This window comes from Phaseolus vulgaris, chromosome 5 (genome assembly GCF_000499845.2).
Source record: "Phaseolus vulgaris cultivar G19833 chromosome 5, P. vulgaris v2.0, whole genome shotgun sequence".
In the NCBI taxonomy this organism is placed as follows: Eukaryota; Viridiplantae; Streptophyta; class Magnoliopsida; order Fabales; family Fabaceae; genus Phaseolus; species Phaseolus vulgaris.
This window is the reverse complement of record NC_023755.2, coordinates 35,964,251-36,016,862: the sequence shown is the minus strand read 5'-3', so window position 1 is coordinate 36,016,862 and position 52,612 is coordinate 35,964,251. Positions and strand designations below refer to the sequence as shown.

General features: G+C 31.7%; 4 protein-coding genes and 1 pseudogene across 5 annotated transcripts; 3 read left to right on the top strand and 2 right to left on the bottom strand.

The window, feature by feature from the left end:
• Window positions 1-3,996: 3,996 nt before the first annotated feature.
• On the top strand, window positions 3,997-4,859 carry LOC137834521 (germin-like protein 9-3). The gene has a single exon (XM_068642549.1). It carries the CDS (start codon window positions 4,036-4,038, stop codon window positions 4,648-4,650), a length of 615 nt encoding a protein of 204 aa, XP_068498650.1. The 5' UTR covers window positions 3,997-4,035; the 3' UTR covers window positions 4,651-4,859.
• Window positions 4,860-7,342: 2,483 nt separating this feature from the next.
• Window positions 7,343-10,260, bottom strand: LOC137835628 (uncharacterized). 2 transcript variants are annotated; one of them, XM_068644217.1, is made up of 4 exons: window positions 10,152-10,260; window positions 9,987-10,069; window positions 8,896-9,045; window positions 7,343-7,707 (listed from the first exon to the last, which is right to left on the bottom strand). In XM_068644217.1, the coding sequence occupies exons 3-4, from the start codon at window positions 9,016-9,018 to the stop codon at window positions 7,654-7,656; spliced, it is 177 nt and encodes a 58-aa protein (XP_068500318.1). In that variant the 5' UTR covers window positions 9,019-9,045; window positions 9,987-10,069; window positions 10,152-10,260; the 3' UTR covers window positions 7,343-7,653. The 2 variants fall into 2 exon arrangements, with proteins under 2 accessions (XP_068500318.1, XP_068500319.1); XM_068644218.1 differs by having other exon boundaries at window positions 9,987-10,251.
• Window positions 10,261-15,929: 5,669 nt separating this feature from the next.
• Window positions 15,930-16,782, top strand: LOC137834395 (protein S40-7-like). The gene has a single exon (XM_068642452.1). It carries the CDS (start codon window positions 15,930-15,932, stop codon window positions 16,626-16,628), a length of 699 nt encoding a protein of 232 aa, XP_068498553.1. The 3' UTR covers window positions 16,629-16,782.
• A 5,306-nt stretch (window positions 16,783-22,088) lies between these two features.
• LOC137836275 (small nucleolar RNA R71) lies at window positions 22,089-22,195 on the bottom strand (annotated as a pseudogene).
• A 5,653-nt stretch (window positions 22,196-27,848) lies between these two features.
• On the top strand, window positions 27,849-28,973 carry LOC137835621 (uncharacterized). Its single transcript, XM_068644208.1, has 2 exons — window positions 27,849-28,032; window positions 28,393-28,973. The coding sequence occupies exons 1-2, from the start codon at window positions 27,903-27,905 to the stop codon at window positions 28,785-28,787; spliced, it is 525 nt and encodes a 174-aa protein (XP_068500309.1). The 5' UTR covers window positions 27,849-27,902; the 3' UTR covers window positions 28,788-28,973.
• Window positions 28,974-52,612: the final 23,639 nt, after the last annotated feature.

Genomic DNA, 52,612 nt, shown 5'->3' with positions numbered 1-52,612 from the left:
TCAATAAGTAAATTGTAGGTGAAGGGGACATTTCTACTGTGTTTACCGATAACATCACCCTCGAGTACCTATTTCGACATGAGCCGGTTACACCTCCACTCAGAAATCCTCTTGCAATCATTTTGAAATCTCCTAGTATAAGAGTCTCGTGCTCGGACACACTTGTCGGGCGATCATGTGCCTTTTTGGCCTTTGTCGACCTCACGTATCACTGTAATCGTCCATCTACCGCCAACTTTGCAAGTTGATTGGTTAGCATGTAACATGTTTTGGTATCACGATTGTGCCTCTGATGGAACTCGCACCAAACTCCTTTATTATGCCTGAGGGAACAATTAGTCTTCTATGAAAACTTTAATTTTCTTGTAATTTTCGCATCTGCTAGAATCTATATTTTGGGAACTATCAATGGGAGATACTTAGGCCATCTCAGATCTTGCCTACTCTTTTGGGCCACATATGGTACATAACGGCGATCACCATGTCTTCCCTGACCGTTCTCGTCCTCTCTAGGTTTCCATCTTGTCTTCCTTTCGCCACTAGTTTCTTTGAATTTTTGCGGTTGCTGCCGCTTTTCTTTTGTCCTCTTAAACTGCATCACTTCCTTTGCTTCAATATGGGATGTTGCCCTGACTCGTACTTCGGTCATGGACTCGACCTTATTTCGTATTAGCGACTCGCTGAAAGGATTTGCTCTAAGCTCATTTAGGAAGGCATCAACAAATAATCCTCACTAGGAGGGTTTATCTTAACGAATATTTCAGAGAAACGATTGAGATAGTTCTTGAGGGGTTCGCCTTCTTGGTATTTGACGTCAAACAAATCAATAATTTTAGGGGGCTTCACTTTGTTGGTCGCAAATTGCTTTAAAAACTTTTGAGAGAAGACCTAGAATGAAAAGATCAACCCATCCAATACATTACTGAACTACTATAAAGCAATTCTAGTGAAGGCCCCGACAAACATTTTACATTGGAATGCGTCTGAGCCACTTAAAATGAGCATTTGTACTTTAAAAGCCTTAAGATGAAGCTTTGGGTCCTCGATTCTCAAGAATGGAGTGACTTTCGGTACCATGAAACTGGACGACACATGTTCATCTATAATGTTATGCGTTAAAGGTTGTGGATCAGCTAGAGGGTGAATTGGAAATGATGTCCATGTTGTGTCATATGCTTTCGGACTGAAGTCTGCAATTCCTCACTAACTTTTTACAACTCCTCATGAGCTTTTAAATTTTCTTCCATGAAATGACGGGACATATTTGCTTCCTCTCACAATCGCTCCTGCTCTCCTCTAGCCTTTTCCGCTCTCTTCTTGCCTCCTCGTTATCCTGTTATAATTGTCGTATGGTTTGTAATATCTTCTGCATTGTGGGAGTGTGGGCAACTTCCTCCTGTTGTAGTGTTTATCTTCTACTCCTCATGTTTCTATAAAGATGGTGTTGGAACCAAGCAAAAGCTCTCCCACGACTCTCTTGTGGAGATAGGAAAGATTTTACGGGCACCACGGTGGATACCAAAATGATCTACTATAAGAATCTTAGGTGCCTAGGCCAGTCACTCATCATTTTTTTTTTTGTCTCGGTTTCATCCTCTTACCCCTTTATACAATCATCTTTCTTGTTCTTAAGGATGTAATTGCCCTTGTTATTGTCTGGATACATTACCTTTATTTCTCCTTATATTCTGGCCATCAATCCTGATTGTCAGCTATATTAATGGGCTATTAATGATATTTTTTAACGCTTGAATTGTATCAGATCATAAATGGTAGTGCCTACATTCCCCATTAATAGGCAGTGATAGTTAAGGCATTCGTAGTTAAGATGATCAATTAAGACTCGCTATATGACTGAGGCTACCGATGATCAATCCGTCCATGAATCTGGACGACTCACAGTCCCCCAGTCTCGAGTTGAGGAATAAGAAAAGGTTTATCAAGAATCATCTTAATACCCTAAATAATAGGTTTGACTATGAACCTGAACGACTCAGAAAGAAATTAAGTCAATGTTCAATGAGAGAATATAAATTGATAAACACCAAATTAATAAGTTATGTATGAAAACAAAATTGAACAAAAATTATCTTTGATCAGTGATGACTTTCTAGGACAAGTGCACAACGTTGTCAGAAGTAATAATTTGTCCTTAAGGACGGATATCAATCCCACAAGGAACAGTGAATTATCAAGTACAATAATCACTAAATATAAAACAAAATAATAAAAAGAGTGTTGAATTGATTGTGTTGGCAATGATCAATAAGAAAACAGACAAAGAATTGATTGCTTCAAGTGGAAAAATAGGGATTAGGTTTTATCTCTCTCACTCTCATGTATTTTGATTAGCATGTCAACTTTAAGTTCTTTGATTAAAATTGATGCTCATAAAAAGTTCATTTATATCGATGTCTCGCATATAAAATTCTTAAGAATGTATCCTAAATATCAATTTCTCGCATATTTATAAAAATAACTTAAAATCACATCCGGACGTTAATGACAATTAACATTTCAAGTCTATTTTTAGCACTCAAATATGTTAAGTATTGTTGTTTAGGTCAGAACCCTAAAAATACCTTTCTGTCATATTTAAGATTCTCAATTTGTCATGAAAATTTAGAAGTAAAACAACAATACCAATAATCAATCAAGAACAAAATATTATATCATATTAAATATCATCTCAATACATACGAGTTCAGGCATATTACTCCCAAACCTAAAGGGTAGAATTAGCCACACATAGTACCTTTCATTCTCCTAATTGGGTTACAATTCACTTTATGGTGTTTTCCTCTTAATCTAGCACCTTAAGGTTGTTCCTTTAGCTCTCATTTAACCTAATTTACAAGGGTTAAGTGACTTCCTACATCGCGCTAATGGGCTAAGTGATAAAACATAAAAAAAGGCTCAATCTGTATAACGCATCCTCGCTTTAGCGAGAATATCTCGCTTGAGTGAGAAGGGTGGTGATTTCCGAAAATGTTACTGGAACATTCTCGCTTGAGCGAGAATTCTTGTTGCAAAGTTGACTTTTTCGACGCTTTTATGCATTATGAGACCGTCCAACTTTCTCTTTTTAGCTTAGATCATCCTTTTTTAATCCAAATCTCCATTTTTTCCTAGAAACTTGCAATTAACACCAATTTTGGAAATAAAATACTCTTATTCAAATAAAGATCATAAAAAATATATTAAAAAAACTGAAATTAGGCACTTATCAATGGGAAAAGGACATGAGAGAAATTTTGCAAGAGATGTTTTGTAATATAACATGCAACCTTCTCATTTCAACGATTTTTACAAGTTACATTCCTGCACTTGGTTTTCTCATCAGGCACATTATAGCATTTCTGTATCGAGTTATTGACAATTTGCACTAAAAAAACTGACGGAATGAATTTAGTGGGGTTAATTTGTAAGTATTAGCTGCTGCAATGAGTGATACCTATTATGCAGCTGGATGATGTTTACTAAGCTCATTCTTGTTTTCATTTTGGCCGTCTGCAAAATTTAACAACAGCTAAAAGCAAGTAGAATATACTCTCTTCTTTTTTTGGATAAAGAGTATAACATTCTTTTAATTATTCTACCCAAATAGTATACTGCGATGAACTTAGAGTCCTCCTTTTGTATTATTCTGTTGTTTTTAATCAAGAAAGTGAAGATTAAAGCTGGATCTGTTATTCTGTGATGTTTCTCAAGGATATCACAACCACTCTACATATAGAGCAATTATCCATTTTCATAGGTTCAAACAAAAGAAAAACTACAAGTAACTTTGTCTCTATTTGATTGGAATTGGGCATTGAAGAGCTACTCATGCAAACATTCTTGTTGCCTACGTCCCCAATAATTGCAGACCTCTATAGAGGTTAACTGCTTTGAAAACTTCATAGTTGCTATGATACAAACGACCAACACACAGGGTAGAAATCCCTATAAATATAAATGTTCATGAAACTTGAAACACACCTTCTTCAAGTTTTCCTCTACTCAAACTTCTAACCTCTGATAGTAATAATAACCATGTCTTCCACCACCTTTAAAGTACTCACACTGATCATATCTGTTTTCACCATCATGCAGATATCATCTGCGGGTGACCCTGACATCCTCACTGACTTCATAGTCCCTCCCAACACCACACTTGATGGCAACTTCTTCACCTTCACAGGCTTCCGTTCCATATTTTCACCCAACACTCTCTCGGCTTTCAAAGTGCAGAAGGCAAGCAAGGCAGAATTTCCTGCTCTTGATGGACAAAGTGTCTCATATGCAGTCCTTGAATTCCCAGGTGGCAGCATCAACCCTCCACACACACACCCTCGTTCTGCAGAGCTACTCTTCACCGTTCAGGGCTCCCTTCAAGTGGGGTTTGTGGACACAACCAATAAGCTCTTCACTCAGACACTACAAACAGGAGACGTGTTTGTGTTCCCAAAGGGTCTCGTGCACTTCCAATACAATTCGGATACCCAGAAGCCTGCAGTGGCTATATCTGCCTTTGGAAGTGCCAGTGCTGGGACTGTGTCAATTCCTAGCACTCTCTTTAACACCACCATTGATGACAATGTCTTGGCTTTGGCCTTCAAGACTAATGTTGCCACCATTCAAACTTTGAAGAAAGGCTTTGCTCCCTAAGCGTGTGCTGATGCATAGAATCAACTAATTACCACCTTTAGCTTCACCATTGTGACATTTTTCCTGCTTTGTTAATTAACAGCACTGCTTGTGTTTTGCAGTTCAATAACAAGTAGTTCTATAAAGGCGTGTGAGATGCAAAATGTTTCATCCAATTATTGCTGTAATTGTAATCACCCCAGATGCAATAAAGAACTTTCTTTTGTTAACAGTTTATCAAATGGATTTTAAGAAGGATTTTGGGGGTGGGGGAATCTAAAAACAGATTTTTTTTTTTATAATTGTTGTTTATTTTGATGAGTTAAACATTTTTAAATCTTCTTAAAGAACTTATACAAGGTAATTGATTGTTTAAAAAGTAATTTAAGATAAAAGGATTTGGGAAGAAAAAAAGTTTTGTTTGAATTATACATTGAATATTTTTTTAAAAATGAGAAACTTGTATAATGAAGATATTTAAAAGGTTTTATATTTATAAAAGTTATGCACTCCAATGATGGTGAAGTCTTTAAATATAGATAATGATCTCTTTTAAACCTTCAGAGATAAATGATTTTTTTCCCCATCAAATAGCATATCTTAGTGTCACGGAAACACTGATTTATCTTGTTGGTTAATCTTAATCTAACAATAATATTTGTTACGAATTTATTAGTGGGATATATTTTTTCATTTACAAAAAAGATATTAAACTAATGTAAAATATATATTTCATTATTTTAAAATGTTATAAATATGTGTTTATTTTATTTAAATGTTTCAGTATTAGATATAATTAGTTACGCAGATGAAATTATTTATCAAATCCTCCTGTTGATAGGATTTTAGCATTACATGAAAAGTCATAAATATATGAAATTAATGAATATTTAATCAATACAGTATGATATTATATCATAATTAAATATCACTTAATATATTAATACATAAGATAATTATCACCTTAATACATGAGAGGTTTTAAGAGATTACTTCAATCCTAAAGGGTAGACTTATCCATGCATATTTCTAACACCTTCCATTCTCTCAATTGGTTACAAATAACTAACTCAATGGGGTTTTCCTCTTAATCCTAAAGGTAGACTTATCCACGTATACTTCTAACATCTTTCATTTTCTCAATTAGTTACAAATCATTTAATAGTGTTTTCATATTAATCTGACACACTAGGGTTGTGCATCTAACCCCTATTTAACTTAATTTGATATGGTTAGGTGACTTCCTGCATCGCGCTGACTTAATGATAAAAACATAAAAAATAGCCCAATTAATCTGATGCATTCTCGTTGCTGTTGAGTTGGACTTTTTTTATCTATTTTTGTGTGTTCCGGACTTTCTCACTTTTTCCTTTTAACTTATATCATTCTTCTTAGTCCAAATCTTCATTCTTCCCTACAAACATGAAATTAACATCAAATTTGGAAATAAAATGTTCTTATTCAAATAAAGATAATAAAAAATATAAAAAGGTATAAATTCATAAATTATGAATCATTTTATATGTAAATTAACAATTAATATTCATAAGTACTTATATTTTAATATGAAATATTATTGAAATTTGACACTTATCAAACATGTACGCAAAATAAGAAAAATCTCGTCATGTTGTAGATAATATTTTTAAAATAAGACAGCAATAAATAATGCAAGTAAATTAAACAGAAAATATGAGAAAAATGTGGTCATTGATTGATTGATGCCCATTAAAAAAACTTTCATGTCGGAAATATTAAACAAAAAAGTCTCCATATGCGAGCTATATCATAGTATCAAATCTGAACTTGCTAACTTCTTAAAGTTTAAGCACCAACTCTTAAAATTGTTGGGATGTGTATTAATAGAAGCTTTTTAATCTTTGTTTCTTTATTGGTGAACTTCATTCACCTTATCGTTTGTTCGTGGAGCAATAAAGAACTTTAAAGTACATCAAAAGATAGTTTATCCATTTCATTGGAATTTTCAATTAAACACATGACATAATTGTATTTTGGTGTTACTGAACACATTTTTTTTTATCAATTGTTATGTCTACCATCTTTTCACCATGGAATCATATTTTATTTGCAATTCCAAGAGCTCTTGCAAAGTAGCCATAAATGGAATAATCTTTTTTAATCTCAAAATTTTAAAATCGCCTCTCAAAAGTTTGAAGTTGAGCTTATATTTAACTCATGAGTATATATATCTTCTTCATTGGATCCAAATATGTTTTGCAAAGAATATAGTTTTCAAGATAAAGCGTACTTAATTGTTGACTTTCATGTCTTTCAATTATTGCATCAAACTTTTTAATATCTCTTAAATCAGCTTTTTTATAAGAAAAACATTACACAAAAGAACTCCTTATTTATTATATCACAACATTAATCTAAACGTGCTCAATTTCTCCAAATATGTTAGTATATTTTTATTTTTATTATTTAAATTTAATTCAATGTTTATATATGCATTATAATAATAATATTAAAAATTAAACAAAATAAGAATTAAGATAATAAATATTATATTTAAAAATACTTATTAATAATTAATAAAATTATTTTTATTATCAAGTATAATTTATTATTATTATTCATCAACTTTTTATTTACTGATATTTTTATTTTAATTTTTCTATTCCTGAGAATTTCACTCTTCTAGTATGATAGAAGAGAATGAAGTTATTAATCATTTTCTTAGGTATATTCCTTGCATAACATGTTGCAATTGCATTTGTACATAAAACCAAACTCAAATTTTACAACTTAAACTTTACAAAAATAGCCAGCACTAACTTTCATGTAAATCAAAGGCCACACGAAAAAAAATTAAAAAAAAAATGATACCATTGAATATTTGGTTTCAGACCTCAACAAAGCAATGTTGCAATAAGGGTGCCCATATAAATGTCTGACAACTGCAGCCAAGTCTGTCCAAGTTTTCAGATTTTCATTTCAAGATGTTCTATGGTTCATCAAGATCTTAGTACAGAAAGGTTCTCCAATTAGATCCGGTCATAGCTAATTCGTACTGTTAGCTATAGTAGCTTCACGTTGCTGGCGACGCCTTTCCCTCTGTAACATTAGCCAAATAGCCTATTTAACAAACACTATTTCAAAACTAGTCAACCCCAAGCAAAACATTACCAATATGACATAGCAATGACTGTCACTATTCACTACATACCATTTAGATGACATTATTCAATATTTCTTCTTGATAGGAGTCTATGTTTGAGTCTAAGTGCTATGTTGAATAGAAATGAAAAAAGTTGAACGCCAGGGATAAACATCCTTAAACTCATTGTCTTAAGGTTTTGGATTGGGGTGTATTAGTCCCTTGTATGGGTTTGACTCGTGTTTCATTTTGTTGAATCTCTCCAGTAAATTCCCCCTCGAAAGACCCAAGAGTGGTATGAGAGCCCATAATTTGTGTTGGTGACCGGTTCAAACACACTTGAAGAAGAAATTGTTAGGAATTAAAATGCGAGGCTAAGTCTCACACATTGAGTCAAAATGAGAAAGTTGAACACCATATAAGGAAGAAAACTCATAAACCCCATTGCATTAAGGTTTTGAGTTGGAAGTGGTGTTAATCCCCTCATATTTAACGTGAATCCCCTCAAAAGACCCAACACCTATGAACTAGATATGGTTCCAAAAGAGATATTTTGCTGGTTCTAATGTATATTTTCAAAACAGCGGGCAATTAAAAGTAGAAATCTGAGTTGATTTACTTATGTTCAGCTCCAGTTAAACAGGTCATGAACAAACATCCAACTATCATTAAGGTCAATCCAGGATCAAAAGCCATTGAAAAGAGGAACATGGGGAGGGTTTGAATCTGTGATGTTATATAGGTCACAAGGCAACAACCTTACTGTTCACATTAAGACCACCTTCAAGATCAGAAGCCATTATTAAGAAAAAAAAATTCTACATGATTACAAACCCCAAACATACTCAATCTGAAAGTACACGCTGATAATTTCCTCACATTGCACCATAAGAGGGTATTATAAGATCATTGTTAGAGTTTTCTTTTGCTTGAAGTTTAACATAAAAAAAAGTCATCATAGTCGATGACCAAGTTCAAGAATTAATGAAATTGAGATCTTATCTGCAGAGTATTAGGGCAATAACAACAGGGCTCCAACCGAACTAGGGTAATCTCACTCACATCATTTTTCATCAACATAAGGAACCAGATGATGGAATGGAACAAAGGAACAAAAAAGAAAAAGAGATGAGCAAAAATCTCACCCTTCTTTCCCAGTAGGGAAGAAAGCAAACAAAATCATAGACTGGAGTGATGGTTGCACATAAAACTGTATTTAGTGCAGTGAACAACAAGAGTGCTGTCATGGGTCGGGTTCTATGCGGCATACTGCTTTCTTATAGAGCGAAAAAGCCCTGCAATCATATTAATGCAGTTCAAAGTAAAGAGCATTTAACTAGAGATAAATACATATATTGGTATTAATATTATTGTTGGATCAAACAAATCAAACAGATCATGCTCATAAAAGCCATAAATAAAAAAGCCCAAATTGTGGCTTTAGGGTCAGAAAACTGAAATAAAAAACATTTTGACATTTTTTTTAAAACAAAGATATTTAAAATTTTAAGATTTCAGCCTTCGAGATAGCGTATATATTGACATGAAATAAAGTATAAATTACCTTGCGCACTAAACTACAATTCTACCTAGGACAGTTGGGAGAACATAATGATCACCAATTTACCATACCAACAGAATCAAATATTGATTTAACCATAAGTCCATAAACACATTTTATGTTTACAAAATAATCATGAAAGAATCTGAAAAACTTATCTATATAATTAATGAATACCATACTAGGCATGAGAAGCATATGAACTTAAAAATTCCTAAAGCACATGTTAGAACAAGTTTTCAGAGTTCAGAATGAAAAGTATTAGACAAATCCTGTGGTCAGAAAAAGGATGTGAACAAATCATCGCCTAGAACTCTCTATCAGCATCAACCAAAAAAATCAACTCACTAGCAACCAAAATCACCTAATTGAATGTGGCAAAAATACAGAGAAAATAGGAACAGTACATGGAATAACTTTTAGCAGTGTGTGTGTATATATTATTTAACTAAATTTGAAACAGGAAGCAACAAATCAGAAAGAATGGGTATTTAACAAAATGTTATACTCAGTTACAAACTACTCATCAGAACATAGATTAGAACCAGAAAACAAATATAGACAGAGATGAACAATGAAGGCCCAACCAAAATCAACACAATCAAAACAAATAATAAACCATTGCATTCACAAGAGCTATCAGTTTCAACATAATGAACCACCACACCAACTGACCCGAGGACGAAGCTTCTGCCTCCTCACGCAAACCTGGAACTTCGTACCCGATTGCAGCTCACACGCGATTACAAATGTCTCACCTGCATATTAGGGTTTGTCAACTTCACCAATTGAAACATGGAAAAATAGGAAACTTAATACTGATAGCGTTTCGATCCCCACGAGCCACGTCGAAATTGCTTCAGTCTCAGGAATGCTTCGAAGTGTTGGAGGAGCAGATTTCAGTGTTCACCTGGAGCTATTAGGAGAATTAGGGATTTGTAAGTTATAAAATTATCATCTTTTTTATTTATGTTATTGTGTTCTTTAATTAATTAATAAACTAATTTTAGAAAAATATAATAATTTATATTTAATTATAAATAATTATTTGTAAAAATTGGGTTTTTAAGAATGACTAAAGTTTATTTTTGGATTATTATTTTTGAAAACTTTATAAAAATATTTGTTCAATATTAATAAATACGTAAAGTTCTATTACTATATTTTATTATATATATATATATATTATATTTTTGGCTAATATATATCTTGATTCACTTATACTCTTTTATCACTTCTCAAATCATAGTCACTATATATTACGGGAACATAGGACAATATTTTGCTTTTTCATTTGCATTTTTTCTTTTTATTTTTAATGTATATTTGTATTTTATTATTATTATTAATCAGTATTTTATTGTTATTATGTATGTAATATTTTAAAATATATAACTTTTGTCCTCTATTATGTACTAAAAAAAATATTATAATCATATTTAAGTTTTTTAAAGTTATTTAAAATAACAGTGTAATTAATTAATTGATAGTGTAAAAATTGCAATATACATAATATTTTAAAATATATAACTTTTGCCTTCTATTTTGTTGAATCTATAACTTTGGTATTCTCATTTTAAAATAAACACATTTAGTGTTTTTATTATAAAATTTGAAATGTAGTTGAATTTTGATGAAAAAACTAAAAAGACACTGAAAATTGATTTACAAAACTAAAACAGTTGGACATATATTGGTTTGAGTGTGAGTTTCTAGTTATAGATCAATGTTCAATGATTATTCACACCTGATTTTTTAGGTCCACTGCTATCATCCTCACCAATTATTATTTCATTCCAACTTCACATATATGATGGTTTAGGGAGGATCCAAGACTTATAAATTTTTTTTTTTTCAAAATGTTATAATAATGAGAATAAAAAAAGAAGTAGTTGCTAAAGTCACAATTTTCAAGTAATATCTAGAACACAACATGACCATTGACTCTAATTTATGGTGCATATATTGTATACAAATATTTTAATTTGTAAATAACTCAAATATGTATACCCAAGGAAGGTAACTACACAAATCAACACTTGACGACGTGGAGATACCACTGGAATTAGTCTGATAACTCCTCCCCATTAAAACCAGATGCAATACCAAAACTTGCTATTAGTTGTAAAAATGAATGAGCTTCCAAGGAATTCTCATTGCTAGCATTCATGTCAAAAGCATCCAATATGGGTCTCCATTCCTCAATAATGGTCTTTGATAACTTCTGAAATTACATTAGAAATACAATTTTAATTGCTGAGGAAATCACACATACACCAGCATGATACATGTTCATCTTTTTTCTCGAACATTAATAATTTCAAATACAACCGGATCTCGTTTCTCCTTAAGTGTCTGCAGTTTCTCATGAAGTCTCTGCAGTGGGAAATCATCACCAATTGTTTTTTTTATTGTAGAAGATATTTTTTTTTTCATTTTTAAAGAAAAAAAATGCTAAACTAATTACCTCTTATGATGCTCAAGATGGTCTTCAACAAATTCTTTTTCCCAATACTTACATCGAAAAAAAACTGAAACAAAATCAGAGCCAATAAATTGTAAACTTCTTTTGTTACTTGAAAAAAAAAGACAACCTTGGAGAGATGTTCCCGTAACAAATGTAGAAAACCCCGAACATCCACAACCAATCAACAACAAAAAAGTACAACACTAATTTTCACTCAACAAAAGATAAAAATAAAAAAGAGAGAGAAAAGGAACATGTGTTAATAAGATAGTAATTTCTTTGATTAAACTAACTAAAATGGAAAGAAATAGCGAAATCAAATGGAAAACTGATTAGTAAATCAAATAAAAAATTTATCATTATATCAAATGAAATTTTTTTCATTATATCTAGTGGAAAAAAACTAATCTGTAAATTAAATAGAAAATTGCTCCTTATATCAAATGGAATACTACACCCTCGCTTTTCAAACTGCAGAAAATTGTTGTATATATCAAATGAAAATATGAAAATAGAAAAGGAAAAAAAGATTTGATGGGTTTATAAATCCTTTAATTTAGTTTGAAATTTAAAAATTTGAAACACTTCAAATTTCAAAATTTATTTTCAAATTTACAAATTTTGAATTTTTAAATTTAAAATTTTTGAAAATTTCAAAATTTTGAAAATTCGAAATTTGAAGTGTTTCGAAAAGACTTTAGGTTAAAAATTTTGAAAATTTAAAATTTTGAAAAAATAAAATTTAAAAGTTTGAAAATTTAAAAATTTAAAAATTTAAAATTTTGATATTTTTTGAAAATTTACAAATTTACAAATTTTGAAAATATAGAAAATGGCGGAATGCCCTAATAATGAATTAAAATCAAATATTGATATAATGATAAAAAAAAAAAAATGAAGGAAGTTAAAGAGTAAAATATTTTAAAAAATTTAAATATTCGAAACTTTGATATTTGAAATTTTAAAAAGTAGAAAATTTAAAATTTTGAAATTTGAAGTGTTTTGAAAATAGTTTGGAAATTTGAAAAATTTAAGATTAAAAATTTTGAAAATTTAAAATTTTAAAAGTTAAAAGTATGAAAATTTAAAATTTTGAAATTTAAATGTTTTAAAGCCTTTAGGATTTGAAAAATTTAAGATTAAAAATTTTGAAAATTTAAAAAATTTAAAAATATAAAGTTTAAAATTTTGAAATGTTTAAAAAAAAGGGGCTTTAGGGTTTGAAATTTTGAAAAATTTAAGATTAAAACTTTGAAAATTTTAAAATTTTAAAAATATGAAAATTTTAAAATTTAAAATTAATTTTATTTTTATATCAACATTTTATTTTAAAAAAAGTTTTAGTTTTTGGAATAATCTTTATTTCCTCGCATAGTTTCTTTTCAATTTGAATTTTATTATCCTTTTCTCTTTTCCCTCTTCACTTTATTTTTTTTCTTTCTCAAATTTTTTGAAATTCAATGACATGACTCTCATGTTCTCTCTCACATATATATATTCTTTCATTCCACACATTTCTTTTTCGTCCCAACATACATTTCCTAGCACAACACACATTCCTAACTCACTTTCTTACTTCTCTCTATGTTGAATCTTTCCATTCCTCTTGTTCATCTTACTTACATTTGATAAAAAGATTCATTCTTCAAGATAAGAACTAGAAGAAGAGCACGCACCTCATTAGTCTTCGTAAGTGTTTTTATTTTCTTGATTGTTTAATTGTGTTAATACTCCTATTTTTAATTCTTTTACTCTGTTTTTTTAATTTCGTACATGGAAGGTGGAATACATAGCATTCAATACATAGTTATTTTGACATCAACGGGAAATGCGATCCGACATTATTGTAGAGAAAAGAAAATAATTTAGAAAATATATATTTTCTTAAGGTTAGGTTTGTTATTGGAGTTTCTCATCTTCTAATTCTTTTTTTTATTGTGTTAATTTGAATTTGTATGTTGAAACTCATAGATGATGAAAAAAAAATATTTTTATATTATTTTTAGTGATATTTGATATTTAAAAGATAGAAATAAATTTAGGAAAATACCTTGGGAAATTCTTTTTTTTTTTGTTAGTTTCAATTACTAGACATTACCAAACACTACGTACATTCAACAAGACTCTGGAAAAGATGTGGTTTGAACCAATTACTATTGACCAATTCTTCAATTTTACAATCAATTGAGGTTTTAGGGTTTTAGTATTTCCTAAAAGATAAGAAAAGATATCTAAAGAATGAAAACGAAAACCCGAAAAACTTTGGTTTGTTCATTGTTCACAATCATCGAGAAAATCTGTTTTCCGAAAAACTGCATTCCGAACCTGACGCAATTCTCTCCCCTTCAGCGTTCTTCAAGAACCGAATATGCCATTACCGGCCTCTACGCCGAATTCCGCGCCACAATCTCGTGCGGCGGCAGCCTTTCTTCAACCACCATCGCATCGCCCTCCATGAACTCGCGGCGCCTCCTTATCGGCAAAATCCGAGAGTTCACCGGCGCGGACTGGTAAAACTTGACAGAGGAGGAGGAAAACGGTGTTGCGGTGGCTTCGGGATCACCGGAATGAACCCCGCGGAGTAGGAGGAAAAGGAGGAGAGATAGACGGATATTTTGTGTTGGAAGATGTGAGAACCATTGGGGAGGGGTGGCCGTTCTCCGGCAACGCAGCGCGGATACCTAAGGACACGTCCGGGAGACCGAAGGCGAATGCCTTGTGGTTATGAGAGAGTGGTAGTTGTTCGGAATTGGAGAAGTGGGAGAAGAGGGTTCGGCAGAGTCTTCTTCGTCGTTGTTATGGTCATTATTGGAGAAAAGGACATCATCTTCGAGTAGGTCTTCGTCTTCGGTGCCCGTGGCCGCCGTACCGGAGGAAGGATTTTGGAACCCTGTCCATGAGATGAAACTCCGAAGAAACGCTCCCTAAGGTAGAGATTACGGTTGAGGAACCGGTTCGGGTCATTAAGATCCATTTTGCAGGTTCGGTTCGGAGATAAAGAACGGCTAGGCGATTCTTGAAGGAGAAAGAAAAAGGAAATTAAATAATAACGGTTATGCTTTTTCTGGTAATTCTGTTGCCTTACTATACACGTGCCTTCAACTTTTTTCATATCAAAATAAAAAAAAAAAATATTATCATAATAATTATTAAATTAGAAAATCTTATAAAATTATAAAACAATTTCATAATTTTAATGAAAGATGTATTAGAAAATACCAAATGATTTTATTTAAGATAAAGATTTCAAAGAAGCTATAAATTTCGAGATCTACTCAAAATATCAAAGTGTTTAAATTATTTTTCAGAGTAAATTTACTTATTTGAATTTAAAAAGTAAATTATCTTGTTCTTTCAGTTGGTAGTGGGGAAGTAGAGGTTAATTTGTAAAGACATGATATATGTTTTGCTTATATTATAATTATAATTTGAAAAGTTGTTGTATATATAATATATGTTTTGCTTACAAATATATGTTAAATTTCCAATTAAATAAAGTTCAATATATATCAAGAATATGTTTCCATCCTTTTTTTATATATGATTATTTTAATTGAACAACAAAACAACATTTCTTATATATGTTGAATGCAAGGTCTCAATGAAATATATTTCATATATTTATGACTTTTCATATAATACCAAAATCCTATCAAGAGGAGGATTCAACAAGACATCTCTTGCAATTTCTCTCATGTACTTTTCCCACTAGGTGATCAAAAATAATTTTTTATTTATTTAGGTTAAACCTATAATTTAATCCCTACAAATATAACTATTTACTCAATTTGGTTTTCACACATATATAACTTATTAATTTGGCATTTATCAATTCAGATTCTATCATCGACCATTAACTTAATTCTTTTTTATTTATGACCGAACCTATTAATTAGGTATTAAGATGATCAAAGATAATTTTTTTAGCACGACTCAGGCTGAATTTTTCTAATTTAATAATTATTTTGATAATATTTTATTTTCATTTTAATTTAATTTTTTATTTTCATATGAAAAAAGTGAAAGGCACGTGTATTATAGTAATGCCAACAGAATTAATAGAAAAAACATAACCGTTATTATTTAATTTCCTCTGCCTTTCTCCTTCAAGACTCGCCTAGCCGTTCTTTAGCTCCGAACTGAACCTCCAAATGGATCTAAACGACCCGAACCGGTTCCTCAACCGTAATCTCTCCCCTAAGGAGCGTTTCCTCGGAGTTCCATCTCATGGGCAGGGGTTCCAAAATCCTTCCTCCAGTACGGCGGCCACCGGCACCGAAGACGAAGACCTACTTGAAGATGACGTTCTTTTCTCCAATAATGACCATAACAACGACGAAGAAGACTCTGCCGAACCCTCTTCTCCTACTTCTCCAATTCCGAACAACTCTCACTCTCATAACCACAAGGCATTCGCCTTCGGTCCCCCGGACGAGTCGTTAGGCATCCGCGCTGCGCTGCCGGAGAACGACCACACCTCCTCCAATGCCTCACACTTCTTCCACCACAAAATATCCGTCTCGCTCTCCTCCTTTTCCTCCTCCTCCGCGCGCCTCATTCCGAAGCCACCGCAGCACGAGTTTTCCTCCTCCTCCTCTGTCAAGTTTTACCAGTCCGCACCGGTGAACTCTCGGGATTTGCCGATAAGGAGGCGCCGCGAGTTCATGGAGGATGACGCGGTGGTGGTGGAAGAAAGGCTGCCGCCGCACGAGATTGTGGCGCGGAATTCGGCGCAGAGGCCGGTAATGGCATATTCGGTTCTTGAAGGACGGGGGAGGACGCTGAAGGGGAGAGACTTGCGTCAGGTTCGGAATGCAGTTTTGCGGCAAACAGGTTTTCTCGATGATTGAACAATGAACAAACCAAAGCTTTTCGGGTTTTCGTTTTCATTCTTTAGATATCTTTTCTCATCTTTTAGGAAATACTAAAACCCTAAAACCTCATTTGATTGTAAAGTTGAAGAATTAGTCAATAGTAATTGGTTCAAACCACATCTTTTCCAGAGTCTTGTTGAATGTACTTAGTGTTTGGTAAATGTCTAGTCATTGAAACTAGCAAAAAAATAGATTTCCCATTGGAACTGGAAGGTATTTCAGTTTTTCGTGTCCTAGTAGTACAGTTTAATTTATTATTATTATAATTTTCTTCATATCAAATTATATATATTAAAAGTGACTATGATTTAAGATAAAGATTACACATTAACAAAGATTAGTTTAAGAAGAAAGAGAACATAAGTGAATGAATGGAAATAGATATATTAACTTGTTATATTTCTTATAAAGTATATTAATTGAAATTTGTGTACAGTTAGTAGTTACATATAATTATTTGAAACGGTTTTTTACTTTTTTGTTACATATAATTATTTGTGTTAAGGTTATAACGAATTATTAGTAGTTATACCAATTTGATTACTTCTGATACCGAAATAATCAAATATGTGAAAAGATACTTTATCATGTGATTGTGAAATTCTAAATTTAATCGATTATGTGAGCTGCAATCGGGTACGAAGTTCCAGGTTTGCATGAGGAGGCAGAAGTTCCAGTTAAATTAGTTTACTAATTGGAGAACCTTTCTGTACTAAGATCTTGATGAACCATAGAACATCTTCAAATGAATATCTGAAAACTTGGACACACTTGGCTGCAGTTGTCAGACATTTATATGGGCACCCTTATTTCAACATTGCTTTGTTGAGGTCTGAAACCAAATATTCAATGGTATCATTTTTTTTTTCATTTTTTTTCGTGTTGCCTTTGATTTACATGAAGTTAGTGTTGGCTTTTTTTGTAAAGTTCAAGTTGTAAAATTTGAGTTTGGTTTTATGTATAAATGCAATTGCAACATGTTATGCAAGGAATATACCTAAAGAAAATGATTAATAACTTCATTCTGTTCTATCATACTAGAAGAGTGAAATTCTCAGGAATAGAAAAATTAAAATTAAAATATCAGTAAATAAAAAGTTGATGAATAATAATAATAATAAATTATACTTGATAATAAAAATAATAATAATAAAAATATACTAACATATTTATAAATAAATTTCTGTTATAACTTTTTTTTAAGTCATTATAATTTCTGTTAGAGGTAGCCTTTCAAGTCATTCTTTTTGAAATGAATCTCACAAACTTTCTTTATGCATCTATTTTATCAAGCAAAATCAAACAACAACAACAATCTTATATAAAGCATCCAACAATTTTATGATCACTGCATAATGACAAGGGAGTTGCCTATTCGAAATGATTATTCCCATAAACTAGAAATGAAGTTAACATGTTTCTTAAAATTTTAATTATTATATAAGATGTGAGATTAAAATTTTAAAAACCAAGATTAATATTTTTTTTTATCACAAACAAATATTAATATATCTATAATTTTAATTAAAGATGTCTGGGAACATATTATCTTGGAATTCATGATTACCTGTTAGTATCAATCATACTATACCATGTTGATTTGTGCCATGGTGGATCTTTTCAATGGTCCCTCTTTTTTTCAGTTCACATTCAACCAAACAATTTGCCTTCATTATTAAATACTGTTGCAGATGGAGATGCTAGCAGCTTGCCCTCATAAATTTGTAAATAAACACTTTGTTCTGTATCATGTGCTACAGTTTTTTCTTTCTAAAAATGGCCTATTATTAATTAACAATGTTCAAAGAAAGCCTCCTTCTTAGCTTTTCATGTGCACTAGGATAAAACGGGTCCTCAAAAATTTCTAATTTGTCAAAGTAATCATACATGTACTCTGATTTTTTATTAGTTAAATGAATAAGCTTGTACAAATTAAGTTTCACATGTAAAGTAAGTTTAATTTATTTTCTTGTCTTCTAAATGTTTGTTAAAGAGTTTATATAACTAGGTTACATTCATGAAATGGAATCCAAAACCTGCTTCGTCCATTCAAACAATCTTCTTAACCATTACAATTTGTATCTTTAAAATACTTCTTAAAAATATCACTATACACTGTAAACATCCAAGATCAAATTTTCTTGTGAAATTGGTGATAAACCACATAAATTGGTAACAAAATTCTTAATTGTTAATTAAATAACAATTTAAAAACTGTTTAAAAATAATAGAAACTAATTTAGAAACCAAAATATTTATTAGTTAGTCTCTAAAATAGTTTTTAATTTAGTTACATAGCAATACAACATAAAAATATCTCAAATGACTTCTACTATACTTGAAGGTGTTTTGTAGTAGAGAATCTGTCTGTAAAACTTATAAGAACTCCAACTATGACAGAAGGTTAATCTAATCACATTTTAATGAGGTTTTAACACATGTCTAAGCGTAAGTTGAGGGTTTATTGTATTTTATTTAGTGATTCAAGTTTTTTATTATGTTAGTGAGGAGTTTGGTTAGTGCATCTTCAGAAATGTTATCATTTTATTTTAAATAAAAATAAATTTAAAATTTTATTTTATGAAAAAGTTAAATTAGAATTCTGGTAATAGGTTTTCCTTATTAATAAACTAGATCCAAAATATGATCATTTTCACAACATGTGAGTGTAGAGTGTTTAATTATTATTATTATTATTATTATTATTATTATTATTATTATGTTTTTAGCTATTATAATATTTTTTTACTCGATCAATAAAGACTTTAGGAGTTAGTGTCTGAATATTTGGAGAAATACGTTTAGATTAATGTTGTGATATAATAAATAAGGAGTTCTTTTGTGTAATGTTTTTCTTATAAAAAAAAGCTTATTTAGAGATATTAAAAAGTTTGATGCAATAATTGAAAGACATGAAAGTCAACAATTATTTTAGCTTTATCTTGAAAACTATATTCTTTGCAAAGACACTTCCAAACATATTTGGATTCAATGAAGAAGATATGCTCAACTTAATTTTTACGCTTTGATGTACTTTAAAGTTCTTTATTGCTCCACGAACAAACGATAAGGTGAATGAAGTTCACCAATAAAGAAACAAAGATAAAAAAGCTTCTATTAATACACATCTCAACAATTTTAAGAGTTGGTGCTTAAACTTTAGGAAGTTAGCAAGTTCAGATTTGATACTATGATATAGCATATGGAGACTTTTTTGTTTAATATTTCCGATATGAAAAGTTTTTTTAATGGGCATTAACCAATCAATTAATCAATCAATGAACACATTTTTCTCATATTTTCCATTTAATTTAATGGACATTTTTTAATGGGCATTATACTTAGTGCTGTCTTATTTTAAAAATATTATCTATAATAATATATGACGAGATTTTCAATTTTGCGTACATATTTAATAAGTGTCTAATTTCACTAATATTTCATATTAAAATATAGACACTTAAGAGTATTTAATTGCTAATTTATCTATAAAATAATTTTTAATTTATGAATTTATGTATTTTTACATTTTTTATGATCTTTATTAGAATAAGAGCATTTTATTTTCAAATTAGGTGTTAATTTCAGTTTTTAGGAAAGAATGGAAATTTGGACTAAAGAAGAATGATATAAGCTAAAAGGAGAAATCTCAAAGGCTCACAACGCACAAAAGAGAGAAAAAAGTCCAACTCAACAGTGAGAACGCATCATATTAATTGAGCTATTTTTATGTTTTTATCATTAAGCCCATGAGCGCGACGTAGGAAGTCACCTAACACTAGAAATGTAGGTTAAATAGGAGGCTAGAGGCACAATCCTAGTGTGCTAGATTGAGAGGAAAACACCATTGAGTAAATTTTAACCATTTGGGAGAATGGAAAATGTTAGAAGTATGCGTGGCTAAGTCTACCCTAAATTTTGGATTGAGTAATTTGTTCAAACTCTTATGTATTGAGGTGATATTTAATTATGATATAATATTTGTTATTAATTGATTATTGGTATCGTTGTTTTGCTTCTAAATATTTGTGATATGCTTGAGAATCTTAAATTCGACTAGAAAGTATTTTTAGGGTTCTGACCTAAACAACCATACTTAGCATATTTGAGTGCTAGGAATAGACTTGAAATGTTAATTGTTATTAACGTTTTAAGTTTGATTTTAAGTTATTATTATAAATATGTGAATGATTGATACTTAGGGAGACATTCTTAAGAATTTTATATGCGAGAAATCGATATAAATGACTTTTATACGGACATCAATTTCAATCCAAGAACATAACGACATGCTAATCAAAATACAAAAAAGTGGGACAGATGAAACCCAATCCCTATTTTTTCAACTTGAAGCAACTAATTCTTTGTTTGTTTTCTTATTGATCATCGCCAACACAACCACTGTGATGCACTCGTCGTAAAAAATTATCAAGTTTTTGGCAGATAAGATTGAGTTGTTGTGTATAGTTTCCTAAATATTGTTAATATTTTAATTGTTTTGATTTGTTTTTATTGTGTTTATTTTTAGTGATTTGTTATTCTGTTTTTATTGTTTTAATTCTTATTTTTTTTAATTTATTTCATTTGTTTCTATTATTTTTATGTTTTTTTAGATTTTTTTTTGTTTTGTTATATTTTATTTTAGTTTTTTTTACGTAAGTTTACGTAGTCATCTTTAAATTATTATAGTTAGTTGTTTACAATTATAATTTTCTGTTTTATTTTTTTTTATTTTTATTTTTCTCCTAGTATTTATTTGTTATTTTAAGTACGTTGTTATACTGTATTTTTAAGTTTTTATTTATTTTTGTTTTATATTTTTAATTTATTCATTTTTTTTGTTTTTTTTATCTTGTCTTTAGTTTTTATTTTGTTTATATTTTTTTTTCTGAATATTTTTGTTATTTTTTTTCTTAGTGTCATTTTAATGTTTTATTTTATTTTTAAGTTTTATTTTTTAGTGTAGGAAGTTATTGATTTTATTTTAGTTAGCTATTTAAGTTTCTGTTTTATTTTATATCTTTTTTTTATTTTGTATTTATTTTTTCTTGTCCACTAATATTTTTTTCAGGAGGAAAACAACATAGCAAAAGAACAAGCGTCACCTACTAGGGGCCAAAACATTTTTCTAGTATTGTAATACCTACTACCACCAGGGCCTTGGAGATAAAACCCACTTTCCTTACTCTCATCAGTACCCAGAAATTCACATCAATAGATTGCGAGGATCCATATACATATTTGGATACATTTTATGAATTGGTGGGAACCATGGACTTTCAATAAGATGATATTGAAAATGTTTATATGTGCTTGCTTCCTTTCTCATTAGCAGGAAAAGAATGACTCAAATCACTTCCAAATCAGAGTCTCACTAGTTGGGAGGATGTAGAGGAAAAATTTCTGCAAAGATTTTTTCCAATCTCTTGCTACATCAAAGTAAAGTCTGAAATCTCTATGTTCTGACAAGGAGCAGGAAAATCTTTCTGTGAAACATGAGAAAGATTCAAGATAATATTAAGAAAGTGCCCAAATCATGGGTTTGAGGATATTGCTCAATTGAGCATATTCCTGAATGGTCTCAGATCTGTCACAAAGATGCTGCAACTGGTGGCACAATGATGACTCTTGATGGAGAACAAGCAACGAGGATTATTGATGCATTGGCATCAACTGATTCTCAAGCCCAATATGATGAACAAAGTATTCAGAAGAAAGGGTGGTTAGAAGATGCACTATTGGGTCAAAATAAAATGTTGACACAATAGATTAAGCAACTAACTACACAAATGTTTAAATTATCTCAACAATTACATGTTGTTCATTCATCTCAAAGTCAGAGTCAAGAACTAAGGTGTGAATTGTGTGAAAGTGATCATTCCAATGGGCACTGTGCTTATCATAGTACTTCTTATGAAGAAAAAGTTTTTTACACGGAAGATCAAGGAGAACAAGGTACTTTTCAACAACACCAACTACTAGATAGAAGAATGTTGAGAATTTGGAGACACAAGTTGGGCAACTTTGTACAAGAGTTGATGAAACTCAGGAAGAAATGTGAGTTAGTCACTACTAGAAGTGGAATAGTTCTAGGAAGGAGAATTGATGATAATCTAGAAAGTGAGGAAAGAAAAATTGAGAGGGAAGAGAAAAAAGAAGAGAAGGAAGAAAAAAACAAAAGTGAAGAGGGAGAAGAGAAAGAAAATAAAAATGAGAGGATACAATATAGAAGGACAGTTTATTAGATTTTGTGAAATTCTAAAACAATTGGAGATAAGTATTCCTTTCACCGAAGCTTTAGAATAAATGCCTACTTATGTCAGATTTATGAAGGATCTGTTGATCAAAGAAAAGATTAAAGGACCAAGGAAGTGTGGAACTAGAAGCGGGATGTAGTGCCATTATTAAAAAATTATTACCACAAAAGTCTAAAGATCCTGGGAGTTTTACTTTGCCAGTCACAATAGGAAATTTTACATTGGGTAAAACATTGTTAGATCTTGGGGCAAGCATTAATCTCATGCCGCTATCTATGTTGAAAAAAGTTGGAGATGATGAAATTTTGCCTACAATGATGACATTGCAATTAGCTTACAGATCAATAAACTACCCACATGGAATAGTTACAAATCAATTTAATCCAATTTGAAATAAGGATTATTGTTCTACTTACACGGGACCAAATTTCTTACCTAACCCCATGATGTGTCGACATCAATCAGGAAGACCTAACACTTAACGTATTTGTAACGAAATGGATGATTCAATTCCAAATAAACCAAAAAAATATTCATATTGTAGAACCGAATGTCACAATAGAAGCAATTGTCCGCACAGACAAGCTTGATAATAAAATTTAATATCAAGTTTGATTATTAATTTCCTCATTTTCTTTACCTATGCATTTATTCCTTCATAAAAAAATTATTTATCAAATTAATTTCAAATATTACATAACTTATAATTTTAATTATAGTTAAATAATTCTAATATATGGCGTGGATAAAATCGTGCCAACTTGGCACAACTTTAGGTTGACGTGGCAGAATTCATGTCAACTTGGCACGACTTTAGGTTGATGTGACAAAAGTCGTGCCAAATTGACATGACTTCTACATATGAAGTCATGCCAAGTTGGTACGACTTGTCCAAATTTGTAAATTTTTTAAAAGCGATCCCATTTTGGTAAAAAGAAAAAAAAAGGCCCTTTGTGGTAAAAAATACCCCAATATATCATGTGCTTCCAACACTACCAATACAAATGGTGCTTAGGTTGTTATACTACTCAATAACAAAATCTCAACATTAAAAAAACAAAGAACAATTTTCAGACTAATTAACATCCTGGGGCTTAATCCACACAACATGTACAGGAGTACATCTCATTGCTAGAATCTGCGTATTGGTTATTGGAATTACTACAACACGCATTTAAGTTTCTAATTGTTATGCTTCAACTACGTTTTTGGATACTAGCTGAAGTACCATGAATCTCTTTTTTTTTATACTTAATGCGAACAAGACACAAATAATGAGTAAAAAAAATATTTCCATATCTTTTTTATTAAATCTTTTCTCTATTTATAGGTCTAGATCTTCAAGGTAAAATACAACATCATAACAGAATCTAGGGTTTTAAGATGGGGAAGATACATAGTGAGTAAAGTTATGCAGAGTTTCAATGAGTAAACATAAAATTAAAGGGCAAATGGTGAGAATGGAGCATGAATCGAAACTTACGATGATAAATTGAAGACGTTGATCTCCTTTGGAGCAAAGAAGCACCATTGTGCAAAGTGCGTTATTGTCGTCGTTGTCGTTGTTGCATGGTGCATTGTCTTTGCCGTTGCAGAGTGTTGCATACTACATTTGCGGGGTGAGTTTGTTGAGTAAGAGATGAGTAGAAAGGGTTAAAGAGATAGATAAAGTTACAAATTCAAACCTTGAACTATTTGTTCAAATTTAAAAAAATTAAATAAGTTTTAAAAAAGTATGTATATTTATTTAAATTAGTTCATAAAATTTTTAATTTAAATAATTTTGAATTTATTATTAATTTAATTTTATGTTTAAATAAAATTAAAAGGTTAAAATATTATTTTAAATGTAATTTTTAAAATGATATTAATTATTTTAATATTATACTAAAATTAATAAATTAGTAAATTTATTCATATTAATTTAAAATATTTTATAAATTAAAAATTAATAATTAATTTTATAAAATTTAATTACTTTAAAATTAGTATCTAAATTTAAATAATAGTGACTAAAAATTTAAGTATCTAATTATATGATTAATTTTATTATTTTTATAGACTAAAAATTAGTCTCTAAAATAGATTAAAAGTGACTTGAGAAATGGTTTTCAATTACATATTAACAAGAGACTAAAAAAATTATCTCTAATTTATTTATTTATTTTTATTATTAGCTACTAAAAATATTGTATCTAATTATATTATAACTTTTTATTAATAATAGTGTTCCTGCTGGTTGACCAAATACGTCTTCATGCGTCTACGTCACTCTCACGTCCAGAATCCCTGCGCTTGCACGTGCTGTCCCTTTGATTGAATGCCTGAAAACACAAAGACAAGGAATGCCCTAGAGGCCGTTTGCACTCCCGACGCTCAAGTCAATCTTAGGGCTAGGAAACACCAAAACTGTTTAACGTAAGACTGTAACTATGTGTGTTAAGTGGCGCAAATGAATAGCGTACCTTGCTAAGTTTGTTACTTCCCTTTATATAGACTGAAACTAGGGTTTCCACTGTTTTCATTACCCAAAATGGGCTTCCTGAGGGGGTGGGCCCCAACGCCACAATTACCCACTCTTAGGATAATCTAGCGCGTGGGGTTCCCTAACTGGAGTGCAACCTCTGACAGGATGACCACCTGGATGCCTCCTTATGCACCTGATCTCTGTGGTCGCCCGTCTTGGGAGCGCCCTAGCTATTCACGTGTCATGCATGCAACTCACCACTGGAACGTGACCCTCATAGGTCGTATCCTTTCCAGTGGCCCTATGCTTGTATTACGCCTAAGCGCGTCATCCTCTCCACACGCATGGACTCCCGTGACCTAGGCTTCTCCCTTACTGATAACTGGTGTGTGGTCTAGGATCCACCTCTCGTGGCCTAGCTCTGCTATTCGAGCCCCGATGTCTAACCACTCTTTGGTTCCTTGGCGCTCGTGCCTCGTGAGACACTGACCCACGCCGCTCGTGGGACCCCGCTTACGTGACTCCAACATCACTAGTGGTCAACGACACCCAAGGACCGGTCGGTACAAATAGATACCATTTTAGTATCCAATACTTTTTATTTATAAAATGGTATTTTAATTAGTTACTATAATTTTTTTTTTCTAATTCAGTTTCCATTCAATATTTTCTTGTAGTGACATTTTCACTTTTTCATATTACATTTACACTTTTTTTTTTCTCTTTCACAAAATTCTATAGTTTATAAGGGTCTTTCCACATTATTTTCATTTAAACTATAACTTACAACGAAAATAATAATACATAAATTTATTTAAAGACACATAAAATTAAAACCAGTATAAATATTAAAATTTATAACTCATGAAAATAAAATAGATAATAAAAGAATGACATATGGTAACTTATGTTTGCCATCGATGCTAATTTTAAGAAACTGAGGCATAAACTTGTATTCTGAACAATTATCATGAATTCAAAAATTGGCAAATAAAAGAACAATTCTGTCAATATCTTTACCACTATATAAGTTCGTACTAAATAGTAACTTTTTTCTTGTTTTAATAATTCGATACACAAGAATTTGTGAGTATAATTGTTGGAGATTTCTTTTTTTCTGATAAAAGAATTTGTTGGAGGTGCAGTTGAAAGGAACAGCAGAAAAGCAAGCTACTTTTGTAAGTGGTTGTGCATTTCTTCTTCCATTGATAACAATTTTTCTTTTTCCATGTGAAAGCATTCAATTAAAATCTTGCAAGTGTTAAAATATTGAATGGGCAAGCTGAGTTGTTCTTCAAAAAAGAATCTTCAATGTAGTTACTCTTACTCTGGTTTTACCATATCTCATAGAAAACAATTAATTGCGAATTAATGAGAAGAAAGTTAGATTATTATTTATTAAAAAATATACATATGATGAGATACATAGTTGGAACAACCTTTGTGATTTTAATTTGGGATGTTTATCAGCTACATGAAAGAGACGATGATGACTGTTCATCACCAACCAGATACGGTTCATTAATATGATAGCAAATTAGTGTCATCTGTCATTGTATAGTTCTAGGGTTTACCTTAAATATCATGGCAACATTGAAATGCATGGTCTTCTTCCACGTTCAAGTTCTTAGTTAATCGGTGGTTGTTATGGATTCCTTGTAGCAAGAGCTTTCTTACCTACAACAAAGCTACTTTATCCTGCTTAATAATGGAGAACAATCGGTGCTCTTGTACCACCCATTAATGCATTAATTGCAGACATCTTTGAACATGCTCATTAAACATTGCGCAAATTAATTAACTAGTCTTTGCAATATATGTGTTTAGATGAATTTTAATAAAATTAGATGATGGATTATTGTTTGTAAAATTAAATCTACCATCATATCATATTAGGAAGTTAGTGCACTAGCCCTACCCATACACACATTCCAAACTCTATTAGTCATTTTTCATCATATTATATCATTGTTAATATTTTTTCCTTTTTATCACTTTAGTTAGTAAAGGGTGTCCAAAAATCATAGTTTCTAAATAAATTCTAAAGGATTAAAGGATTTATTTTAACCAATATTTATTATAAAAGAAGAATAAGAAGAAACAAAACTTTCCATAATTTAAACTAGCATGTATAAGTTATTAAAATCTAAAAACTTAGAGAAATTAAATGAAAAAAATATTTAAAATTATCTTATATATATTAGAGAAATTATGTAATTTTATGAAATAAGACTATGAAAAAATCTAGTTGAAAGGGACCTTATAAATCTTGCCTGTGTTGTTGATCACTTTGAAATAATGTAGGGGAGAGTAGCTTGGACATCTTGTCCATTGTAACAAACCCTATGTAGGTAAACATAACATAACTACAGTTGTTGACAGTTGACACCAACTACTACATAAGCTCTACCTCCCTACATTTAATAGGTTTGTGTCTCAAACTCCCACTATATATAACCTTCAATTTATCTTCTTCTCTTTCAACTTCTTTGTCTCTCTTATCTCAACAGCTACAGCTTTAACAGTATGGTGTTTGCTCAGGTTATCACAGCACTTCTTTTTGCATTGACTATGGCCAGAATTATACCCTCAGCATGCCAAACACTAGAGGGCAAAGTCTCTTGCACTGACTGCACTCACAACTATGATTTCTCTGGTTTGTATCCACTCTCAATTCTCACACTTATAATCTACTCTCACTTGAAAGAAAATACCAAAAGATTATGATAAAACTGAAAAATTGTAATTCATGTCTTCTTGATTTTATATGAGACTTCAATTTTTATTATCAATATGATTTTTGAACAAATTCTGATAATGCAAACGTGTTATATATCACAACTTGTGATTAGGTAACACTGTATATATAGTAGTATAAATGGATATATAGTGTTCATAAAATGACAAAGAACTTAAAGTTTAAACTATAATAATTATATTGAAACACGTTTAGGTATTAAGAGTACTACATCAAAAGCATATTTTGTGCCGATTCTACAACTTTTTATGTTTTCAGGCATTATGATCTCAGTGAAGTGTGAAGGTGTAAAAAACCTGGCTATGGCGATAACAGAAGAGAAGGGTTTCTTTAAGGTTGACCTTCCCAGAGACCATACAAAACCTCCCTCGGTGAACTGTGTTGTAAAACTTCTTGGGGGGCCAAATCATCTCTATGCTACAAAGAAGAACAAGGTCTCTGAAATTGTGAAGGGAAAAGAGAAAAACACTTATACAATCTCCACTCCTCTTAGTTTCTTGACATCTTGTCCTCAAAACACAGAATGCAAGGCTACTAAAAACCAGTTCGGTTCGTCCAAAACCTTGGATTTTCCTCTTCCTCCAGAGTGGGGTTTGGCACCCTCTAGCTACTATCTTCCTTTTCCTTTCTACCCCATCATTGGAATACCTTAGTGTGTACGTTTAACATATAATAGCTGGGAAGAAAAGAAAATAGTGTTCATATATGCATATCATGTGTGTAACATGAAAGAATGTCATATAATATCAATGCATGTCATGAAGGAAGTTGATTTCTCAGCTGGAAGAAGAATGAACTTCAGGCACAGAAATAAAATATCTTTTTAAATTTGACCCAGAGATATATGAGTAATGTGAATTTCTCAATAACATAAGTTTATTCTTGTGCACTAATACATCTCAAGAGTGAGAAAGAACTGTAGGAAAGTAGCCCTGTACATGTGCATAATAAAGGAACACTACAAGAAAAGTAACAATTAGCTTCCAAAATCTTGCATGCGCAGTAGCGGACGCTACTCTCATCGGCCAAAATGGCTAAAAGCCCACGTAAGAATGACCTCGGACGCAAAAGGGACGCACAAATGGATTTAATTTATTTTTTTAAGAAAAAATCAGTTTGCGTTGGCCGGCCCACGCATATGCGTCGGCTTAGCGTCGGCCACAAAGCCCACGCATATGCGTCCGCAATGGCCCACGCATTTTTAGGATTTTAAAATTTAAATTTATTTAATGTATAATAAATATTTTAATATTTAATTCTTTATTATATTTATTTTAAAATTATTTATTTAATATTATAATAAATTATTTAATTTATCAATTTTGAATATAAATTAGTTAAATTAAATTTATTAAATTAAATAAGTGTTTGATTTAAAATTAATTGAGTAAAAGAAAATATATATTTAAATTATTTAAATGTTATATAAAATATTTTATTATTTCAAAAATTATTTATTTTAAATTTATTTTATTTATATATTGTTATAACTATTTTATTTTTGAAATTATGATATAAATTAGTTAAATTACATTTATTAAATTGATGAAGTATTTAATATTAAAATTATTTAAAAGAAGTTATCTTAAAAAGTTTATAAAGATTTGAAAACATATAGAAAAATAATAATTAATTAAAAAATAGTAAAAAAAAATAAAAATAAAATGTGTATTTAAATTTTGTAAATATTATATAAAATATACATAAATTTAAGAATATAAATTCAAGATGAAGTAATTAATTAATGCAAATGGTAATGGATGTATTTAAAAATAGAGAATAAATTTGATCTAAAAATGTTTTATTTAGTTTAAGAAAAAAAAAAGTTAGATAAAACTTTTGATTAGTAACTTAAATAAATTTAAATGTTATATGTGTGCAATGGATGAATGAATTAGGATTTTTGTTTTGATATCCATTATAGTTTTGAAGATGTTATTTCTCATAAATGAATCATAAGATCATCTTAATGAATTAGCGAAAATGTATATGATACAAACATATTAAGATTAAGTGCCTGAGTAAGTAACTTATTCTTAATTGTTAGATTGATACAATATCCAAAGTGTTCCAAAGTTGACTACATGCTCTATAAATGTCATTGTTATAGTTACTGAGTATGATTTCGAAAAGAAATTAATGTTTTCCAACTGAAGCACATAATAATGTAGTAAGTAACGAGATGATACATATGCAATATTCCTTATAAGTGTGTTAATATAGTTTCCCAATATACTAAATAATAGGTCTTTGACATAGTAAATTTAGTATACTTAGTTTTTAATAAATGTAACATAAATAAGTAATTTTCGACAGGGTATGATATAGAATGAACTTAAAATCATGGAATAGAGTTCATGATTACATTTTGGATTATAAGTTATGTGCCGGTATGGGCAAGACCGACACTTGGTCTCCTTGACCGAGACCCACCTGGCTGTTCGAGACCTGGTGTACCTGACTGAGACCAAGGGGAACCTGGCCGAGACTTGAGAGACTTGACTGAGGCGACCGAGGCAACCGAGACCTGACAGACTTGGTCGAGACCATGGAAGGTTGGCCGAGACGAGTGGAATCATCACGGTCGGCCGACCCATACTACCGTTAACGCTGAAACTAAGGTCAGTGAAGCTAATCCGTCATTAAGGATAAGGTAATACAACCCTAAGAGATCCACTCCACTAATCAGACCCAATAAGGTCAGCCCATTAAAATAATATACATAGCACACATTCCAAGAATAAAGGTACGTCATTTATTATTGTTCACCTACCAGAATACTGATCACCCGCTTCACTGACTTGAGCGTCATAGTGCCTCACAGGTACCCCCCATCGATGTTCGCCATAGACCGAGAGCCGAGGAAAGAAGCACGAAGATGAGAAAGACCCCAGTCAAGCACCCAACAATCTGCCTGACCGAGGGAAGAAGACGAAGACTTCAATAGTTGTCTAGGTCTCATCTCCCTAGCAGGAAGAAGTTAATAACCGTAGTCCATTGTCAAGGTAAGAGTTGAACTAAGAAGTGCATTGTAAAGGCTGAAAGAGAGTATCATAAGCAATTTGAGAAATATGAGTCATTTCGTGATAGTTATAGAATTAACTTAGAATCATGGAATATAGTTGATTATTAGATTTTGGATTATAAGTTAGAAGGGATGATGAGGGTATCATGAGCAATTTTAATAATAGGATTCATTGATATTTGCGGTAGTAGATGTTAAAGTCATTTTTTATTGTATAAATTAAATTAAATATTTTTTATAAATTTAATATAAATTAAATATTATTTTTTTACAATTTAAATTAATTTTATGTTGTAGAAATTAAATTAAATTATTTTATATAAATTAAAGTAAATATTTATTGTATAAATTAAATTAAATATTTTTGTGTAAATTTAATTAATTTTTGTATTGTATAAATTAAATTAAATTGTTTTTTATAAATTAATAAAAGTTTTTATTATATAATGAAATTAATTTTTTTTATATTAAATTTAAATTTTTTATATATAAAAAATGTTTTAATTTATTTATTAAATTTTGAATTCGATTTTAAATTAAAATAAAATTAAATATTTTAAAGTATGCGTCGGCGACACATACTGAGAGTATATAGAATTTTTTTTGTGTTTCCGGTTTTTCAAAACCCCCAAATCTCTGAAAATCTAATTTTCCAATTTCAGTTCCCTCCGCGCGCGAGCTTCCTCTGCGTTCAGCTTCCTCTTCGAGCTTCCCCTCTGCGTCCAGCTTCCTCTGCGCGAGCTTCCACCGTGTCGAGCTTCCTCTGCGTCAAGTTCTCCCTCCGCGTCGAGCTTCCTCCGCATCGAGCTTCCCTTTCGCGTCGAGCTTCCTCCGTGCGTGCAGCTCTCCTTCCGTGTCCTGCTCTACCTCCGGTCCAGCTCTGCCTCCTCCTCAGGTTCACATTTTACCAATTTTTTATTTGGATATTGAGTTGTGGTTGCTGGTTTGGATTATTGTTGGTTTCTGGTCTGATTATTGCTGGTTTGGATTATTGTTGGTTGCTGGTTTGGATTATTGTGATGTCGCGCGTTTATATGAGCCTCGTGGGTCACTCGCAGTTTCTTAAAGATGTTAAATTTCGTCTTTCCGACTTTGAATTTGGATTCATCCACTTTTGTTGTATTGAAGATTTGTTGTAAATAATTCTTTTCTTAAGCCACTAGATAAAATTATTAAACGAATCCCGTCAATGAAACTTAATTATTCTACCAAATAGTTTTTGTCTTCACTTCTCTTTTTCCTTATAATAATTGATAGTGCAATGTTTAATGAAATAGACAAATACCATCTCGTTTTTGTCTTCACAATTGGATATTTGTGTACAGATACATGATTGCTTGTTTAGGGTCTTTTCTTTTCTGTTTCTTTACAACAAAACTTGATCATTCATACACTTTTGCATACGCCTTTTTGAAGTCATTTCTTATCAAAATTAGTGAATGTTTCATCTAAGTTGACAACTTTATTTATAATTTAAATCAAACTGTTTTGTAAAATTGAGTTTCGAAAACTATTTTTCTTCAATCTATTTCCTGGGTTGTTAACCCAAATCATTTTACTTATACATGAATTATTAGAATAGTAGAAATTTGATTTTCAACCGTGTGATTGGGTCCTTCTCAATATTAAATTGGTCTTCCAGTAGAGAAAACTATAGTAAGGCTAACTTCCATGGTTTAAATAATTTAAATTTTTATTTATTTAGAATTCTTAAAAATTATGAAGTTTTTAATTTTTGTAGTGTTAAAAAAAATATTGATGATTGAAACAATAAAGTTCATTTAGTGACGTGGGTTTAAAATGAAATAGGGCTGCAGAGAGTAAAAAAATTGGGCAGCATATTGGACCAGAAAATTAGAAAAAGTGATGTAGGGTGTGTAAATTAAATAAGGGTTGCAGAGAGCAAAAACTTTGGGCAACATATTGGGCCAGAAAATTATTTGATTTATTTATTTATATTGTTTATATTTTTTTACAGGTTTATCACATCACTATGAGATTCATTTTGCTACTTCTAGTTAAATTTGTAATGTACAATTTTAGTTGTAATATTTTTTTTAAGTGTTCATATCTTTTGTTTAACTATTTCTATTACTTTTGTACTTTGGATGTGTTTGTGGATTTTGATTTCATACTTTGGATGTGTTTGTGGATTTGGGTGTTTATGGATGTATTGTGAATGATAGTAATTTGTTTGAATGTGATTTGGTTGGTATTTAATTTTTACAGGTAATCTGGTTAGAAAGCAAAATAAAATGTTTTTTTTTCTTCATCACATGCATCGGCCACATGCCCACGCAAGTTTTTTTTAAAACATGCGTTCGCTTTTTTAAATCTGATATTTTTTCTGATATTTTTTAAATATATATTTTTATCATTTTTGTCGGCCAGACCGACGCATAAGCGAAATTTATGTCGGATCTTCCCACGCAAAAGTCGCCGCATATGCGTCCATTTTGCGTCTACCCAGCTTCTGCATGTTGCGTCCGTTTTCCATGGGCTTGGCCTACGCAAGATGCGTCCAACTTTCTGGCCCACGCTAGTTTTCATTTGCTTCCAGGCTTTTTTCGTGGGATGTGGAACGGACGATAATCCGACGCATAAGCGTCCGTTTTTTAGCTTTTGCGTTCGTTTTTGGCCCACGCAAAATGACTGTTTTCTTGTAGTGGAATTACAATAATAAAAAATAAAAAATAAAAAATAAAGGAATAAAATAACTAAAAGACTATAATATTAATAAATAAAATAGATTATGCAATGCAATCTCAATATCAATAAATAAAGAATCACTACAAAAAAAATCGTGAATGCAGCGTTAGCGGTTATTTTTGTATGAAGTGACGTTTATAAACGTCACAATATACGTGTGTGGCGGTTCCCTAAATCCTTATAAAACTAACCGTCATTTAACGTTTTGTATAAAGTGACGATTTTTGTATGTAATTAATGTCAGTCAAAATTGTCACAATTTATTTTATTGAAAAAGATTTCACTGCAAAACATAGCACATGTAAACGTCATTATATACAGTATAATGTGACAATTTTAATTGTCAGTATTATAATAAAATTGTAAAAAATAATACGTTAGTTTCAACTTTAATTCTAAATAAATCAAATTAAGTCACAACATTTTATAATCTCCTTTGCATAATTAAACAACTAAACATATTTAATTATAATATCATTTAATTAAATATGTTTTCATAATAAAAAAAATTAAATACTAATAAAATTAAATACTATAGAAAGTTATAAGTATTCATTCATTGTATTGAAAATTAGAACAAAGTTGATACATAATTGTTCAAAAATAAAGAAAACACAAAATATTTTTAAATATCATCATAACATTGAGACTATTACAACATGTTCATCCCTAATCAATCTTGCTTTCCATCTTCCTTAACATGAAATTAAGATTTTGATGCCTCAACAATTGTGTATGTGAATATGAATGAAGCATATCTAACTGATGATCTTTGAATCTTTTTTCTTTGTGTACAGTCTTTCAATTATTTTCCTATACCAAAATAGCATCATTTCAAACCCCAATATTCATATTTCATATCCATATCAAATACAAAGTTTGACTATAACATAAATAAAATAAAGACAAGCAAGCTTAGCAACATAATCTTCCACAAATAACATATACTGGTACACAATCACATTTGTTATCAGAAGAGTAACCTTTTTTATATGTAAAAAAATAAAACAACATTAGTTGTTGATACCTCATATGTGTGATGTAACATCGTATTTTAAATATTTTGAGATACTTCCTTGTAAACAACATTAATTGTTGAAGTAGTTTGTTGTCCTCTTCATCCAAAATTAAGATTTTCAAACATTTTTTATATTTTTTCTCGAGAAACAGCAACATATAACTGCCCATGTGTAAATACAGGTCTTGGAAGATAAAGCCCAACTTTGGAAAGTGTTTGACCTTGACTTTTATTTAAAGTCATTGCAAAGCACATGGATACTAGGAATTGTCTTCTTTGAAACTTGAAAGACAGTCCTGAATAAGAAAGAATCAAGTCCATTCTAGAATGAGTATTTTATGTCCAATGTTTTTTCCTCTAATCATTGTAGCACCAATAACATTCTTTGTCAACTCATTAACTTGTAATATGGTGTCATTACATAATCCATTAGCTTGATCAATATTTCTTAAAAGCATTATTAGATAACCGGTTTTGAGTTTTAGGCAATGATTAAGAATTCCTAAGCATCTAATATCGTTTAAAAACCCTTATGTAAACCATTGAGCTTGAATCTCTTCCTGTTCATCGGATTGGCAAGGTGTGTCTAAACTTAAGTAAGTAACTTCTTTTCCAGACATTAAACATAGGATAAACTCATTAACTTCATCTACACATTCAGTCTTCGAAAAAATGTTGCACCGTCATCAAAATAGTTAGCATTGCTCATATTATCCAAGAATTTATGATACACAAATTCAACTAAGTTGAGTAGAGGTGAATCACTTTGTTTGATTAACAGATGTTTGGGTATTTCAATTATGCCTTCCCCAATTTCATTTAAGTTCATATTTCCATCACCAATCTTTAGAATCCATTCAACAAATTCCTTGATCTTTGCAGCAATTTCAACTGATTCCTAATTTTCTAATCTCATATTCTCTGAAAGTGTAAAAACTTTACAGTATTTCCATAATTCATAATAGTTTATAGTGGCCTTTACAATGTCGTATTTTGATCCCTTCTTGAAAACAGGTAGAATTTACCTAAAATCACCTCCCAGTACAACAAATTTACCACCAAAAGACTTGTTATTGTTCCGTTAATCTATAACCTTCATAATATCTCTTAATGTTTCGTCGAAAGCCTCAAAACACAACCTGATCATCATTGGAGCTTCATCCCATATAATCAACTTTGTCTTAATCAATAACTTAGCGCGAAGGCTTCCATGACTTATGTTACAGGTTGACTCCTCATTTATAATAAGTGGGATACAAAAGGTAGAATGAGTTGTTTTTCTGCCAAGAAGCAATCCCACTTGAAGCTACATTTAATACTATATATCTTATTCTACTGGATAATTTTTCCATATAAATGTTTTGCCTATTTCGCCATATCCATATAAGAAAAGAAAACCTCCTACTTGAGTATGTACTGCTATCATTATATTTTCATATACATTCAGTTGTTCAGTAGTAAGACATCTGAACAATGATTTATGCATTTCATACATGCTTGTTCTACCATAACTCAGTTCATCAATAAGAAATCTATTTTCCAAAATATATGAATTTAAACGAATAGGCTAAGGTAGATAGTTGAAGTCCTTCAAAGACTTATCATTTGAAACTAATAATTCATCTATTTGCATAAGACATATATTCTATAATTCATAATCCTCAATATAAAGGCCTAGAAAAAAGAAAGTTATGTTGGGTCTATTAGTGTCTAAGTTCAAGAGGGGAGGGGTGAATTGAGCTTATAAAATTTTCGCAAATACAAACAATTTTCAGTATATCAGAGACAAATGAACAGATTGTTTTTAAAGGAAACAAATTGATTCTTCATAACAGTCTAGCACAATTTGAATTTTTTCAGATTAAAATTGCAATCAACAGAGAGGTATAACAGAATCAGATTGGTTAGATTTTACGAGTTTGAAGAATACAACTATGCCAAGAAATCAACCATGTTCATCCAACACAAGGTTTTAAAGAGAATGAATCTTTCTCAGGTTTTAATGAATAGACAATTTGTTCACAGACCAATTAAAACTTCATATACAACTACCTTGTTCGTGATTAGAGAACTTTAACAGATAAGGAAGAACAATTTTTATTAAACCCAGAATTAACAGATTCAATTCCAAAAGAACAGATTTAGTTCTTGACAGAATTAAGCAAAACCAGAAACGAGTGCAGGGATGAGAGGAAAAGACAAGCAAGTTTTTATACTGGTTCACTCATACAGAGCTACATCCAGTTTCACCTTACTCCAAGGTGGAATCCACTAAAGACAGTATCAATCACTTACAAACACAACAGTTCTTGAACACTACAAGAACTATACAACCAATGCTGAAAAAACCCTATTTCAGCACACCTTGCACTCCAAGAAACCCTATCAAGGAGTGACTAACACTTACACCTTTACAAACCAGAATAAAGGAAAGATAACACCTGATAAGAAGATGCAAGAACTCAAAACCAGTAGTTCAACTTTGCTGCAGAACTGCACCAGCACCTTCACCAAGATCAAAGTTTTCCTAGAACAAGCACACTTCAAAATCCCTTTTGGAAAACCTTTCAAAAATCTTTTCAATCCTTCTCACATATAAAGTGTTTAATCTCTGTCAAAAACATAATTGCTCAGCATCCTTTCATGTGAGAGAGACTTTTCTTTATATAGAAAACAGTTTCTAACTTTTTTTCAAAAAAACAGTTGAAAAGCTGTTATGAAAACAACAGATTCAGTTTTAAACTGAACAGATTTATTTTATGAAAACTGCCAACTCAGCTAACTGAAATAATTGTCTGAGTTGTACCTTTGGTGCCCTAACTAACTTTCGAAAATCCTTTCAACAAACCAAAGAATAAACCTGTTCTTTTACAGAGAAACAAATTTATTTTTGTGCAGAGTCCTGATTTTTGAAGAAACCTCTAGAAAGCTTTTGGAAAAACTTTTAACCACTTCATGTGCTTATTCTAGGTTTGGTTAGGCATCTAGGATAGGTCATGTAGCAAAAGGCAACCTTACACACACACACGCCTAAATACAAGATCATCTAAACCTATTACAAACTTCAAAGCAAACTAGTTATTTTCTACATCAAACACACACTAAAACTAGGTAGAGAAGAAGCTTCATCCATCTTCAACAATCTCCCCCTGTTTGATGGAGACAAATCCCCTTTGCACAGCATAGTTTGATGATCAAAACCTGCACTGTACTAACTACCAAAACCTGCACAACAACGTTTAGAAATAAAACCAGAAAATAGCAGTGTGTGAGTTTTGTGCTACCTCCCTGCAGCTTTAACAAGAACATCAACCTTTGTGAGCTGTTTCTCAGTTCTTCTCCCCCTTTGGATTCATCAAACAGAATAAGGCATGGGATAAAGACATTCATAACAGTTCAAACAAACAACCTGTATAGTGTTCTATTACAACCCAAAATAAAAATCAACTAAAACTGGTGCAGAATAAAACCAAACCGACTGAATTCAAATTGTTCAACAAGATATAAAAGATAAAGACTAAGAAATAGGATCACTTGTTGTTGTAGTAAAGCTCAGCTAGCTGCACTTGAACTCCTTCAATTTGGTCATCCAAGTATTGAAACCTAGCGTAAGTCATTTCATAATGTGTCTTTTGGTCATATGTAAGTGTGTCCAGCCTGCTTAGTACTTGTCTTTCGAACATGGACAGAGGTTCACCTCTGTACTCAGGTTCCTCATATGCAACCAGTGCATTTTGGCTTGTAGCAACAACATCTTCATTTCCAGCAGAGTGCATTGGTGATTCATCCATGTGTTGCACTCCATCAGCATTTTCTTCTTCTTCATTTGCTGGGTCAGCTGCTTCATTTTCAGCTCTGTTTGTAGCATTCCTTCTAAATACCCAGCTGTCATCCACCTTTTGAAACCCCATCTTCAAGAGAGTAGAGTTGTCTATTTCACTTGCTGCCTTAATGGTGTCATTTCTCTCATTTGTAGTGTCAACTTCAAAATAATCAATTAGCTTTGACACAAAAATAGCATATGGAAAACGATAATCTGAAAGCCTTGTGGATTTGAGCATATGCTCCACCATTGTACTCACCCAATTTACCTTGAGTTGATTCATGATACAGTACAGCAGAATCAAGTCCTCTTCATGGAGAGTCGCATGATTACTTCCTCTTGCAGTAAGCTGCCAAGCAATTATGTAGGCTAGGAGTCTTGGAATTAATGTCAGATTTCCAGCATGAAATCTAGCTACTGGTTCAGCAGGATTTCTAACACAACTTCTGTAAAACTGCATCTTGTTGAATCCTTGAATTCCAGCAGTATTCCCTTTGCTAACCTTCATTCCAGAATACTTGATTCCTCCCACATTGCTCCATATTTCCCTTGTAATTTTCAGCTTCACACCTTTCACATGGGAGACCAAATTTTTGCCATCTTGAACCAAATTGCTGTAGAACACTTTCACCAAGTCTGGATAGACATTTCCAGTCATTTCTAAGAAGTTCTTCAGCTTTTGATGCTTGAGCAGAGTTTTTGCTTCAGTCAGATTTTCTTCCCTCAACCAAGAGAATTCCAGCACTTTAGGCGCATTGACTTACTTTCTGCTTGTCTCATGGATGAACCTAGTCATGGCTTCAGAATCTCCAGCAAACCATTTTTCCAGGATGCCTTGGCTGCTGTTGGATTGCTCTTTGGATTTCTTCTTTCTGTGTGATGAGGATGCCATGCTCAGTCTGTTGTTACCTGCACCTATTTATCAATAGACAATTCCAGCTAGAAAAAAAATTTGCAGTTCATATTATCAATAATAACATAAACGAAACATGTAAAGAAGCAGATTTGAACCTGGACAGCTTATAGCATAGATGAGAAGGTGTGAGAGAAAAGTTGATTAGTGCTCGGTTTATATAAAGTCTTTAAATCAGATTTCAAAAAATCACAAATTTTAAAAGGAAATCAATTAATCAGATTTCAGAAATTATGGATTAAAAGAAAAAACAATTTGATATGCTCCAGATTTTATTCCTGTGGTGCAGCAGATTCAAGTGTTGATTTGCGCAAGAATATATTGGAACCAGATTTTAATTTGATAAATTAAATCTGTTGCACCTACACACAATCCAATCAGTTAGGATACCCACAAGCTAATTGGCATAGACCTGCTGGTTAATAACTGTAAAAGCAGTCAAGGATAAAGTGAGAGAGAGAAAAAGTAAATCTTTCTCTTTCCTAGTCACAGCTGTGATTCTGAACCAGAGAACAAAACATGTTAAAATATAAAATAACAGATTGAAATATTTACTGCAGAGGACAATTTAAGGTAATGATACCCAATTCATTTAGAAGAAAATAAAATCTATCTTTAACAAGTGGTTTAGTGAATAGATCAGCTAATTGAAATTTAGTACCAATGAATTTTATATCACAAGTTCCATTAGCTATATGTTCTCTTAGAAAGTGATGTCTAATTTCAATATGTTTAGTCCTTGAGTGCATGACAGGATTCTTAGACAGATTTATAGCACTAGTATTATCACAATTTATAGGTGTCTTGTTTAATAGAATTCCAAAATCACTTAGCTGCTGCCTTAGCCATAAGGTTTGAGCACAACAACTTCCAGCAGCTATGTATTCTGCCTCTACTGTAGAGAGAGCAACACAAGTCTGTTTCTTGCAATGCCAAGAGATTAGACTTGATCCAAGCATGTGACAAGTCCCACTTGTGCTTTTCCTATCAACCTTGCAACCTGCAAAGTCAGAGTATGAAAAACCAGTTAAGTTTAAAGACACATTGTTAGGATACCATAATACAACATCCTTAGATCCTTGCAAGTATTTCAGAATTCTCTTGGCTGCATTGTAGTGTGATTCCTTTGGATCAGATTGATATCTAGCACATAAGCACACAACAAACATAATGTCAGGCCTGCTAGCAGTTAAGTATAATAAGGAACCAGTTAAACCCCTGTACTTAGTTTGATCCACTGATTTTCCTGCAGAATCTTGATCCAGCTGGCAGCTTGTTGAAATATGAGTGTTGATTGCTTTGCATTGATCCATATCAAACCTCTTAAGCAGCTCCTTGCAGTATTTTTCTTGGCTTATGAAAATTCCATCCTTGAGTTGTTTCACTTGTAGTCCAAGGAAAAAAATTATTTCTCCTAACATTGATATTTCAAACTCACTCTTCATTGTTTTCACAAAGTCTTCACACATCTCTTCATTTGTGGATCCAAAGATAATATCATCCACATAGACTTGCACAAGTATAATGTCTTCTCTTTTCTTCTTTATAAAGAGAGTTTTATCAGAATTGTCACGGTTATATCCTTGAGAGAGCAGAAATTCACTTAGCCTCTCATACCATTGCCTAGGTGCCTGCTTCAATCCATATAAGGCCTTCTTAAGCATGTACACATGCTCTGGATTTTTGTGATCTTCAAACCCTGGAGGCTGAGATACAAACACCTCTTCATTAATGTAACCATTTAAGAATGCACTCTTGACATCCATTTGAAACAGCTTGAAACCTTGTATGCTGGAAAATGCTAGAAGTAATCTGACAGCTTCAAGACGTGCTACTGGTGCATAGGTTTCACCAAAATCAATTCCCTCTTCTTGGTTATAACCTTTAGCAACCAGCCTTGCTTTATTTCTAGTGATAGCCCTATGTTCATCCATCTTGTTCCTGTACACCCACTTGGTTCCTATGATATTCATCTCATGTTTTCTTGGAACCAAAGTCCACACTTCATTGTATTCAAACTGGTTTAGTTCTTCCTGCATTGTTGTTATCCAATTGTTGTCTTGCAGTGCTTCTTCTAGGCTTTTAGGCTCAATCTGTGAAACAAAGGCCACTGTTCTGCAAAAATTATTAAGTGAATTCCTTCTTGAGACTCCTTTCTCAATTTTACCAATTACATTATCTAGTGTAAGATCCCTGGGTGTCTTCCATTCCTTAGGCAATCCTGCATTCACAGTAGATTCTTTGACAAAATTTTGATTAGTTACATCAAGCTCACTAGATTGATTCTTTTGCAAGATGGTTCTTGAATCATCCATACCAGGTTCATCCAGAACAGATTTGGGCACAGAAAAATCTGTTTCATCAAATACAACATGTATAGATTCTTCTACTGCAAGTAATCTTTTGTTATACACTCTATAGACATGACCATTTATAGCATAACCAATATGTATTCCTTCATCTGATTTAGGATCAAATTTCCCCAGATTGTCTTTACCATTATTTAGAACAAAACATTTGCAGCCAAAAACCCTAAGATGACTAATGCTAGGCTTCCTACCTTTATACAATTCATAGGGAGTTTTCTTAAGAATTGGTCTAATCAATGTTCTGTTAAGCACATAAGAAGCAGTGTATACAGCATCAGCCCAAAAATATTTAGGTAAACCAGATTCATTTAACATTGTCCTAGCTAACTCCTCTAATGACCTATTCTTCCTTTCAACTACACCATTTTGTTGGGGTGTCCTAGGAGCAGAATAGTTATGTGTGATACCATGTTTTTCACAATACTTATCAAATTTTGCATTTTGAAATTCTCCTCCATGATCACTACGAATCTGTTTTATCCTATTTTCATTTTCATTATGCAGAACCTTAGCAAGTTTCTTTAAGGCTTTATATGCATCATTTTTAGAAGCAAGAAATAAGGTCCATGTATATCTTGAAAAGTCATCAACAATCACCAAAGCATAGTAATTTCCAGCTAAGCTAGCAGTCCTAGATGGTCCAAACAAGTCCATATGTAAAACATCCAAAGCTTTATTTGTAGAAACCATATCTTTTGATTTAAAGGTAGTTCTAATCTGTTTGCCCTTTACACAAGCATCACACAATCTGTTATTTTGAAATTTTATGTTTGGTAAACCAGAAACAAGTTCCTTAGACATTAGCTTATTCAAGTGATTTGTGTGAATATGAGCTAGCCTCCTATGCCACAGCCATGACTCATCATTTTTAGATAACAAACACTCATTTTCAGAACAACTCTTTATAATATCTAAGAGATAGATGTTGTTTACCCTTTTTCCAGTGAACAGCACCTTACCAGAAATTTCATTTGAAATTGTACAAGTATTGGCTTTGAAATTGACCTTGTATCCCTTATCACACAGCTGGCTAATGCTTAGAAGACTATGTTTTAGCCCTTCAACATACAGTACATTCTCAATAGTGGTTGAATCTTTAGTACCAACATCTCCTCTTCCAAGGATTTTTCCTCTATTGTTGTCCCCATATGTGACATGCCCTTCAGCTTTGAGTTTCAGATTTATGAACTGGGTCACATCACCAGTCATGTGCTTTGAGCAGCCACTGTCCAGGTACCACTGGTTTTTCCTGCTGTTTTTCTGCAACAAAACATATTTAGCATATATGGTACCCCTTTTAGTCTAGGGTCCAGCATGATTAATACCTTTCCTTAGGAAGTCATTTGGCCAATCCTTTAAGAACAAGGTACCTTCTAGCTTTACATGTTCTAGATAAATGACAAGACTTCATACAGTAAAAACATGTTGCAGTATGCATTGCTTTTGAACAACTGAAAGAAGAAAAACCTGTTTTGGAAGGAACAAAAAAACTAGACAGCTTTTTCACATTGCTTTTAAGAATTATATCCTAGACCATTTTTATTGAAAACAGCATTCTGTGAACCTAATAAAGTTTCAAGATTTTCTCTTCCTTTAGTGAAATTTGAAAGTGTTTTTAACAAATACTCAACCTGTTTTTCCAGTTTTTTACAATTATCACAGGTTTTTATTGATGCATGCAAACATGTTAATTCAAGGCTAACCAATTCAGTTTTAGCTTTGTGCAGTTCTTCTTCAAGAGCTTTGACCTTAGGTTCAAGTACCCTATTTACTCTATTCAATTTATTGCAAATTACAGCTAATCTGTTTGCTTCATCATGTGTTTCCTTAAATGCAATTAACAGCTGATCATAGTTTTCAGAATCAGTAGAAAAATCACTTACTGAATCAGAGTTCAATTCTTCATTATTCACCATAAAGCACAGATTTGCTTCCTCACTTTCGGTTGAGGAGTCACTAGATGAGGATACATCATTTTCTTCCCATGAGATGTATGCTCTTTTGCCTTTGCTTCTTTCACTCTTCTTACTTGCTGATTTTTCTTTGTTTTGATTGCTTGGACAATCAGCCTTTATATGACCTGGTTTACCACATCCAAAACAAGTGTAATTTGAAGAATTTGAATCATTGGATTTAGAGTACCTCTTTCTTTATTGAGTTCTGTCACGGTTTTTCTTTCTAAGAAACCTACTGAATTTTCTAGTGAGCAGACTCACAGTCTCATCATGTTCAGGATCAACTTCTTCCTCACTTGTATCATGTTCCATGGTAGTTTTCAGAGCAATTCCTTTGGCCTTCTTCTCCACAGTTTCTTGTTCTTTCAATCTTTTCAGCTCTATTTCATGCTCTATCAGCTTTCCAAAAAGTGCAGCAGTGGACATCTTGGATAAATCTCTAGATTCTGAGATTGCTGTTACCTTAGGCTGCCAGCTCCTATCAAGGCATTTTAGCACCTTTATGTTGAGCTCTTCCTTGTCAAAGACTTTACCAAGGCCAGTGAGGTGATTTACAATATGTGTAAATCGTTTCTGCACATCTGCAATACTTTCTTCTGATTGCATTCTGAACAGCTCGTACTCCTGAATTAGTGAGTGCTTCCTTGCCCATTTCACATCATCAGTCCCTTCATGAGTTACCTCTAGTACTTCCCACATCTCCTTAGCTGAGTTACATTGAGAGACTCTAAAGAACTCATCCATATTCAGTGTAGAGGTGATGATATTCTTGGCTAAGGAGTCATATTGGGCCTTCTTCTCGGTTTCACTCCATTCAGACCAAGGCTTCTTTATTGTTTCATCTTTGACAACCTGCATAGGTATAAAAGGTCCACTGACCACTGCATCCCAGATTCCCATGTCAATAGACTCCATAAAGATCTTCATCCTGATTTTCCAGAAAGCATAGTTAACACCACCAAACATAGGAGGTCTATTAATAGACGCACCTTCAGCAAAAGGCATTTTAAACTCAGACATCATGCATACACTTGAGCAAAATACAAGCCCTAGCTCTGATACCAATTGTTGGGTCTATTAGTGTCTAAGTTCAAGAGGGGAGGGGTGAATTGAGCTTATAAAATTTTCGCAAATACAAACAATTTTCAGTATATCAGAGACAAATGAACAGATTGTTTTTAAAGGAAACAAATTGATTCTTCATAACAGTCTAGCACAATTTGAATTTTTTCAGATTAAAATTGCAATCAACAGAGAGGTATAACAGAATCAGATTGGTTAGATTTTACGAGTTTGAAGAATACAACTATGCCAAGAAATCAACCATGTTCATCCAACACAAGGTTTTAAAGAGAATGAATCTTTCTCAGGTTTTAATGAATAGACAATTTGTTCACAGACCAATTAAAACTTCATATACAACTACCTTGTTCGTGATTAGAGAACTTTAATAGATCAGGAAGAACAGTTTTTATTAAACCCAGAATTAACAGATTCAATTCCAAAAGAACAGATTTAGTTCTTGACAGAATTAAGCAAAACCAGAAACGAGTGCAGGGATGAGAGGAAAAGACAAGCAAGTTTTTATACTGGTTCACTCATACAGAGCTACATCCAGTTTCACCTTACTCCAAGGTGGAATCCACTAAAGACAGTATCAATCACTTACAAACACAACAGTTCTTAAACACTACAAGAACTATACAACCAATGCTGAAAAAACCCTATTTCAGCACACCTTGCACTCCAAGAAACCCTATCAATGAGTGACTAACACTTACACCTTTACAAACCAGAATAAAGGAAAGATAACACCTGATAAGAAGATGCAAGAACTCAAAACCAGTAGTTCAACTTTGCTGCAGAACTGCACCAGCACCTTCACCAAGATCAAAGTTTTCCTAGAAGAAGCACACTTCAAAATCCCTTTTGGAAAACCTTTCAAAAATCTTTTCAATCCTTCTTCTCACATAGAAAGTGTTTAATCTCTGTCAAAAACGTAATTGCTCAGCATCCTTTCATGTGAGAGAGACTTTTCTTTATATAGAAAACAGTTTCTAACTTCTTTTCAAAAAATAGTTGAAAAGCTCTTATGAAAACAACAGATTCAGTTTTAAACTGAACAGATTTATTTTATGAACACTGCCAACTCAGCTAACTGAAATAACTGTCTTAGTTGTACCTTTGGTGCCCTAACTAACTTTCGAAAATCCTTTCAGCAAACCAAAGAATAAACCTATTCTTTTACAGAGAAACAGATTTATTTTTGTGCAGAGTCCTTATTTTTGAAGAAACCTCTAGAAAGCTTTTGGAAAAACTTTTAACCACTTCATGTGCTTATTCTAGGTTTGGTTAGGCATCTAGGATAGGTCATGTAGCAAAAGGCAACCTTACACACACACACGCCTAAATACAAGATCATCTAAACCTATTACAAACTTCAAAGCAAACTAGTTATTTTCTACATCAAACACACACTAAAACTAGGTAGAGAAGAAAAATTATAAACAAAGAATATAATTGAAGTTGAAATCTAAATTTTAAATTAATGCAACAAACAGTAACAACTCTGATCGGATAAAATAATTAATTAATTATTTTGATTAAAGTAAATAACATAAATAGATGGAAAACAAAAAACTCTTTGAAAGTTAAATCAAATGAACAAATCAGATGAAAGAAAAATATATCACAATGCACATGATAAAAAGGTATTTCAGAACTGAATAGAAATGATAAAAATAATTTGGAAAACGAAATTATACAAATGAAAACAAATATACACTTTCATTGACGGATTAAATGAACAAATGAGATGAAGTTCAAATAATATCACAAAGCCAATAACTAAGATGAAGAGATAAAAATAAGTGTACAACTATTAATTCAAGTACAAAATAGAGGAAAAAGTAACTTGAAGTGTAAATTCAACAATCATACAACTATTCATTTAAATATCAGTAACAAACCCTAATCTTATTTTTATTTAATATGTAATTTGTATATTTATTTGATTTTATTAACAAAAAGATACTATGTAGTTACCAAAATTGTTACGAAGAAAACGAAGTCTGTAAACATTTTTAGGACTTTATTTATTTATTCAAATGTACAATTCAAGAAATTATAAATAATTCACAACAATTTTAAAATTAAAATAGAAATAAAAAAAAATACACATTAAATATTAAATGGAAATTACATTAGATTTAAAAATTTAAATTTTACAACATTTTTTAATTGTACATTTGAATAAATAAAGTTCTAAAAGAAATGAAGTTAATCCTATTCCTATCGGCAAACAAAAATGTCTTTTTCACCAAACAAATACATACACTATCATAGACTTCTGGTTTTGCTTACCTACAAATTAAAATAATGATGTGGGTTACTGTATAGAAACATGCATATGGAGTTGGGCACAACAAATTATACCAACTACTGAATAAAATAACAAATATAACAAAATTCATAACAAATATACATACAAAAATATGTCTGAATATTGAAAACATGCATTTGGGTTTTGGAAGTTTTTCAAGTACTCTGAGTTTGTCTACAAAAACTTCAATTTTGAGTTAGGCACATAAATTATGCCAAGTACTCAATAAATAAAATCAATAAATAGGTGAGCTGTAAATATTTTCTAAATATCAATATCAATACAAATACAAATTACAATCCAAATTGGACATTGGACTCAACAAAAATAATTTCATACGCATAATACACATTACATCTTAAATTGGACACAGAAGACAACAGAAAGAGGGTATGAAATAAATATTTTTTTCAAAATTTCTGTACTAGCACATATTTGCATTATATATATGAAACTAGGCCAACACATCTACAAAAACGTACCAGACAAAACGTAATCATACATGTATCCATATATGAATACATGTATCCATATATGAAATACCTAAAGTTAACACATTCAAGAATCAATAATAATAATAATAAATACGTATAATGCAAAGAACAATCCAAATGTGCTAAAACCATAATTATATCAAACATGGTTTAACTGACAACGAAATATAACCGAAAAACCTTCCCATGAAAGGGTCACATTTAACGGAATGCTTCATCCCTAACCATAATGATCTGAATGTGGTTAGAGGGCTTCTCGCTATCACATTCAAAAAATAGTTTGTCACCTTCTTGAAGAACATGTAATTCACAAAATTCCCTCCAACCACTACTAAATTTTACACTTCCTATTTCTCATTCATCTATTAAAACATTGCATGTGAACTCGTTTAAAGGACCATGGAGAACAATGATAGTGAACATTCATGAGCAAATAAATTTGCCAAACAGAGCAGGAAGTTCCTCCACAGATTGTCAATTCAAAAAAAAATATTATAAACAAATTATAAATATAAATTGTATAAAAATTTGAAAAAAAAGAACTATCACTCGGTAAGGTCCATAGAATTGGTAAAGAGTAGTTGTTAATGTGAAATGATGGAATGGTCCGTCAGACAACGGTAAAGCACGATGAATGGCATCCAAAAATGTTAAAACAGAAGATCGTGAAGCCATTCCAGTGTAAATCGTAATATGAAATTTATTCTCACTAACATAATGAAACATTATATGATGATCATGTTCAAATTGATAATACTTTGCTAAATCTGACCCATCCTTAATCATCGGACAACAAATTCATGTTGTACCACACATAATTGGTAGTACCATTACTGTCTTAAAGATGCCACATCTCACGAAGTTCGGTTGCAAACTCTATGGCAAAAGCACGATCCACAAAATCTTTACAAATTTTTATACAAATGTATGATTAATTTTAACCATATTTTGTAGAAAAGTAATGGTAGTTAACTTAAAATAATACAACATACCTCATCGCAAATGTTCATGGAGTTGAATTTACCCTTGGTTGGCAGCCTTAATATTTCATCCCAATCTGAATTTGACATGGTCCGAAGAAGTAAAGAAACAATACAAAGAATTCACATTTTACTAAGTTATATAATATTACTAATTACTAAGGCCAGACTCGGCCTAGCTCCAGAGAATGAATTGATATTAGAAGGTTCAAGTCATTAAAATGGAGTCATATTCTAAGGCCAAAGGCCCAACTCCGCAAAATGGAGTGATATGACCTGAAGCAAATTACATAAGGAATTATGACTACATTGGAACTCGTGAGCAGTAAACCATCATTATATGTAATTAATGATGGAATTTCGAAAGTTGGATCAGAACTCCAAATTACTCGAAAGAAAAAAGAAGACTCAGAAAGCGTAAAACAAATCCTAAATGAGATGAACAAAATGGATAGAGCTGAAAAATGTAAGAAAATGTGAAAAAAAAGTTGTAAAATGCAAGAAACTGTGAGCAGAAAAGTTAAAAAGGTGCAGAAAACTTAGAAACTAAGATGAATGAGTAAATAAAAAATGGGTAAAACAGATAAATGCAAGGCACACTAAACAGAGAAGGAAAAAAAATGTAACAAACAGATAATAAAAAAATGTATAAAAAAGCTTAAGAAAAGAAACAATTAAAGAGATGAAGAGAATGAGTGAAGAGAAAATCCAAAAAAACTACATCAATTGCGAAAAATGTAACAAACAGAGAAAAAAAATGTATAAAAAAACTTCAGAAAAGAAACTGTAAAAGAGATGAAGAAAATGAGTATAAAAGATAAAAGGAAGATACTATTATTACGAAGTGGACTTTAAGCCTAACTCAACCCCATAAAACCGGCTCAATGGAGTGAGGTTTGCACCCACTTATATACAATGAAAGGCTCTAATCTCTAGTCGATGTGGGATCTCCAACACACCCCCTTCACGCCGAGACTGCCAACTCGTGCGTGGGACTATATATTTTGGGTGGTCCGATAGCGGGTTGTAACATCCTTAATTTTACCCATATATAATGTAATAAAAGTAAAACAAGCAATATCTAATTACAAATAACATATACTACTTTCTCATATGTGTATCTCAAAAGAAATATCCCTCTTCATAGGGATTTAATATATATACATAAAAAGTTTTAACAACAAAACAAAACATTCAAATAAAACTATCTCATTATCTCATTCTCCAGCTGTTCACTAAGGAGCTCTATCACCTGAAATCTCATCTGCTCCCATGTAAAACACGATCATCACAGATAAAGAAACAAACACAAACAAATAACAGGGTAAGCTATCTATATAAAAAGTTTTGATATAATTTAAATTTCAAATTAATAAGCATAATTCATCAATTCTCATATGATTTCTCAAACCATCAAGTGTCTATTACATTCATAAAATTCATCTTTCATATGCCAGACTTTTACGGACTCACAACACATAGACACTTGACTCTACTTCCGGAAGACTTGTGTATTGAAATTAGCATCCAGAGACCTGCACCTGTCATACTACTGCTGTGAAACCCACACAGCCATGCACATAATTATCTCAATATCTCATCATCTTCATATGACAGGGTAAATCCATTTGTGCTCTGATCAGTTCTTACAAACCTCAGAATCAGCCAATGGACCTCCTTCGACTCTCACCAACTGAATAACTTCATCTATTTGATTCCATTATATCAGTAGAGTCAGGATCGTCTCATTCACAGGACACTCACAAATCAATACACCCTAATAACAATCTCAACATGGTATTTCCTTTCCTGAAAATACTACGTCTTGATCACACTTTAACCTCATTACATACATCATTTAACATATCAATGCACCACTCAATCACTTCATATATATAAACTTTCTAAACAATCCAAATATATCTCAATCACAAACAGTTTCAACAAATTATTCCCATAACAGATTCAAAATCAACCATTCCAGTCAATATATTACTTTACTCTTCAAGAGAGATAATCCTGCAAGCAAAAACAATTAGAATTGGTGACCACGTCACCTCCACATCCAGAATCTTCTAACCTAGGGTTTTATTGAAAATAATAAGACTACCTTACCTGAACTTTAGTTGATGCTCACCAAGAGCTCCAAACCTACCCAAAAGCTTAAAGGTAATTAACCTGCACCACAGAGTCCTAATCAAAATCTAACTATATAACTAGGACCTTGAGTTAACAGATATTAACCCTAAAGCTAAAAGAGTCACATGTAAAACTCATGTAGACAACCTATCAAGTTCAATGGCAGACTTTGATCGTCAAACTGATAGTTGAGGATGTCAGAATCATAGAGAGAAGGAGAGGAAAGGAAAAGGGTACGAAAATAAACTTATTTGATCGGGCAGTCTTGTAGTCTTTGCTGCCAGGAGTCTAATGGCGTACTCTGATCGTCGAACAGATGAACGAGGAGGTCAGAATCTTAGAGAGAAGGAAGAGAAATGAAAAGGGAAACTTTTAGAGAGATGGTGGTTATTTTAAAATGAAACCTGAATAACTGAATTTTCTATTTATATGTCATTTTCATTTTAATAATAAAATATTCAGGTATCATTTAAAATATATCACTTCTACTCTAAGGTTATTTTCTAGATCCTTACACGGGTGGCCTGATAAGCCCAACAAATACTCGCTAGGATAGGTTCGAAAATGGCTCTGATACCATATTAAAAAGTGGACTTTAAGCCTAACTCAACCCCATAAAACTGGCTCAATAAGGTGAGGTTTGCACCCATTTATATATTATGAAATGTCCTTATCTCTAGTCGATGTAGGATCTCCAACAACTATGAAGAGAAAACCCAAAAAAAACTTAACAAATAGAGAAAAAAAATGTATAAGAAAACAAACCGTAAAAAAAATGAAAAGAATGACTAGAAAAGATAAAACCAAGAAACTATGAAGATCAAACCCTAAAAACTGCATCAGTTTTAAAAAACGTAACAAACAAAGAAAAACAAATACTAGAGAAAACGAAAAAATAAATACAGCAAAACCCAACAAACACATAATCACCTATTCTTTGGAAAATGAAAAGAAGAAATGACAAATAAAAACAGTGAATTGTTCTTTATTTCACAACCTATATATTCTCGTAAACCCATCGCGATTGTCACTTCAAAATTCAAAATACGCACCAAGTAAAAAATACAGAAGTGGTATTGCATGAGGTGTAGTTGTCAAAGTGAAAGAGAAGACAAAGTAGGTGAGAGAAACGTGAGAGTGAAAGTTTTTAGAGAATACAAAGGGCTAGGGTTACGTGACATCCTATGATTGGTTCATTTGTCAGCCTTTGCTAGGGTTACGTGAGTAGATATGTTCACTAAGATAGAAAGAACATGATAACTTAAACTGAATAAGAGATGCAGTGTTAAAAAAAAATCATATTTTATAAGATTTTTTCTATTTTGTAAAATTTTAATCTGCAAGAAACTTGTTTCTCAATATTTTAATATAAAACTTATAAGAAAAAGGCTCACAAAGTAAAATATAAAAATTTCTATTAGTTAAAAAAATTAATTGCAAGGGTAACATCAAGATTCAGGAGAAGTTTTCCAACAAAGTGATAAAAAAAAGGAAGGTGTAATATGGGTAATTCATTATGCACCATAACAAATCGTTTAAAATACTATTTTAATATAAATATCTTACGGAAATTAAAAAATACTTTCTAAATGGTATTGCTTATGAGATTTTATTTGAAAGATATTAAAATTAAGGTTTTTCAATTTGAGTTTTAATAAATATATATCGCAA

Bases quoted from the DNA above. Each gene is read 5' to 3' on its own strand.
- LOC137834521 (XM_068642549.1), top strand. From the start codon at position 4,036: ATGTCTTCCACCACCTTTAAAGTACTCACACTGATCATATCTGTTTTC.
- LOC137835628 (XM_068644217.1), bottom strand. From the start codon at position 9,018: ATGCCGCATAGAACCCGACCCATGACAGCACTCTTGTTGTTCACTGCA. The intron at 7,708-8,895 runs GTGAGATTTTTG...CTAATGTTACAG, and splicing joins TTCCCTACTGGGAAAGAAGG to AGGGAAAGGCGTCGCCAGCA.
- LOC137834395 (XM_068642452.1), top strand. From the start codon at position 15,930: ATGGATCTAAACGACCCGAACCGGTTCCTCAACCGTAATCTCTCCCCT.
- LOC137835621 (XM_068644208.1), top strand. From the start codon at position 27,903: ATGGTGTTTGCTCAGGTTATCACAGCACTTCTTTTTGCATTGACTATG. The intron at 28,033-28,392 runs GTTTGTATCCAC...TTATGTTTTCAG, and splicing joins TCACAACTATGATTTCTCTG to GCATTATGATCTCAGTGAAG.